Source organism: Salvelinus sp. IW2-2015, linkage group LG15 (genome assembly GCF_002910315.2).
Source record: "Salvelinus sp. IW2-2015 linkage group LG15, ASM291031v2, whole genome shotgun sequence".
NCBI lineage: Eukaryota > Metazoa > Chordata > Actinopteri > Salmoniformes > Salmonidae > Salvelinus > Salvelinus sp. IW2-2015.
Genome location: NC_036855.1, coordinates 23,442,488 through 23,514,576, shown reverse-complemented (window position 1 = coordinate 23,514,576; position 72,089 = coordinate 23,442,488). Strand labels below are relative to the sequence as shown.

General features: G+C 45.1%; 1 protein-coding gene across 1 annotated transcript; it reads left to right on the top strand.

Moving 5' to 3' along the window:
- Positions 1-11,953: 11,953 nt before the first annotated feature.
- Positions 11,954-68,708, top strand: LOC111974152 (probable E3 ubiquitin-protein ligase HECTD4). The gene is given in 76 exon segments (XM_024001774.2): positions 11,954-12,139; positions 16,185-16,756; positions 23,007-23,096; positions 23,200-23,327; positions 24,552-24,660; positions 27,046-27,106; positions 27,109-27,186; positions 27,327-27,497; positions 27,593-27,785; positions 28,920-29,081; positions 29,193-29,306; positions 29,402-29,542; positions 29,699-29,934; positions 30,897-31,039; positions 31,173-31,243; positions 31,364-31,469; positions 31,702-31,822; positions 31,939-32,067; positions 34,166-34,290; positions 34,502-34,655; positions 34,857-34,957; positions 35,077-35,281; positions 35,419-35,643; positions 35,768-35,931; positions 36,125-36,370; positions 36,483-36,675; positions 36,759-36,863; positions 36,951-37,039; positions 37,167-37,333; positions 37,498-37,633; positions 37,753-37,897; positions 38,008-38,174; positions 39,026-39,172; positions 39,344-39,528; positions 39,958-40,111; positions 40,220-40,500; positions 40,586-40,775; positions 40,879-40,960; positions 41,129-41,331; positions 41,481-41,616; positions 41,771-41,953; positions 42,163-42,327; positions 42,480-42,649; positions 47,099-47,214; positions 47,370-47,473; positions 47,640-47,801; positions 47,938-48,086; positions 48,225-48,304; positions 48,503-48,666; positions 48,758-48,995; positions 49,286-49,422; positions 49,540-49,666; positions 50,912-51,049; positions 52,046-52,182; positions 52,300-52,460; positions 52,557-52,738; positions 52,911-53,116; positions 53,217-53,347; positions 53,456-53,661; positions 54,236-54,415; positions 54,622-56,009; positions 56,126-56,333; positions 56,429-56,652; positions 56,816-56,961; positions 57,391-57,491; positions 57,620-57,743; positions 58,087-58,277; positions 58,498-58,644; positions 62,677-62,796; positions 62,889-63,044; positions 63,157-63,260; positions 63,523-63,744; positions 64,049-64,215; positions 64,398-64,593; positions 65,950-66,172; positions 66,984-68,708. Coding segments are annotated over 76 exon segments (13,362 nt in total). The 5' UTR covers positions 11,954-11,992; the 3' UTR covers positions 67,121-68,708.
- The last annotated feature ends 3,381 nt before the right edge of the window (positions 68,709-72,089 follow it).

The window sequence follows — 72,089 nt, the reverse complement described above, 5'->3', positions numbered from 1 at the left end:
AGTCTCTCAAAGCACTTCATGATGACGAAGGAGTAGTGCTACGGGCGCGGGCGGTAGTCGTTTAGCTCAGTTACCTTAGCTTTCTTGGGAACAGGAACAATGGTGGCCCTCTTGAAGCATTGGGAACAGCAGACTGGGATAAGATTGATTGAATATGTCCGTAAACACACCAGCCAGCTGGTCTGCGCATGCTCTGAGGACGCGGCTGGGAATGCCGTCTGGGCCTGCAGCCTTGCGAGGGTTAACACGTTTAAATTTACATTTACATTTAAGTCATTAGCAGACGCCTATCCAGAGCGACTTACAAATTGGAAAGTTCATACATATTCATCCTGGTCCCCCCTTGGGAATGAACCCACAACCCTGGCGTTGCAAGCGCCATGCTCTACCAACTGAGCACACGGGACCGTTTGTGTTTACTCACCTCGCTGCAGTGAAGGAGAGCCCGCAGGTTTTGTAGCGGGCCGTGTCAGTGGCACTGTATTGTCCTCAAAGCGAGCAAAAAAGTTATTTAGCCTGTCTGGGAGCAAGACATCCTGTTCCGCGACGGGGCTGGTTTTCTTTTGTAATCCGTGATTGACTGTAGACCCTGCCACATACCTCTTGTGTCTGAGCTGTTGAATTGCGACTCTATTGTCTCTGTACTGGACTTAGCTTTGATTGCCTTGCGGAGAGAATAGCTACACTTTTGTATTCGGTCATGTTTCCGGTCACCTTGCCCTGGTTAAAAGCAGTGGTTCGCGCTTTCAGTTTCACGCGAATGCTGCCTCAATCCACGGTTTCTGGTTTGGGAATGTTTTAATGCTGTGGGTACGACATCGTCAATGCACTTTCTAATGAACCCGCTCACCGAATCAGCATATTCGTCAATGTTGTTGTTGGACGCAATGCGGAACATATTCCAATCAGCCGTGTGATCGAAGCAGTCTTGAAGCGTGTGGAATCAGATTGGTCGGACCAGCGTTGAACAGACACCTGAGCGAGGGAGCTTGTTTTTTTAGTTTCTGTTTGTAGGCTGGAAGCAACAAAAGAGTCGTGGTCAGCTTTTCCGAAGAGGGGCGGGGGGAGGGCCTTATATGCGGTCGCGGAAGTTAGAGTATAACAATGATCCAGGTTTTACAGCCCTGGTAGCACAATCGATATGCTGATAGAATTTAGGGAGTTTGTTTCAGATTAGCCTTGTTAAAATCCCCAGCTACGATGAATGCAGCCTCAGGGTGTGTGGTTTCCAGTACAAAGAGTCAGATAAAGTTCGTTCAGGGCCATCGATGTGTCTTCTTGGGGGGAATATATACGGCTGTAGATAATCGAAGAGAATTCCCTTGTAGATAATGCGGTCGACATTTGATTGTGAGGAGTTCTAGATCAGGTGAACAGAATGACTTGAGTTCCTGTATGTTGTTATGATCACACCACGTCTCGTTAATCATAAGGCATACACCCCCGCCCTCTTCTTACCAGAAAGATGTATTGTTTCTGTCGGCGCGATGCGTGAAGAAACCAGCTGGCTACCGACACTCCTTAGCGTCTCTTGAGGTAGCCATGTTTCCGTGAAGCAGAGAACGTTACAATCTCTGATGTTTCTCTGGAATGTACCCGTGCTCGGATTTCATCAACCTTATTGTCAAGAGACTGGACATTGGCGAGTAGTATGCTAGGGAGTGGAGCGCGATGTGCCCGTCTCCGAAGCCTGACCAGGAGACCGCTACGTTTTCCCTTTACGGCGTCGCATAGGGTCGCCGGCTGGGATCAGATCCATTGTATTGTGGGAAGGCCAAAACACTGGATCCGTTTCGGGAAAGTCATATTCCTGGTTGGAACGATGGATGAGTTGACGTTGCTCTTATATTCAGTAGTTCCTCCCGACTGTATGTAATGAAACCTAAGATACCTGGACGGGGTACCAATGTAAGGAATAACACGTAAAAAAACAAAATACTGCATATTTTCCAAGGAACGCGAAGCGAGGCGGCCATCTCGGTCGGCGCCGGAATGGCTTGTTTGGCGTGCGGTAGGGATATCCTGTCTCATCGCGCACCAGCGACTCGTGTGCGGGCTGGGCGCAGTGCGCGCTAACCAAGGTAGCCAGGTGCAGGTGTTTCCTCCGACACATTGGTGCGGCTGGCTTCCGGGTTGGAGCGCGCGTGTGTAAGAAGCAGTGCGGCTTGGTTGGGTTGTGTTTCGGAGGACGCATGGCTTTCGACCTTCGTCTCTCCCGAGCCCGTACGCGGAGTGTTGTAGCATGAGACAAGATAGTAATACTAACAATTGGATACCACGAAAATGGGGAGAAGGAAAAATATATACAGTGGGAGAACAAGTATTGATACACTGCCGATTTTGCAGGTTTTCCTACTTACAAAGCATGTAGAGGTCTGTAATTTTTATCATAGGTACACTTCAACTATGAGAGACGGAATCTAAAACAAAAATCCAGAAAATCACATTGTATGATTTTTAAGTAATTAATTTGCATTTTATTGCATGACATAAGTATTTGATACATCAGAAAAGCAGAACTTAATATTTGGTACAGAAACCTGTTTGCAATTACAGAGAATCATACGTTCTGTAGTTCTTGACTAGGTTTGCACACACTGCAGCAGGGATTTGGCCCACTCCTCCCTACAGATCTTCTCCAGATCCTTCAGGTTTCGGGCTGTCGCTGGGCAATACGGACTTTCAGCTCCCTCCAAAGATTTTCTATTGGGCAGGTCTGGAGACTGGCTAGGCCACTCCAGGACCCTGAGATGCTCTTATCGGAGCCACTCCTTAGTTGCCATGGCTGTGTGCTTCGTGTCGTTGTCATGCTGGAAGACCCAGCCACGACCCATCTTCAATGCTCTTACTGGGAAGGAGGTTGTTGGCCAAGATCTCGCGATACATGCCCCATCCATCCTCCCCTCAATAGGTGCAGTCGTCCTGTCCCCTTTGCAGAAAAGCATCCCCAAAGAATGATGTTTCCACCTCCATGCTTCACGGTTGGGATGGTGTTCTTGGGGTTACTCATACTTCTTCTTCCTCCAAACACGGCGAGTGGAGTTAGACCAAAAAGCTCTATTTTTGTCTCATCAGACCACATGACCCTCCCATTCCTCCTCTGGATCATCCAGATGGTCATTGGCAAACTCAGACAGGCCTGGACATGCACTGGCTTAAGCGGGGGACCTTGCGTGCGCTGCAGGATTTTAATCCATGACGGCGTAGTGTGTTACTAATGGTTCTTCTGAGACTGTGGTCCCAGCTCTCTTCAGGTCATTGACCAGGTCCTGCCGTGTAGTTCTGGGCTGACCCTCACCTTCCTCATGATCATTGATGCCCCACGAGGTGAAATCTTGCATGGAGCCCCAGACCGAGGGTGATTGACCGTCATCTTGAACTTCTTCCATTTTCTAATAATTGCGCCAACAGTTGTTTCCTTCTCACCAAGCTGCTTCCTATTGTCCTGTAGCCCATCCCAGCCTTGTGCAGGTCTACAATTTTATCCCTGATGTCCTTACACAGCCTCCTGGTCTTGGCCATTGTGGAGAGTTGGAATCTGTTTGATTGTGTGTGGACAGGTGTCTTTTATACAGGTAACGAGTTCAAACAGGTGCAGTTAATACAGGTAATGAGTGGAGAACAGGAGGGCTTCTTTAAAGAAAAACTAACAGGTCTGTGAGAGCCGGAATTCTTACTGGTGGTAGTGATCAAATACTTATGTCATGCAATAAAATGCAAATTAATTATTTAAAAATCATAACAATGTGATTTTCTGGATTTTTGTTTTAGATTCCGTCTCTCACAGTTGAAGTGTACCTATGATAAAAATTACAGACCTCTACATGCTTTGTAAGTAGGAAAACCTGCAAAATCCGCAGTGTATCAAATACTTGTTCTCCCCACTGTATATATTTTTTTAAACACCTCCTTTTGCAACTGAATCCTGGACTTCCGGATGGGACGCCCCCAGAGTGGTAAGGGTAGGAACAACACATCCGCCACGCTGATCCTCAACATGGGCTCCTCAGGGGTGCTGCTCAGTCCCGTCCTGTACTCCCTGTACACTCATGACTGCACTCATGACTGCACCTATTCCCCCTCAGGAGACTGAAAAGATTTTGCATGGGTCTTCAGATTCTCAAAAGGTTCACGCTGCACCATCGAGAGCATCCTGACTGTTGCATCACCTGCTCGGCCTCCGACCACAAGGCACTACAGAGGTAGTGTGTACGGCCCAGTACATCACTGGGACCAAGCTTCCTGCCATCCAGGACCTCTACACCAGGCGGTGTCATAGGAAGGCCCTAACAATTGTCAAAGACTCCAGCCACCCTAGTCATAGACTGTTCTCTCTGCTACCGTGTACCTGAGCTCCAAGTCTAGGTCCTAGCGGTGTCTAAACAGCTACTACCCCCCCCCCCCCTTCTGAACATGCCCCTCCCCCGTCTTTTACACCGATGCTACTCTTTGTTTATTATACCTACATGTACATATTACCTCAATTACCTCGACTAACTGGTACCATCTGTATATAGCCTCACTACTGTTATTTTATTGTTGCTCCTTAATTATTAGTTATTTTTCTATTTTTCTTTAAAAAAATATATATATTTGGTTTATTTTAGTAAATACGTTAACACTTTTCTATTTTTTTTCTTAACTGCATTGCTGGTTAAGGTGCTTGTAAGTAAGCATTTCACATTTCGAGTGATGAGCTGCTATTGTAGCTAGCTAGCTATCTAGCCAACTTTACATACTGTATAGCTAGCTAGCTAAGTGAATTAAGTATCACCAGCTACCTAACTTCATATTAGCTAGCTAAACACAAACTCCAAATGCATTTGTTTATAACCAGCTATCAGCCATGGAAAGGATAGCAGTTCCAACTGTCAAATAAGGGAGAGAGTAGGCTATTCTGGATAGGGCAGGTATGTTTGTGTAGTTCCAGTTCCTTGAAATGAGGACAGAGATAATATTCAGTGCTATCTCATTTGATTATAATGAAGTCTGTTTCTTGTGTTGTTTTCTGTCCTTAGAGGGCTGTGAAAGCCTGTCTGCAGAAGAAGAGGTGCCAATAAAGAGCAGTGGTTCTTAATCCTGGTCCTGGGGACTCAAAGGGGTGTATATTTTTTGTTTCTGCCTTAGCACTACACAGCTGATTCAAATGATCAACTCATCATCAAGCGGTATTTACAGTGGACTCATAAAGTATTCAGACCCCTTGACTTTTTCCACATTTTGTACGTTACAACCTTATTCTAAAATCGATTAAAATGTTTTTTCCCCCTCATCAATCTACACACATAATTACAAAGCAAAAACAGGTTTTTAGTAATTTTTGCAAATGTATAAAAAAAAAAAAGTTAGTAGACCCTTTACTAAATACTTTGTTGAAGCAACTTTGACAGGGTTTACAGCCTCAAGTCTTCTTGGGTATGACGCTACAAGCTTGGCACACCTGTATTTAGGGAGTTTCTCCCATTCTTCTCTGTAGATCCTTTCAAGCTCTGTCAGGTTAGATGGGAAGGGTCGCTGCACAGCTATTTTCAGGTCTCTCCAGAGATGTTCGATCGGGTTCAAGTCCGGGTTCTGGCTGGGCCACTCAAGGACATTCAGAGACTTGTACCGAAACCACTCCTGCGTTGTCTTGGCTGTGTGCTTAAGGCCTTTGTCCTGTTAGAAGGTGAACCTTCGCCCCAGTCTGAGGACCTGAGCGCTGTGGAGCAGGTTTTCATCAAGGATCTTTCTGTACTTTGCGCCATTCATCTTTCCCTCAATCCTCACTAGTCTCCCAGTCCCTGCAGCTGAAAAACATCCCCACAGCATGATGCTGCCACAACCATGCTTCACCGTACTTATCGTGCTTGGTTTCCTCCAGACGTGACGCTTGGCATTCAGGCCAAATAGTTCAATCTTGTTTCTCATGGTCTGAGAGTCTTTAGGTGCCTTTTGGCAAACTCCAAGCGGGCTGTCGTGCCTTTTACTTCCGTCTGGCCACTCCTACCATAAAGGCCTGATTGGTGGAGTACTACAGAGATGGTTGTCCTTCTGAAATGTTCTCCCATCTCCACAGAGGAACTCTGGAGCTCCAAACTTCTTCCATTTAAGAATGATGGAAGCCACTGTTTTCTTGGGGACCTTCAATGCTACAGAAATGATTTGGTGCCCTTCCCCAGATATATGCCTCGACACAATCATGTCTCGGAGCTCTATGGACAATTCCTTCGACCTCATGGCTTGGTTTTTGCTCTGACAGGCACTGTCAACTGTGGGACCTTTTTATATAGACAGGTGTAGGCCTTTCCAAATCATGTTCAATCAATTGAATTTACCACAGGTGGACTCCAATCAAGTTGTAGAAACATCTCAAGGATGATCAATGGAAACAGGATCAGTCTTCAGGCAGTTTTGGTTCTGTTTTCATGTCCAGACGCTTCTCTTGTTTTGTATTACTCTTGTTCATTATTATTAAACTGACCAACTGCACTTGCTTCCTGACTCCCAGCGTGTTCGTTACACATACATCTATCTATCCAAAGTTAGCTTGATTTGTTATAAGAGATATTATACTTTAGTAATCCACAATGACCTGGTGATGGAAGTCTAATAATTACATTATCTTATATATTCCTACGGATACCTTGCAACTGGAGATCCCTTCAAAACGATTGCCTACAATTACCGTGTAGGGCACTGCACCGTTGGGTGACCAGGAACATCTGGGACTGCCTCCTGGGGGAATTCAGGTGTGTGTGAAGTCTACCTGTGTCCTGCATAACTTCTTGAGGATGGACACGAGGACCAGGATGGCATCTACAGCTTTGCAGATGTGTGCTAGAGGAGAGGTCTGCTGCTCTGCAGGATGTTGTCAGGATGGGGGCCAACAATGCAACACAGGAGGCAATCCGGGTGCGGGAGATCTTCACTTCCTACTTTTTCAAAGAGGGTGCTGTTCCTTGGGAACAACAGACTACACTATGCACAACCAGAATACTTTTTTAAAAGCCATCCACATATCAATAAGAGTATTCTTCCAGTCATTAAATTCCCAGTTCCTCTCCCTTTGATTTCTCCTTGTCAGGTGAGGGTGCTGTTCAGGTAAGGGTGATGTGTATACAAAACCTAACAGGCTCTTTTAAGAGTCACCCATATTGAAAAAGTGTTGAACAATTAGACACCCTATAACCCACACCTACATACTAGTGCATTAATCAGAAAGCAGGCTCAGGTGTGTAGCTGTGGCTCCTTCCACCTTCAAAGAATAGGCGAGAGGAACAACCATGGAGAATAGTAAGTAACTTAATTATTTATATAACTACGCTATATTGTTTGTCCTTGTGTGTCTGTACATGTTTTTCAGTATAAAGTACTTTACAGCCACTTAGTGTGGACACCAGGTAAGGCCACACACACAGATTCTTGTTGAACACTGTTATTGAGACAATAAGGTAGTTAAATTGACAGTCTCTACCTAAATCTACGAGGTTATATTAGCCGTGTTGGTGAACCCCTCCCCCGCATCTGAACTGGCTGAGACATAGAGGGCACAGCATGATCAGAGGTGAGAGGTCACTTGGTCGGGTCAACAGGAAGTATTATTAAAGAGATGCTTTACATTGAAATACAGATAGAGATGTAGTAGTCCCAGAGTTAATGATCCAAGGTCAGTTTTGCATTTCACCTCCTGATGATTATGATGACTGAGAGTGTTAGAATAAAAAAAACAACTCTCTCTCCATCTGTCTCTTGTCTGCAGGTATGTTTTGATGTGAGAGAGGATGCCAACCCCAGTCCTGTCATCGCCACCTCACCAGCTCTTAAGATAACCTTTGGCTCAAGGCTGGTTAGGAAACACAGCTAGATACAGTATTATGTAATTGTAATGACATGAGAGAATATTAAGATTAGTAGCACTATAATTCATTAATCATATGTTGTCTTCCCTGCTCCCCTGTTAACTCTTTCCCTTTTTGTTTTTTACACTCACACCTCTCTCCCTACCTCATCTTTCTTCCTCAGATTTTATAATGCGCACCAGATGTGCATTGAAGTAAATTGAACTTCTACGTTTAATATATTACAGTTATAATATTTATAATGCATGTATTATGTATTTATAACACTTGGATAATGAACTTCTTTCAATAAAACAATTCACATTATCTACTGGAATGGGTCCACATTCTCTACTGGTTGAAATTTTGATGAAATACTACACCTATCATGTGTCCTCTGATTATTATAATAATTTTTTTAACCTTTATTTAACCATGTAGGCTAGTTGAGAACAAGTTCTCATTTGCAACTGAGACCTGGCCAAGATGAAGTATAGTAATTCGACACATACAACAACACAGAGTTACATATGGAATAAACAAAACATACAGTCAATAATACAGTAAAACAAAAGAAAACAAAAAGTCTATATCCAGTGAGTGCAAATGAGGTAAGATAAGGGAGTTAAGGCAATAAATAGGCCATGGTGGCAAAGTCATTACATTATAGCAATTAAACACTGGAATGGTAGATGTGCAGAAGATGAATGTGCAAGTAGAGATACTGGGGTGCAAAGGAGCAAGATAAATAAATAAATACAGTATGGGGATGAGGTAGGTAGATAGATGGGCTGTTTACAGATGGGCTATGTACAGGTGCAGTGATCTGTGAGCTGCTTCTGACTGTTGGTGCTTAAAGCTAGTGAGGGAGATATGAGTCTCCAGCTTCAGTGATTTTTGCAGTTCGTTCTAGTCATTGGCAGCAGAGAACTGGAAGGAAAGACGACCAAAGGAGGAATTGGCTTTGGGGGTGACCAGTGAGATATACCTGCTGGAGYRCGTGCTACGAGTGGGTGCTGCTATGGTGACCAGKGAGCTGAGATAAGGCGGGGCTTTACCTAGCAGAGACTTGTAGATAACCTGTAGCCAGTGGGTTTGGCGACGAGTATGAAGCGAGGGCAAACCAACGAGAGCGTACAGGTCGCAATGGTGGGTAGTGTATGGGGCTTTGGTGACAAAACGGATGACACTGTGATAGACTGCATCCAATTTGTTGAGGAGAGTGTTGGAGGCCATTTTATAAATGACATCACCGAAGTCGAGAATCGGTATGATGGTCAGTTTTACGAGGGTATGTTTGGCAGCATGAGTGAAGGATGCTTTGTTGCGATATAGGAAGCCGATTCTAGATTTAATTTTGGATTGGAGATGCTTAATGTGAGTCTGGAAGGAGAGTTTACAGTCTAACCAGACACCTAGGTATTTGTAGTTGTCCACATATTCTAAGTCAGAACCATCCAGAGTAGTGATGCTGGATGGGCGAGCAGGTGCAGGCAGTGATCGGTTGAAGAGCATGCATTTAGTTTTACTTGCGTTTAAGAGCAGTTGGAGGCCACGGAAGGAGAGTTGTATGGCATTGAAGCTCGTCTGGAGGTTAGTTAACACAGTGTCCAAAGAGGGGCCAGAAGTATACAGAATGGTGTCGTCTGCTTAGAGGTGGATCAGAGAATCACCAGCAGCAAGAGCAACATCAGTGATGTATACAGAGAAGAGAGTCTGCCCGAGAATTGAACCCTGTGGCACCCCCATAGAGACTGCCAGAGGTCCGGACAACAGGCCCTCCGATTTGACACACTGAACTCTATCAGAGAAGTAGTTGGTAAACCAGGCAAGGCAATCATTTGAGAAACCAAGGCTGTCGAGTCTGCCAATAAGAATGTGGTGATTGAGAGAGTCGAAAGCCTTGGCCAGGTCAATGAATACGGCTGCACAGTAATGTCTCTTATCGATGGCGGTTATGATGTCGTTTAGGACCTTGAGCGTGGCTGAGGTGCACCCATGACCAGCTCTGAAACCAGATTGCATAGCGGAGAAGGTACGGTGGGATTCAAAATGTTCGGTAATCTGTTTCTTAACAGATCAGTGCTGATATTGAAGAAAATCTCCAGCGATGGTTCGCATAGTGTCAAATTCGTCATGGGAACCACTCGACATGATTGCTCATTGCCCAGTGGTCATAAAGTTCGGAAACGTTGAACTTTTTCACCCCCTCCCACACCACGTTCACGCACTCCAACGGTCCCGCCCACTCGGCTTCTTACCGCAATTCTTCCATTGAAAATAAGTGGGATGTGTTGTTTCACCACGCGGTGCCACTCTCAGATCACACGAATAGTGTCTTTGCGCAAAATGGTACGAAGCATTATCTGGATATGTGTGCAACAAAAGTTCAACATTTGACACCCGCTACCGTTTCTGTCAAGCCGTCAACACATAGTTTGACCCATGCATTCGATAAATCCAAGGTATGCACCACACAGAACGTATTGCAACTGCCTCTGCAACACAATGCTGAAAGGCAAACGCAACGTTCCATTGGAAATTAATGTACTTCTGCTGTACCAAAATGCAAAAACACCTGTCGGTGTGATCCAGGCGTGAAGCAGTGTGCAGATGCCCGTATCGCTTTATCAGAAGTACGCCATCAATGACGTCCAAAGCTTGTTTGATCACGTGCTTTTTCAAACTGCTTGTTGCAAAATGCGAGACCCCATTGATTTCGCCATGGTTCGGGGCTTTCTTTGATTCCAAGCTACTTTAAAACACTGACCTCTACTGAACGTACTTACAAATATAGTTAGGATTTTTAAAAATAAATTTCACCTGACCGGTAGCTTAGCAGGTAGAGTAGGGAACTATGGAACATTCAGGGATGTGAGGTCAAATGCACAATATTTTGAAAAATAGTTTTATGTGAAACCACACTCTCGGCACTGTTGTTCAAAATAATTTGTTTTGTTTGGTATTGTATACGCCTCTGTCTTATGCATCCTAAATAATACTATAGATTCAGTTTTGAAAAATAGCAAACTTCAAGGTAAAAAAGCAAGCATGAAGTAAACCCAGTCTTCCAAATGATTGTAGGCTACTAAAGCCAACGATTTACAGCTGCGCCACGAAATTTACATAAAAACAGTGGAGAAAAAACATCCATCTGAAAATCACACCTATTGCTGTCTAGCAAATGTCATGTGTATTGTGAACAGATAATGACGCTCCAAGTACTGAACCGTTTCCCGGAACAATTTGCTGAAAGCGCGGAAGCTTTCAGAAAGCCTCGGTTTCCCAAAAGGCCCAGCAGAAACATCTCTAGACCGACATATTACTATCTTGCTACATGTGCAGTTAAAGGGGAATTATACACGCAAATATTGTGTTTTTTTTACCTTTAAAAAAACATGGCTTCAGAACATAAGTTATCGATGTTTCTCTTTGAACAATTTAAATCATGAGAGCAAACAGTATTTTTTTTCCAAAACCAGGATTTTTTTGTTGTTGTGAGAAAACAGAATTCAGGAAATACTACATTTAAATGGGCCCCCTTTGTGTTGTTTTAACCATTATTTTACCAGGTATATTGACATAAAACACCTGTTGTACACAAAGGGCCCGGGGAAGAGCAGCTATCATGCTAGAAAAGGTTAGAGATCCCTGTTGTAGGATAACCTGCAGTGTATGCTGGGAACTGTTGGCCTAGGAAACATGGCGTCTCAGCTGTGGTATTTCGAATATCTATCCGGTCACTAATAAACAGAGGTTGGACCATTAACGGAGCCATTTTTCCTGCTTTCTTGTCGTGTTGTGGTTATGCTCAGACTTTGTGTTCAGCAGGAGAAGGCAGTCATTTATGAAACTTCGCTCTAAATATTACGGTTTACAGAGTGTCACATCCACTCTGCACTGTGAAGACGGTACAGTACGGTTGATAGCTAGCCTCGGCTAGATAAAGAACCTGTCCCACACAGTGCAATCAGCTGGCCGACCTATGTTAGCCAGCTAGCCACTGTAGTAAAGCAGTACGAGTGGCATTAGTTAGCTAACGTAGCTGGCTCGGACTACGTTTGAGTTTGTCATCTGACTGACAGCATGTCTGTCGGGTAGTGTTGTTGTCATTTCGGATATTGAATTTGTTTTGATGTTCGACCTCTCTGGCATTTTTCTCGGGGGAGAGAGAGATGGGCTCCGGGGCCGTGGATTCGTCCCAGTGGCTGTCAGTGAAGGAAGAGACTATTTTCCTTCACGATGGACTGATTCGGGTCACGGATCTGGCTGAACTTCCCAGTGAAATCGGGGTGTCTGAGCAGGGCGACACTGAGCAAGAGGTGAGTCTACTCTGCATCAACGTTTGCATTTCGAATGTTTTCTTGGCAACAACAGTGTAGTTAACGTTAGCTAGCTAACCGACTATAGTTAAGCTAAATAGCCGAAAACGAACGTTACCTAGCTAGCTCAACATTTGATTCCATATGAATAAAGTCACATTTAGCTGTAGAAACATATTCTATTTTTAGCTAATAATGTTCATGAGTAAGGTGCCAACGCCGGCTTGACAAGCAGGTAATGACATTAACAGTAACAATAGCAGGCTAACTGTTTAGCCAACGTTAGCAGACTGTCTAACGTTACCTTTTGAAGAGGTAGTTAGCTATAACTAGGTACGTTATTCATGTCAATTGAAAATCTTATTGCCAGCGAATACTCAATGTGGTGATAACGTCGTTTCCATTCCTGATTGATCGGATCCAGCTGCTATAACGTTAGCTATGAATCTCACTGTATAGGCATGATGACTCACGACGTAGCTAGGTAGACTATTATCATGTCCTGGCTTTTAAATCCCCACCCTTTGTGGGGTACCCCTTGTCATTTTTGGCCAAGACATTGGGTGCTCTTGAGTGGTGGCTGGCTATTGTTGTGTTCATCAACTTATGCATTACATTCTTCAAAGCACATTGGCATACAAACTAAAAAAATACAATAGGAAAAGTAAATAAGGCATGCTTGCAAGCTCCTCAAACCAGTATGTAGCCAGGGGGTCTTACAGTTCAGAGTTCAGCACATAGAAGCACAGTATACTTCCTCATTGGCACACTTGACAGTATTTTAATGAACTGCCATAATTCAATGGCAGTTTTTTATTTGATCAATATTCATCTGGTGTTGTCACCTGTGCAATCCCTTGTGGTCTTTTACTCAACCATAAACACAAAAATATGGACTATTAAGCTAGCTAGCCTATGTGCTTGACTCTTAAAAGGCCTTTTCTGGTCAACCTTGACATTAAGGTTCAGATTAAGTACCGAATAAATGGACGCTTGAATGATCGATCCCGTTAGCTGTAGGAATCCATTGACAAATGTGCTAGGCATATCAGAGACTAGGGCGGCAGGTAGGCTAGTGGTTAAGAGTGATGGCCCTGTAATTCGAAAGGTTGCAGGTTATCTATTCTTATTCCAGATTAGATTTGACTAAGATTTGTGTGTATTAGGTACTTGTTGTAGAATTTTTAGATATTCCTTGTTAGATATTGCTGCACTGTCGGAACTAGAAGCACAAGCATTTTGCTACACTCACAATAACATCTGCTAACCGTGTGTATGTGACCAATAATGATTTGATTTGAATCCCTGAGCTGACTAAGTGAAACCTGAGCAAGGCACTTAACCTATAATTACTCCTGTATGTTTTTTAAAATTAATATGGACTTTCTCTAGTTCCTACTACTCATAATTGAATAGAATTGTGTTAATAACCAGAAAATGGTGCAACGGGGGGAATAGAGAAGGTGAGAACAAGGAAATTGAGGTTTGTGACTGAGGGTGCACAGATGGAGAGTGATGTAGACCTAAACATAGATAAAGGGGTCACAGACTGATAGATGGTGAATGAGTGAGAGTCAGACAGATTACATGCTACAGATGGACACTGAGAATTAATCAACCTGAGAGGACTAGACTTTACTGCGTACATCTCCTGCTTGTGAAGTTTTCTTATTTTTCGTAAGAGTGGAGCAATGACTGGGGGATAGAGCAGCTGTGCTAGCTAGCCCTGTGCCCCTGGTGCAGTAGTTTGGCATCCTGATTCTACTGCTTCATAGTGGGACAGGCTTAGCTTTGGGTCTGAGAGGTGGAAGTCAAAACAAAGGTCTTATTGCCCGTGTCACTTCTCAGAATAGCCCAGTACCATTGGTTCAATAGCAGTACAGGACATGGAAGTGTTGCTTGTCCTTTCTGCAGTGGAAGGATGGATGGCATGTAACCTGAGCATCTGCAGTGTGCCTCTAGTTATTGTACTGTCACCACCATCCACCCTTCCCCCTGCTCTCACTAACCTTATTCTTCTTATGTAGGGCTCCCGAGTGGCGCAGTGGTCTAAGGCACTGCATCTCAATGCTAGAGGTACAGACCCTGGTTAGATTCCAGGCTGTATCACAAACGGCCGTGATTGGAAGTTCCTTAGGACGGCGCACAATTGGCCCAACATTGTTAGGGTTTGGCTGGGGTAGGCCGTCATTGTAAATAAGAATTTGTTCTTAACTGACTTGCCTACTTAAATAAAGGTTAAATAAAAATTATGTGAGGAGGTAACGTAGTGCAACACTAATTGCTGTATGATGAGTTGGGGTTATTAGGGGGTCTGTGGACATTGTAATTTCCCTATCAGAGAGTAGTAGAAACATTAAAATGTGTGGTTTGGTTAAGTCCTCCAGCCTCTCCAAGCAGCTTCCTCTGGTCTTTATGGAGGCCATCTACAGGGGCCATTAGCACAGTGGGAATGTTTCCATATGCATGCCTCTTTTGGGTTAATGTTGCCAAACTCATGATTGATCAGGTCATCCAGCAGCCCATGGGCGCTTAGATGCAGGCTATTTATATCAGCATCACTAACCACGTTTCCATCCACAGTTTTTATGTCAGTGAAGTCATACCATATTTAAAAAAAATTAAAAATCACGACAGCTGTGATGAAAAAAGGAAGTTTTTGTACAATTTTATAAAGATAATTTGTTCGTTCGACATATGCGATACATTTAGTGTCCGTAAAATTAATTATGCATAAAATGGCGGTGGAAACGCTTTTATGCGCAGAATTTATATAATAACCATCATATCGAAGTAAATTTGGAGTCACACAATCATATGGTGTGTGGTCCTCCCACTATGACTTGGTAGTGCAGTTTATTAGGCTACAGATGCAATATTTTATGATGAACTTCACAGGGTGGTGAAAGTGCATGGTGATGAGCTTGCTTGATGCTTCTTCCCATTAAATATCTAGGGTCTTATTCTGGTGACATGATGATCGATGCTTGACTGCCTTTTGACAAATAAAATATTCTCGCTCTTATCCATAATAATGTAGACTAGCCTACCCGCACTATATCTGCGAGCTGCTGAGTAGTCACATTTGGTATTTAACATAACAGTTTTAGTGACAAATGTATCGGTGCAGTTGAAAATGTGATGGGAACATATTGAAAATGTGAGTTTTCGGGAAACTTAGGGCACAACATTTTATGTTCCGCTTATGTCGACAGGCACTGATTTTTATCCCCAACAAGTCCATTTGGTGAAACACCACTGGTGGAAAAATTTGCATATTTTCTTTATGCAGCTTCTATAATATTTAGATGGACATCTTTCTCCAATTGGATGGAACTCTAGCTGTAGAGGAGAATCCTTTCTGCAGAGTAAGGTGGAGAGGGTCGGTGAACAATCCCAGTCTCCAATTAAGGGATTTTACCGTAACATTAGTCGCATATCTGAAGAATAAAAAAGTGCCTGCTAAATGGTGTTATGGAGTCTTAGACTAGACACTGTAATCGATACCTGGTTAAAATGCTGCGTAAGTGCAGATGATGCACAATATTCCTTTTTATCTCCTCTGAAATAACCCCACAATCTCTCTCTCTTTCATACTGCTTCTTTTTTTGATTATGTAATGCTGTATTTGGCTGTTTCTCTTGGTAATAACATCTGCACTATGAATACAATTTAAATGTGAAATGACTGTGGGTTAGAAATACAACAAGGACTATCCCAGGTTATTTCCACACATGTATTTTGATTATTTAATGAGTATCATTAGAATCAAAGGGTCTAACCTCCTTTTCCTCTCTCATATTACATTTAGCTACACATTATCTCATAGTGAAGCAGTACTCTGTTGTAAATTGGATTTAGAGGTCGCCAGACCCCAGCTAGATGGTGATTTACAGTCAGTGCACTATACTGGATGCCGTCATCGCTTTGAGATCTCGACCCATTGTCTCCCCAAGGATTAAACCAACTCCTGTTGGTTACGTATCTTCATGACTATTTTCTGTATTCCTCATATTTTCTCAATCTTCCTTTCTATCTCGTCTAGATCCTCACATTCGAGACAAAGAACCCTGCGGAGCTAGCCGAGCGTCTCCGTGCAGTCTGTGGTAACCAAAGCAATGCGTATGCCCGCCTGTTGGAATACCGTCTGAATGCTCTACGGGGCCTGTGGGGGGCTCAGCGTCAGTTGGCCCTGGAGGAGCAGCAGGACCGGGAGGGGGCTGGAGGGGGCGATGAGGAGGCCCTGGCCCTGCTAAAACGACAAGGCCTGCTGCAGCAGCCTGAACAGGCTCCTTTCACCTCCCGCATGGGGCTGCTACTGGTCTTCCCTCTCCTGCAGTCCCAGACACGCAGTGACCCGGCGCTCTGTGGGGTCACGGCGGAGGTACTGCTGTCTTGCCTGCGTGACTGCCAGCCCCTCAGCCTCAGCAAGGAGCCTGCCGACTGCCTCAATGGCCTAGAAGGGCTGCTCTGCTCCTGGCTGGAGGAAGGGGTCCAGCAGACAGCACAGACCCAGCAGGGCCAGGGGCAGCAGGGCCAGGCTCCTACATACGTGCTCCACGCACACAGGCAGAGGGAGAATGCTGCCGCTGCCCTGGTAGCTCTCGCCTGTGCCAGGTGAGACCACACGCTTAACAACAGAGCACACCACATAAAGAGGAGAGAATAGTATGCCGGATCACTTGAGTCTGCTTAGCCGTCTGGCTCATTTACTCCAGCTTCCTAATACTGCTCAAATGATGATTAGGCAAGCCCTCAAGTGTCATCCCATTTCTGTTTCCACTTTCAGTGATGTAGCTAGCCCCAGTTGTTCACTAAATATAATCTTCTCTTTCTTTATCTTTGAAAAAGGCCTTTCAGTTTTTGTGTTTGCTATGTCAGTGATGCTTGTTGAACAGGGGTCTTGTTTGTCACCTAGGTCAGGGGTTTTCAGACTTTTCTTTCCCAGGGACCCCCGCCCAGGCAAACCCCCATCATATTTTAGCAAAAAATATATATAATCACGTCTTGTCTCAGGTGAATGATAATGGCAAGTAGAAGTAATCAACATTTTAAAATGAATAGATTTGGAAGACAGTTTCATTGTTTTAACCTCCCCACAGTTCATTGGATGAGGAAGTGTAAACTCTAACATATTCTAGCTAGAAATGTAAAGGCATCGTGGTGGCATAGACAACATTTAGCTGTTGTAAAGCACCCTTTTGCAATGCTACTATTTTTCCTTTTAGCTGAGAGAAAATTGTACATGTTTGAAGCAAATTTCCTGCAATTCTATGCATTTTGCCAAGGCTAATGCTGTGTTCCTCTGCTCAATCATTATAACAAAATCACTGGCCGTGTGCCCTGAATGCTGGGGTTTTAGAATGTTCTATTCCTCCTGACTGTCTAGCTTTCATTTGATTGTTAATTCTCAAAGATGCTATTATCAAAATCCAATCAAATTTTCTGTTCACCTACACATATTTAGCAGATGTTATTGCGGGTGTAGCAAAATGCTTGTGTTCCAAGCTTCAACAGTGCAGTAATATCTAACAATTCACAACAACAAACATCTGAAGTAAAAGAATGGAGTTAAGAAATATATAAATATTAGTCCGAGCAACGTCGGAGTGGCATTGACTAACAGTAGAATATTTAAAGTTCTATCTTTTCTGCATGCTTTCTATCTGGTTTTGGTTGTTTATTTAAGTTGACACACACTGTTTTTCCATCCCGAAAAGTGACCAGTATACAGAAAAAACCCTATTATTAGCTCCAATGACTGTAATTTCCTCCATATTACAAGGATCGTTTGGGATTTTGTCAATGAAGCCGTTTATCTACTTCCCCAGAGTCTGATGAACAGGAACAGCTAGCATCACACTGTTCCTGTAGACTTACAGTCATTGCGCTAACGCTATTGGCTTGTGAAACTACCTTTTTAACTGCCTTCATACATGACGCAGAAACATTAACATGGTATCCGTGGACCCCAGTTGGAAAACCCCTGACCTAGGACACAGAGGACAGCACTCTTTTCTTTCACCTGTGGCTGCAGCCCGGCTTCTGCTGTTGACAACTGTGCTTCACTTGTTAACCAGAACCCTCTGCCCTTTGTGTGCCCTGTGTAGAGGCATAGAGCCCATTGTGTTGGGGAACCATCCAGTTCTGGTGCTCTCCCTTTCACCAACAGTGGTGGGTAGTTAAAGAGCTAGGCTATCCTCTGTCTCCCCCCTGATGGTTTGGGTGTGCCTTATAGCTACTTTTTTTTTTTTTTATGGTCAAAGTAGCGTAACCTTTCTAGCGCAGGCGTTCCGCTAGCAGAACCCCTCGACAACATTCCGCTGAAAAGGCAGCGCGGGAAATTAAAAAATATTTTTTAGAAATATGTAACAATCAATCTTAACATAATCACTGGTTAACTACACATGGTTGATGATATTACTAGTTTATCTAGCTTGTCCTGCTTTGCATATAATCGATTCGGTGCCTGTTAATTTATCATTAATCATAGCCTACTTCGCCGAACGGCTATTTAACAAGCACATTCGCGAAAAAAGCACTGTCGCTGCACCAATGTACATCAACGCCTTTCTTAAAATCAATACACAAGTATATATTTTTAAACATGCATATTTAGTTATTGTTGCCTGCTAACATGAATTTCTTTTAACTAGGGAAATGGTGTCACTTCCCTTGCGTTCTGTGCAACAGAGTCAGGCTATAGGCAGCAGTTTGGGCCACCTGGCTCGTTGCAAACTGTGTGAAGACCAACTTCGCCAAACGGTCTGATGACTTAACAAAAGCGCATTTGCGAAAAAGGCACAATCGTTGCACGAATGTACCTAACCATAAATATCAATGCCTTTCTTAAAATCAATACACAGAAGTATATATTTTTAAACCTGCATATTTAGTTAAAAGAAATCCAGGTTAGCAGGCAATATTAAACTAGGGAAATTGTGTCACTTCTCTTGCGTTCATTGCACGCAGAGTCAGGGTATATGCAACAGTTTGGGCCGCCTGGCTCGTTGCGAACTAACTTGCCAGAATTTTACGTAATTATGATGTTATATTGAAGGTTGTGCAATGTAACAGGAATATTTAGACTTATGGATGCCATAAGGTTCCGTATTTCACTGAAAGAATAAACGTTTTGTTTTCGAAATGATAGTTTCCAGATTTGACCATATTAATGACCTAAGGCTCGTATTTCTGTGTGTTATTATGTTATAATTAAGTCTATGATTTGATAGAGCAGTCTGACTGAGCGGTGGTAGGCAGGAGCAGGCTCGTAAGCATTCATTCAAACAGCACTTTCGTGCGTTTGCCAGCAGCTCTTCGCTGTGCTTCAAGCATTGAGCTGTTTATGACTTCAAGCCTATCAACTCCCGAGATTAGGCTGGTGTAACCGATGTGAAATGGCTAGCTAGTTAGCGGGGTGCACCTTAATAGCGTTTCAATCGGTGACGTAACTCGCTCTGAGACCTTGGCGTAGTTGTTCCCCTTGCCCTGCAAATTAGATCATTTTATTCTGATTCATTTTATATTCTGGATTGGAGGGCTGCTGACCACAGACAGCACATGTTTTTAAACCTGCTGTCTTATGCACCATTTTAACTTCCATTCATTGTTATATTTTTTGTCTATTGTTTAACTATATGTAAGCTTCTTTCTTGGCCAGGGATCACTTGGAAAAGAGATGAACATCTCAATGTGACTTCTAAGATTATATAAAGAATACAAATAATAATAATTGGTCATACATTGTGGAAAGTAAGGGAAATAATGCAGATCAAGAAATGGCTACACAGCAGAAGCATGGCACAACACTCTCTTTTGTGTTAAAGGGGAACCTTCTTTTGGTATTTGTTTGATTTGTCCATTGTTGATATACACTGTGTACAAAACATTAGGAACACCTTCCTAATATTGAATTTCACTCTCCTTTGCCTCCAGACCTGCCTCAATTCGTCGGGGCATGGACTACAAGGTGTCAAAAGTGTTCCACAGGGATGCTGGCCCATGTTGACGCCAATGCTTCCCACTGTTGTGTCAAGTTGGCTGGATGTCTTTTGGGTGGTGGACCATTCTTGATACACAAGGGAAACTGTTGAGCGTGAAAATGCCCATTCACCCTCTAAATGGCACACATACACAATCCATGTCCAAAGTTTAGAAATCCTTCTTTAACCTGTCTCCTCCCCTTCATCTACACTGATTTGAAGTGGGTTTAACAGGTGACATCAATAAGTGATCATAGCTTTCACCTGGATTCACCTTAAGTCTGTCATGGAAACAGCAGGTGTTCCTAATGTTCTGTACACAGTGTAGTTCCATTAAGTTTTCAAGACATGCAGTACCAGTCAAAAGTTTGGACACACCTACTCATTCAAGGGTTTTTCTTTATTTGGACTATTTTCTACATTGTAGACTAATAGTGAAGACATCAAAACTATGATAGAGTTAAACAAATCAAAATTATAATCTATATTTGAGATTCTTTAAAGTAGCCACCTTTTGCCTTGATGACAGCTTTGAACACTCTTTGCATTCTCTCAACCAGCTTCACCTGGAATGCTTTTACAACAGTCTTGAAGGAGTTCCCACATGCTGAGCACTTGTTGGCCGCTTTTCCTTCACTCTGCAGTCCAACTCATCCCGAACCATCTTAATTGGGTTGAGGTCGGGTGATTGTGGAGGCCAGGTCATCTGATGCAGCACTCCATCACTCTCCTTGGTAAAATAGCCCTTACACAGCCTTGAGGTTTGTTTTGGGTCATTTGTCCTGTTGAACAACAAATGATAGTCCCACTAAGCGCAAACCAGATGGGATGGCGTATCTCTGCAGAAGGCTGTGGTAGCCATGCTGGTTAAGTGTGCCTTGAATTATAAATAAATTACTGACTGTGTCACCAGCAAAACACCATCACACCTCCTCCATGCTTCACGGTGGGAACCACACATGCGGAGATCATCCATTCACCTACTCTGCGTCTCACAAAGACACAGCGGTTGGAACCAAAAATCAAAGGACAGATTTCCACCCGTCTAATATCCATTGCTCGTGTTTCTTGACCAAGCAAGTCCCTTCTTCTTATTGGTGTCCTTTAGTTGTGGTTTCTTTGTAACAATTCGACCATAAAGGCCTGATTCACGCAGTCTCCTCTGAACAGTTGGTGTTGACGTGTCTTACTTGAACTCTGTGAAGCATTTATTTGTGCTGCAATTTCTGAGGCTGGTAACTCTATTGAACTTATCCTCTGCAGCAGAGGTTTCTTTATTAGATTTTTTATTTCACCTTTATTTAACCAGGTAACAAGATAAATAAATAAATACATACAGTGTGAGGATGAGGTAGATTGGATGGGCTGTTTACAGATGAGCTATGTACAGGTGCAGTGATCTGTGAGCTGCTCTGACAGCTGGTGCTTAAAGCTAGTGAGGGAGATATGAGTCTCCAGCTTTAGTGATTTTTGCAGTTCGTTCCAGTCATTGGCAGCAGAGAACTGGAAGGAGAGGCGGCCCGAAGGAAGAATTGGCTTTGGGGGTGACCAGTGAGATATACCTGCTGGAGCGCATGCTACGGGTGGGTGCTTCTATGGTGACCAGTGAGCTGAGATAAGGCGGGGCTTTACCTATGTTTGGCAGCATGAGTGAAGGATGCTTTGTTGCGATATAGGAAGCCGATTCTAGATTTAATTTTGGATTGGAGATGCTTAATGTGAGTCTGGAAGGAGAGTTTACAGTCTAACCAGACACCTAGGTATTTGTAGTTGTCCACATATTCTAAGTCAGAACTGTCCAGAGTAGTGATGCTGGACGGGCGGGCAGGTGCGGGCAGCGATTGGTTGATGAGTTTAGTTTTACTTGCATTTAAGAGCAGTTGGAGGCCACGGAAGGAGAGTTGTATGGCATTGAAGCTCATCTGGAGGTTAGTTAACACAGTGTCCAAAGAAGGGCCAGAGGTATACAGAATGGTGTCGTCTGCGTAGAGGTGGATCAGAGAGTCACCAGCAGCAAGAGCAACATCATTGATGTATACAGAGAAGGTCATTCCTGTGGCGGTCCTCATGAGAGCCAGTTTCATCATAGCGCTTGATGGTTTTTGCGACTGTACTTGAAGAAACTTTCAAAGTTCTTAACATTTTCCGGGTTGACAGACCTTCATGTCTTAAAGTGATGATGGACTGTCGTTTCTCTTTGCTTATTTGAGCTGTTCTTGCCATAATATGGACTTGGTCTTTTACCAAATAGAGCTATCTTGTGTATACCACCCCTACCTTGTCACAACACAACTGATTGGCTCAAACGTATTAAGAAGGATAGAAATTCCACAAATGAACTTTTAACAAGGATCACCTGTTAATTAAAATGCATTCCAGGTGACTACCTCATGAAGCTGGTTGATAGAATGCCAAGAGTGTGTAAAGCTGTCATCAGGGCAAAGGGCTACTTTGAAGAATCTAAATAATAACATGTATTTTGATTTGTTTAAAACTTTTTTTGTTAGTTAGTACATGATTCCATATGTGTTATTTCGTAGTTTCGATGTCTTCACTATTATTCTACATTGTAGAAAATAGTAAAAATAAAGTAAAACACTTGAATGAGTAGGTGTGTCCAAACTTTTGACTGGTACTGTATATAACTTGATGCAAAATTTGTCGTACTGGCTGTATTTCTGTATTTTGAAAGTTATATCTTAACTTGATTGTTGACATGCAAAACATTTTTGGGACTAAATCAACGATGGACAAATGAAGCAAATACCAAAACAATCGTTTTGGGGTGGAATTTTTCTCTAACACTATTAGGCCTACCTGGGACCTTCACTGACTTTCGCTCCCTCCCATTCCATGGTTTAACACATGTTTTGTGTTTCCAGAGGGTCCCTGAAGACCTTCATCCACACAGTTCACCTGCTGCAGAAACAGACAGACCTGGGCCAGCTCCCTGTGGCTGATGTGCTCTACAGGTGAGTCTAGTATCCTTATGCCTGGATGTGCTTGGTGAGACACCGTTGTCTTTTTTCTGTGTTTTCGTTGTGAACTCTTTCTCTCCCGATCTGTCCCACCCAGGCTCCTGGTGCTGGAGGGGGGGCCAGGCTCCCCATCCTGTCTGCTGGGGGGAAAGCACAGGGTCTCCTGGGGCTTTGAAGACATGCTGCCTACACCTGACAGCAGCGCTGGAGGGGCAGAGAGCAAAGGTAAGCCTCTGTGTGTGTGAACAAGAGCTCCATTGGTCTTGGGATACGGAGCAAACTTCCTTTGAACCGGACCTGGGGGGGTTTTCAAGTGAGGTTGCTTTTTTGTTGTTGCAAACCCTAAATATTTTCCAGTCTAGTGATCATATTAGTGATTTTTGTGCTGTTTGATTTGTATTTATTTAACCTTTATTTAACTAGGCAAGTCAGTTAAGAACAAATTCTTATTTACAATGACGGCCTAGCAAAAGGCCTCTTGCGGGGACGGGGTTTAAAAAATCTATAATATATAGGACACATTTTCACAGTACCATTATAGAGTAATGTGTATGTGAGTGCACTGTAAGTGTAGTTGTTAGTAGTAGTGTTTTGGTGACAACGGCAACCAGGCTGTCCTGCTGGCCCTCATAATCCTTTCTCTCATTTGGATGATGATTTATTCATTCACCTCTTTAGATCATTTCTATTTGATCCTTTGTTTGGAGCCACTTAGTACTCCCAACATTAAGCCAAGGGCAGACATGGAGTCATCCTTCTGTCTCATTGGCCGAGTCTTCTGAGGAGGGCATCGTGTTGGTTATAGGGCAGGGTAATGACTAGCAGAAGTTTGAGGGAGAAAGAGAGAGGGTGGGTGATGGCTTGTTTCCTCCAATCGATGGGCTGACCTTGGAGAGCCCTGTAAGGTGATAGGACCTCATCAGCTCTCCTATAGGAAGCCAGTTGAGAGGCAGAGAAATGGCAGCTAAAGAATCTAGTAGAGCTGGCAGGCCGGGGGCTGGGGGGCTTATCCCTCTCACCTGCCAAGTGCAAACTACAGGCAGGTTCAGTAAAAAGGAAAGTCATTTTCCCTGCCTTTCTTGTTGATTGGCTGACTAGTCCTTTGATTCTGTTTGGCCAATGCTGTGGGTGTGTGAGACCATATGTACACTTACTATGCTATAAAATGAAGGACAACATTAAACACGAATTGTCAGTTGAAAAAGTAGGGGTATACTGTCAGACTGTCCCGTCTGTCTGCACCATGGTGCTTCAGTGGGGAGAAGATGAGAGAGAACTTACAGATGGACATATCTTTCAGTAGCTTAATCACACCCCTTCTCCTGTTATCCCCTCCTCTCTATACTGTCCTCCCTCTCCCTTCCGTTCCTGGTTTTTCTCTCCCCCTTCCATTTTTCTCCCCCTCTTCTGCTGTTCCTCACTCTGTCTATATCCTCCCTGCTGTTGCAGACACAGACCTAGGGCGCTGCCTGGCCACAGATGGGCTCTATCTCTACACCACTAACTCCTTTGGGAGAGGGATCAGCAAGCTGGGCTCCGGTTTGCACGGGACACTGAGGTAACATGACACCCCTGCCTATATCTGCAGAGAGAAAGAGTGAGAGTGCCTCACTTAAAATACCCTCAAATCCAATTTTACTTGTCACATGCTTCGTAAACAACAGGTGTAGACTCACAGTGAAATGCTTACTTACGGGCCCTTCCCAACAATGCAGAGAGAAAAATTGAGAACTAATAGAAGAAGAATAACATGAGGAATGAGTAACGATAACTTTTCTATTTACACGAGGTACCAGTACAGAGTCGATGTGCAGGGGTACACTGTCATTCAGCCACAAGAGCATCAGTGAGGTCAGGCACTGATGTTGGGCGATTAGGCCTGGCTCGCAGTCGGTGTTCCAATTAATTCCAAAGGTGTTCGATGGGGTTGAGGTCAGGACTCTGTGCAGGCCTGTCAAGTTCTTCCACACCGATCTCGACAAACCATTTTCTGTATGGACTTTGCTTTGTTGTTCCTAGACTTTTCCACTTCACAATAACAGCACTTTTATTTTATTTATTTATTTTTTATTTAACCTTTATTTAACCAGGTAGGCAAATTGAGAACACGTTCTCATTTACAATTGCGACCTGGCCAAGATAAAGCAAAGCAGTTCGACACATACAACAACACATAGTTACACATGGAGTAAAACAAACATATAGTCAATAATACAGTGAAAAAAATAAGTCTATATACAATGTGAGCAAGTGAGGTGAGATGGGAGGTGAAGGCAAACAAATATATGTATAAATAAAAGTAAAAATATAAAAAGGCCATGAGGCGAATGTGAATACAACACAGCAAGTAAAATAAAAACTAAAAACACTGGAATGGTTGGTTTGCAGTGGAAGAAAGCGCAAAGTAGAGACAGAAATAATGGTGCAAAGGAGCAAAAAAATAATAAATACAGTAGGTCAAAGTAGTTGTTTGGGCTAAATTATAAGGGCTATGTACAGGTGCAGTAACTTATGAGCTCTCTGACAGCTTGTGCTTAACTAGTGAGAATAAGTGTTTCCAGTTCAGAATTTTTGTAGTTCGTTCCATCATTCAGCACAGAAACTGGAAGAAGGCGTCCAAAAAGAATTGTTTGGGGTGACTAGAGAGATCATACCTCTGGGCGCGGCTACAGGTAGTTGCTGTATGGTGACCAAGCGAGCAGATAAGGGGGACTTTACTAGCAGTCTTGTTAGATGACCTGGAACCAGTGGTTTGGCGACGAGTTATAAGCGAGGCCAGCCAACGAGAGTGTACAGGTCGACGTGGGTGGTAGTATATGGGGCTTTGGTGACAAAACGGATGCACTGTGATTAGACTGCATCCAATTTATTGAGTAGGTTTTGGGAGGCTATTTTGTAAATACATCACCGAAGTCGCAGGAATTGTAGGATGTCAGTTTTACAAGGGTATGTTTGGCAGCATGAAAAGATGCTTTGTTGCGGAATAGAAGCCAATTCTAGATTTGACTTTGGATTGGAGGATGTTTGATGTGAGTCCTGGAAGGAGATTTACAGTCTAACCAGACACCTAGGTATTTTATTTCCACATATCTAAGTCAGAGCCGTCAGAGTAGTTGATGTTGGACAAGCGGGCAGGTGCAGGCAGCGATCGGTTGAAAGAGCATGCATTTATTTTACTTGTATTTAAGAGCAATTGGAGGCCACGGAAGGAGAGTTTGTATGGCATTGAAGCTCGCCTGGAGGGTTGTTAACACAGTGTCAAAAAAAGAAGGGCCAGAAGTATACAGAATAGTGTCGTCGTGCGTAGAGGTAGATCAGAAATCACCAGCAGCAAGAAAGCCCATTCATTGATGTATACAGAGACAGAGGGTCGTCCAAGAAATGAACCCTGTGGGCACCCCCATGGAGACTTCCAGAGCCCGGGACAACAAGACCCTCCAGTTTGAACACACTGAAACTCGACAGAGAAAGAGTTGGTGAACCAGGCGAGGCAATCATTAGAGAAACCAAATCAACTTACAGTTGACTAGGGCAGAAATTTGACTAATTTACTTGTTGGAAAGGTGCACCTATGACAGTGCCACGTTGAAGGTCACTGAGCGCGTCAGTAGAATGGCCTTACTGAAAATGTTTGTGATGGAAGATTGCGTCGCTGGTGTGCTCGTTTTATACACCTATCAGCAACGGTGTGCTGGTGAAATAGCAGATTTCACTCATTTGAAGGGATGTCCACATAACTTTTTGACATGATTATATGCTGTACATATAAGTAGGGAGCCACCGGGCCACCTCATGTCCTGTTCTAACTCTCCTGTTCCCTCCTTCTTGACCTGAACTTCCAAAACCCCTCTGCCCTACTGTTTTCCCCCTCTGATTTATTTCCACTTTTTGAGGCAAAAATATCAGAGGAAATAAGAGATCATTATTTTGTGTGTTTGTGCAGGGGGTTGTGTACTGTCCGGAATGAGGACTTGGAGCCCGGCTGGTGTGTTCCCCAAGGCAGCGCCGCCTTCTTCACCGCCCCGCCTCCTTTGATGCCAAGCCTCATCAGCTGTGCCAGGTCATCGACCCCTTCACCCTGCAGGTACGGCAGCTGGCAACCTAGCAACAGGCTTCATGACATCACTCATGATGACTCAATTTCACTAACTCAGGCCAGCACCACACATTGGGCGATCCAGTACTGTATCTCTTCCAAAAGACTGACCTTTCTACCTATCTCAGGTGTGCCAGGTCGTTCCCATGCCAGCCCACCACTTCCCTGTTGGCAGCAGCATGTCCACGCTGCACCTGTGCTCAGATGGAACCTACCTGTACTGGGTGTGGTCTCCTGCCAGCCTGAACGAGAAGACCCAGAAAGGCCACTCGGTCTTCATGGATGTCTTTCAGCTATTGGTGAGGTTGTTTCTCCAAGCCTTTCGACCATGCTCCAAAAGGCTCTTCCCTCCTTCCCATCTCTCACCCCTCTCTCCCTCCTCCCTCTGGTGCAGACAGAGACAGGATTGTGTGTGGCAGACGTCCTGCAGGAGAGGGTGATCCTGATACGGAAGGAGGGCGAGTCGTCCAAGTGTCTGAACGAGCTGCTGTTGAGCCGCATGTCACGCTTTCGCGCCTCCCACTCCGCAACGCTGGCCGCTCTCACCGGCTCTGCCATCACCAACACTGTCAAGGAAGAGCAGTCCGGTAATGACCTCACACTATTTAGATGGATACACTTTTTTTTACGCTGAAAACTCCCCAATCCTTAACAGTTAAAAGCATACCCATAACATGATGCAGCCATCACAATGATGGAAATATTGCAAGTGGTACTCAGTAATCTATTGGATTTGCCCCAAACATAACACTTTGTAATCAAGAGAAAAAGGTAATTGCTTTGCCACATTATTTGCATTATTACTTTAGTGCCTTGTTGCAAACAGGATGCATGGTTTGGAAGATTTTTTATTCTGTACAGGCTTCCTCCTTTTCACTCTGTCAGTTAGGTTAGTATTGTGGAGTAACTACAATGTTGTTGGTCCATCCTCAGTTTTCTCCTATCACAGCCATTAAACTCTGTAACTGTTTTAAGGAAACCATTGGCCTCATCGTGAAATCTCTGAGCGGTTTCCTTCCTCTCCGCAACTGAGTTAGGAAGGACGCCTGTATCTTTGTAGTGACTGGGTGTATTGATACACCATCCAAAGTGTTACAAATAACTTCACCATGCTCAAAGGGACATTCAATGTCTGCTTATTTTTACCCATCTACCAATAGGTGCCCTTTGCGAGGCATTGGAAAACCTCCCTGGTCTTTGTGGTTGAATCTGTGTTTGACTGAGGGACCTTACAATTATCTGTATGTGTGGGGTACAGAGATGAGGTAGTCATTCAGAAATCATGTTAAACACTATTATTAAACAATTTAGTATGTGACTTGTTAAGCAAATCTTTATTCCTAAACATATTTAGGCTTGCCATAACAAAGGGGTTGAATTCTTACTGATTCAAGACATTTCGGCCTTGAATTTGTACAAATTGCGAAAAACAAAATTCCACTTTGACATTATGGGGTGTAGGCCAGTGACGACATCTCAATTTAATCTATTTTAAATTCAGGCTGTAATACAACAAAATGTGGAAAAAGTCAAGGGGTGTGAATACTTTCTGAAGGCACTAACACAACAGTTTTTGTTTCACCAACAGTTAAATGTGTGATATCCAGGCAGTGAAAAATAGGATTGAATCTTCATTATCCTCGTCACATTGCTCATTGTGCGATTCACACTTCACATCCCTTTGTTGTGTGTTGACTCATGTCTTTGCTCCTCTTCCACAGCAGTAAACACCAGCTGTGGCCTCCCTCTAAAGACTCTGAGGAAGACTCCCATGTATGTGTGTGGGACGTCCCTGGTGATGCTGGCATCTCCGCCCGGTGTGTCTGGCAGCTCTGCCACACGCTCCCTGTTTGGAGGGACCAGCGGCTTGTCCTCCCTGAAGAGTAAGAGCAGATGTTCCTCTTCACTGTTTTTCTCTGTTGTGTTTTTGGCAAGTGTCCTTTTCACTGTTAGTGGTATATTTGTTGACTGTTTTCCTCTCTTTCTCCAACCAGTCCTCTCCTCCAGTCTGGCATTCAACCTAGTTGATGGTCAGTTCAGTAGCCGGGCAGATCTCATTGACGCACCTGGCAGTTCTCTAGGCAGGGGGGCCCAGGTGGCAGGGCTGGGTAAGCTCCTGTTCAGGAATTAGTCTTTTTTCCCTTTTTCCCCCCTAGATGAGTGCAGCGTTCTCAAAGTAGAGTTTGTGACATTTGTGTTGTAGGAGCCTGCTATGACGCCCTCAACAACTTAATCTGGAGCTGCTCCAGTGACTACATGGACCAGTGGTCTAACCCTGGCAACCAGGCCTTCCATCACGTGTGCCATAGGCTTGGCGTCAGTCATGTCATCAAGGAACCCAAAGGTAACCAAAACAGTCTAAACTCTTGTTTAGAAAACAACGCTGACCTCAAATTATGTGCTGCAGAATTATAGGCTGAAGACTGTCTCAACCAGCTTCTTCCTTTTTAAGTCAAATCGTACCGTTAAGAGTTGACTTACCCCTCGCTCCCTGCTGCAGAGGAGACCGTGGCCACCGGAGACGTGATCAACCAGCTGCTTCACCATGTGGGCGCCATGTGCATCCACCAGCTCAACCTTCTGGCAGCCAGCAGCAGCAGCTTTCCCCTGGGCGCCCTCCTGGGCAAGCAGCACCCCATCGATGCTCGCCACTTCAGCAGCATCTGTGACATCATGGAGAAAGCCATGGTCAACAGGGACACCTGCATCATCCGCTGCATCCTGGTGGTGTTCCAGGTACAGTGGAGCTGGAGAACCAAATCAAATTTATTGGTCACATACACGTGTTTAGCAGATGTTATTGTGCGTGTAGCAAAATGCTTGTGCTTCTAGGTCCGACAGTGCAGTAATATCTAACATTTTCACAACATATACCCAAAATATACGTAAATCTAAGTAAGGAATGGATTAAGAATATATACATATGTCAGAGTAGCATTGGACTAAGATACAGTGGCGTAGTATAGAATACAGTATATACATATGAGATGGGTGATGCAATATTTACACACAATTAAAGTGATTAAGATACCGTAGAATAGTATAGAGTACAGTTTATACATATGAGATGAGTAATGCCAGATACCGAGACATTATTAAAGTGGCCAGTGATTCCTAATCTGTCTATAGGCAGCAGCCTGTGATGTACTGGATTTGGCTGTTTAACAGTCAGTGGTGTAGTATAGAATACAATACAGTATATACATATGAGCAAATGACTCTCGCTGGAGTATCTGACACAGGCTTTGAAAAATCACCATGAATAGGCTACCAGTGCGGCAAATGGCTGGTGCTGGTAAGCTTTCTTCACTTGTACATTCATTTTGCCAACACATGGTTAACCTTTGTTCAACCAGCTCAACAGCTGCTATTAGCGAAAATGTGTTTGGCGTTACCTTTCTAGCTAATAGGCTAGGGTAGAGTGTACACTTCCTCTTCCAACTTATAATGTGGGGAGGTCCAAATAATAAATAATTTTGGTTACTTCTCCTTGCCATTATCATTCAATGATAAGACGTGATTTTATTTATTTATTTTTTGATTTGCTAATGTATGATGGGGTCTCTGGGTCGCCGGTATCCCTGGGAGGGTGTCCCTTGACAAGTTAAGTTTTAAGACCCCTGTGCTGCTATGATGCTACCTGGAGTCCAACTGATGTCTAAATCACTCATTTTTACACGTTGGTGTTTGTCGTTCAGGTGGTGTTCAGGTTCTTCAACCCTCAGTCGGAGCAGAACAGGGAGAGCGTGCGGCGTTCAGGTCTGCTCCTGTGGCAGCTGCTCATGGCTCCTGTGGATCAGATTGGAGCGGAGATCCAGGGAGAAGTGTGCCTGGCTATCAGGTAAGCACAACTCCGTTCAGAACAAAGCCATAAACACAGGACACACGTAAAGACAAGATCTTGCAGACGACTATCTGTCCTGTGATTGACACCTACTGTCATTGTCTGTCTGTCTATCCATCCCTCTCTATAGCTCGGGTTTGAATACTTTGTATCAGGGGGAGTCTGAACTCAGCAGCCTGCTGAGGCTGGTCCTGACAGAAGGTGATAGTTGCGACCTACTCGTTGGGTTTTATGAACACTCTTAACACACACATGATTAGAATGTGTATCTCAAATATCTGATACGCTGGAAGTATTGAAGGAGTTCTGTGTGATCTTTAGGGGAGAGGAACAGTGGTCTGTCTCGGCTCCGCGATGTCATCCTCACCAACCTGGCTGACCAGCTGCAGAAAAATAGATTTGGGAGCGACGAAGATGATCACTACAGGTAGAGTCCAGCTTTTGCAGACATTTTCTCAACAATATTTCCAATGTCATGTATTACTGCTTGAAAAATACCTCTCAATTCCTCCCCTAACCAGAGCTGAATGGTTTCACTGAGTAACCTGATGCCATAAAATGTACCCGTGAATAATAATAATGCAATATGCCACTCTCTCTGTATAACAGGGTTGTTCAGCTGAATCAGTCTCATTATCTGGCCTGTGTTTCCCCTCCAGACTAAGTGATGAACTCCTGCACTGCATCCTGAAGACCGTTGTCCGTGAATCCTGCCTTCTTATCACTAAATGTCAGACTGTCGCAAGGGATGACTTCCAGAAGCTGCTCTCCACTGTGCCAGTATGTGTCTTTGGCTTTGTCTGGTCAGACAGTCTGTTTACCATTCAGCAGTAGATGAAGTGTGTTAGCTGTTGCATACTGACTTGTAGTCCCCCTCCCTCCTTCCCCTCTACCAGGTTGCCTCATCAAGCCTGCGCTACCTCATGGCCGTTCAGAACCACCTGCTTAGCAACACCGTTCTGATACGCCCCGATGACAACGACGACAGTGACAGCTCCCTACAAGGGGAAACAATGAAGGTACAGGTAAACACCCCTTTTAAATATCCCTACTGCTGTCTGTCCATGTGGTGTGTCTCTGTGTGTGTGTGTGTGTCTCTCTCTCCTTCTGTGTTTCTCTCTGTCTCTCTCTCTCTCTCTCTCTCTCTCTCTGTTCCGCTCTCTCTCTCTCTCTCTGTGCTTCTCTCTTCCTCTGTCTCGCTCTCTCTCTCTCTCGCTCTCCTCTCGCTCCGCTCCGCTCTCTCTCTCTCTGTTCTCCTCTCTCTCTCTCTCTTCGATCCTCTCTCTTCTCTGTCTCTCTCTCTTCTCTCGTCTCTCTCTCTTGTCTCGTCTCTCTCCTCTCGGTCTCGCTATCTCTCTCTCTGTCTCCTCTCTCTGCCCTCTCCTCTCTCTAGTCCTCTCTCTCTCTGTCTCTCTCTCTCTGTGCTCTCCTCTGCTCCTTCTCTCGTCTTCTCTCTTGCTCTCTCTGCCTCATTGTCTTCTCTCTCTCTCTCTCTGTATCTCCTCTCTCTCTCTGGCTCTGTCTCTCTCTTCTCTCTCCATCTCTCTCTCGTGTCTCTCCTCTCTCGTCTTTGATCTGTCTCTCCTGTCTCTTCTGTCTCTCTGTCTGTCTCTGCTGTCTCTGTCTGTCGTGTCGTTTGTCTGTCTGTCTTTGTCTGTTCTGTCTCTTTCTTTCGCTCTGCCCTTTTGTCTGTTCTCTCGTCTCTTCTCTCTTGATCTCTCTGTCTCTCTCGCCTCTGTTGTTCTTCTCTGTCTCTTCTTGTCTCTCTCTGTCTGTCTTCCCTCTCTCTGTCCATTGATCGTCTCTTCTTCTTCTCTCCGTCTCTCTCGCTCCTCTCTCTGACTCCTCTCATGCTCTCTCTGCTTACTCCTGCGTCTCTCATCTGTCTCGGTCTCGTCAGTTCTGTCTTCTGTCTGTCGTCGTCTGTCTGCTTCTTCTTCTTTCCTGCTTCTGTCTGTTGCTGTGTCTCGTCTCTTCTGTTCTGCTCTGTCTGTCTCTTGTTCTGTCTCTGTTCTCTCTGTAGTCGTCTTTCTGTCTGCTGCTCTGTCTGTTCTCTGTTCCTTGTCTGCTTGTTCTTTCGTCTCTGTCCTCTCTCTTGGTTCCTCCGGTTGGGCCTCTCCATGTCTCTCTCTCTTTCTCGCTGTCTCTCTCCTCTCTCTGCTCCTCTCCTCCTTCTCTCTCTCTCTTCCTCTCTTCTTTCTCTTCCTGTCTCTCTCTCTCTCTCTTCTCTCTGCTCTCTGCTCTTCTGGCCTATCCCGTTCTCTTCTCTCTCCTCCGTGCTTCCTGGTCTGTTCTTGTTTTTCTTTTCCTGTCCTGTTCCCTCGTGTCGTCTCCTTCTCTCTTGTCTTCCTCTGTCTCTCTCTCTGTGCTCTCTCTCTCCTCTGTCTCTCTCTCTCTCTGTCTCTCTCCTCTCTGCTCTGTCTCTCTCTCTCTCTGTCTCTCTCTCCTCTGTTCTCTCTCTCTCTCTGTCTCTCTCTCTCTCTGTCTCTCTCTCTCTGTCTCTCGTCTTCTCTCTGTCTCTCTCTCTCTCTGTCTCTCTCTCTCTCTGTCTCTTGCTCTCTCTTCTGTCTCTCTCTCTGCCTCTCTGTTCTCTCTCGTCTCTCTCCTTCTCCTCTCTCTCTGTCTCTCTCTCTCTCTCTCTCTGTCTCTCTCTCTCTCTCTCTTCTTCTTGTCTCTCTCTCTGTCTCTCTCTCGTTCTTTCTGTCTGTCTCTGTCTCTTCTCTCTTCTCCTCTGTCTCTCTCTCTCTGCTCTCTCTCTCTCTCTCTCTCTGTCTCTCTCGTCTCTCTCTGTCTCGTCCTCTCTCTCTACATCTCTCTGTTTTCTCTCTCTCTCTCTGTCTTTCTCTATCTCTCTGTCTTTCTCTATCTCTCCTTTTGTGTGTGTGTCTGGGGCCTCACTTTCTGCAGCAATAGAGCAAGGATATTAAATCATGACAGCATAGCCACCACATTTAGCATGTTCAACAGTAAGCCCTTTTTTATTACAAACACCTAAACTTGTTTTTGTTTAACTTTTGTTATCGTGTTGATTGTAAACAAGTTTAGTTGTGTGGTCGTTTTCCTGTTAGAATAAAGTAAGCACTATTACGGAAGCGTTGCCTTTTCTCTTTGTGTGGTTCCCAGGAGTTGCAGACAAGCATCCTGTCGCTGGCCACCAAGATCCTGATGGGATGTGACGAGGTGCTGGAAACCCTGCAGCAGGTGACCACCGCTCTCATCAACAGTGACATCACTGACCGAGAGACCAGGTGACCCTCACTCCTCTACCATTGCTTTTCCTGTCAACCTGTCGTTTTACGTGTTGTATGCCTACCCCTAACTCTCTTGACCTTTTGCCTGTGTATCTGCATGTTCCCCTTGTATGCATATGAATCCCTTTCTATGCATTTCCCTCTCTGTCTGCCTCAAACTCCCTTCTACATACCTTTTATCCCACTTCTCTCTCCTTCCGCTCCGCAGGCTGAAGGGCCTGGAGCAGATGACCAAGGCTACCATGCTGGGCCACCTGCTGCCAGTGCTGCTCACCTCTCTGATGCACCCCAACCTGCAGACACTCAATCTGGCTGACGCTCTCATGCCCCAGCTAGTGCAGCTAGTCCTCTACACCAGCCAGGTGGGGGGGCTCAAACAAACACACCCGTCTCACCTCAATGTAGATATTCTTCTCTAGTTTAGAACGTCTGTCTGTCGTCTCTGGTTTCTGTGGTGGACGATGGGCAGACGTGTTGTTCTTGTTAATTGAAAGTTGATGATAGTTTGGAAGGAGAATTAGTATATATATTTATAATATGGGTTTCTCCTGGTTATTTCCCAGACTGCTCTGCTGTTGAAGACCCAGTCTCCTCTCTTCACTGACAGCATTCCACTGGTAGGAGGGCCGCTGGGCCAAAAGACGCCTGCTGCTGATGATGACCAGTAAGAGTACACACGGTCCTCTGTAGGCAAGATGTATCAGGACCTAAAGCCTGGTTTTCCAAGTGTGTTTGTGTTTCTCTGTCCCTGATGACTGCATGACTTCCTCTGTCCTGCTCCAGCTTTAGAATCCTAGATGAGCGGGAGGAGCCAGGCTTCCTGACAGGCCTGAAGATCCCTGCCCCATGGGCTGCTGGGAAGACGGTGGAGACAGTCCACCCAGTGCGAGACAACTATAAGTTCAAAGAGACGGTCCACATCCCAGGGGCACGCTGCCTCTACCTCCGCTTTGACTCCCGCTGCTCCTCGCAGTACGACTACGACAAGGTGACCAATCCCTGCACCTCTCCACCCCACATCACATTTCCATGTTAAAGCTATGTCATAACATGTCTAATCTAGTTTATCATTGCAAAGCTCTATGAGGAAGATATTTACTTGGTCTTTTCTCTCTGGTGTTCCAGTTGGTGATGTATGCCGGGCCCAACACTAACAGTCGCAAGGTGACTGAGTATGGAGGCAACACTCTGGGCTATGGCAGTCGCAGTGTCCTAGGGACAGGCTGGCCCAAAGACCTAGTCAAGGTGGAGGGGGACACAGTGACGTTCTCCTTTGAGATGAGGAGTGGGCGCGAGCACAACACCCCAGACAAAGCCATGTGGGGGTTCTCCTGCACTGTCCGAGCGCAGGTACACACAGCTGTGGATCACTGCACTGTTGTGAATACAGCATGAGTTCTGGCATGTTGCTGCCATGTTTGACATACACACCCAGACATTGTTACGTAGATCTGTCTCTGTTTTCCCGCAACAGGAGTCATCAGAGGATGTCTCTGGGGGTCTCCCCTTCCTGGCAGACCTGGCGTTAGGTCTGTCTGTACTAGCCTGCTCCATGCTCCGCATCCTCTACAACGGACCTGAAGTAACCCGAGAGGAGGACGCCTGCCATGACCTGCTCTGCTCCAAGCTGCTCCAAAGGTGACTCGGCATAAATGGAGAATGATACAGAGCACACACTATAGATGGCACGAATGCACTGCAATGTAGCAGCACAGACATATACAGCTATAACCAACTAAATAATAACACCCTAGTAAAATAACACAGGTGACACCGTGGCAGAGAGTGGGTACCAGGACAGCCGAGACTAAATGCTATCCATTTCCTCCAGGTGCCAATGGCAGGTGGAAGCTAATGGTGCCATCTCTCCAGCCCTAACCCCCAGTCCCTCTCCGCTACCCCTCACCATCGAGGAGGACCGGGAGTTCACCTACCCCTCTGACGTGCTCATCCCTCCCCCGGGCCTCATGCCTGGGGCCTACTTTGACCTGCCCCGCATCCGCCTGCCTCCAGGCATCATGAGCCGGCTACGAGAGGTCTCCGGCAGGGCGCGGCCACAGTTCCGTCCCAGCATCAAGTAAGAAGTGGTGACCATATATACCACATATTCAACTGCCATTCCAATTCTATTTTAACCAGTCATTTCTGCCCATCCTCTCCCCCTTTTCTCTCTGGCTTGCCCGTGTCAGGGAGGTGATCAGGCCAGACGTTATGGAGGAGGTCATAGTGTCGTGTGTGATAAAACACCTGACGCTGGTGGATGCTCTCCAGTCGCTCGTCAACTTCCAGTACCGCGAGGAGCACGCTGAGGAGTACGACCTGCTCTGTAAGATCATGGCYGAGACTTTCAAGAAGATCAACGCCATGGAGCGCCAGCTGCAGGTACACAAGTGGCACAGTTCAGCTTTTCCCTCTCCAAGTGTGTGTATGTGTGTATAACTTTGTCTGTTGCCCCCCCCCCTCAGAGTGTAGCAGAGCTGGARCAGAAGTGGCAGAACGAGGTGGAGGAAGCTCAGCAGGGAAAGCTGGAGAACAATGCTCCTTTCTTCCACGACTATCACTTCTTTGAGGTACACATCCCTCTACCTCTAATTCTCCACAGATTCTCTTAAAATTGTTCACTGTTCAGCTCACATAATTTGTTTTTGTTTCCCCAGAACAAAATGAAGGAACTAGAATTGCTGTGTTCACTAAAGGAGGTCCCACTGGACTGGAGTGATTTGGAAAACGTTGTCCTCACACTGAGGTAAGACATTGGAGAAGAGCCACGTGACAATGCAGATGTTAAGACTGCTAAGGTAACATCTGCATTGCTTAGATGACATATCTTCCTCCGTGTTGTCTTCTGGTTTATCGTCTACATTTGTCCACAGGGAGAAGTTCTTCCAGGAGGTGAACTCCGTCCACCTGAAGAGTGGTGTGCCGCTGGCCAAAACCAAAGCCCTGGTGAAGAGCCTGATGAACCGCACAGAGCTGCTGCTCCATGTCACCATCGCTCCTCACTGCAGGAGCCTAACCACCACACCTGCTGGCACGCCAGGTACCCCTCAGCTTACACTTCCTTACATAACCACTTCCCCAGCCTACTCCACCTCCCTAGCCTACACCTGCTTCTCTATACCCCTCTCCTGAGTTACTGTGACTGCCTGTATGTAGTATGGTAAAATAGAGGTGACTGATTGACTTTTTGTTGTTGTGTGGCAGCCTGTAAGTCTGTGTCAGACACTAAGACGGTGATCCCCGGGGTGAAGCAGCCAGTCTTTCTGCGCAGCATGTCTGCACCCTCCGACCTGGAGATGATCGCCAACCAGGACCTTGAGTTCCCACACAGCAGCCAAAGGTTCACTGTCCACAACAATCTCTTTGATACAGAGAAAGTGTATTACAAGCATAACTACACTAAGTTGATGATGGATGGAGAGAGTACTCACCCCTCTACGTTATTCTCCTCTACTGCAGGAGGCGACACCACCCCACCAGTCACCGTAGCAGCTCCTTCACACTGCTCCAGTCTCTAGCCATGGAGGACAGCCGGGACAAGCCAACGTACAGTGTGCTGCTGGGACAGCTCTTTGCTTTCATAGGGACCTTGCCCGACCAGTCTGTAAGTCCAGCCGTCCGCCACAGTCACTGCACATTGAATTCTGTTTTTGGTGCCAAACAATTAGAGAAGTTGAGTCTATTCATATTTTACCCTTGTTCTGCCTCCTCCAGGTGTCCAGCAGCAGTTTCCTGTCTGCGGCTCAGACACGGTGGAGGCGGGGCAGCACGAGGAAGCAGGCCCTCGTTCACATGAGGGAGCTGCTCACTGCCGCAGTCAGGGTAGGTGGGGTCACTCACCTGGTGGGACCTGTTACCATGGTGCTGCAGGGAGGGCCCAGGTAAGGCATGGACACACACTCACACACAAACCTACCATTAATATATCTTCATGGTTTGTTTTCATTTGGGAGAATTTATTTTACAATTATAGTTATTGTTTCCTTTCACAATATAACAATGCAATTGAATTATATTTAACACTAAACAATAACTTGACAGACATTAATATACAGTTGAAGTCAGAAGATTACATACACCTTGGCCAAATACATTTAAATTCAGTTTCACAATTCCTGACATTTAATCCTAGTAAAAATGCCCTGTCTTAGGTCAGTTAGGATCACCACTTTATTTTAAGAATGTGAAATGTCAGAATAATAGTAGAGAGAATTATATATTTCACCTTTTATTTCTTTCATCACATTCCCAGTGGGTCAGAGGTTTACATACACTCAATTAGTATTTGGTAGCATTGCCTTTAAATTGTTTAACTTGAGTTAAATGTTTCGGGTAGCTTTCCACAAGCTTCCCACAATAAGTTGGGTGAATTTTGGCCCATTCCTCCTGACAGAGCTGGTGTAACTGAGTCAGGTTTTGTAGGCCTCCTTGCTCATACACACTTTTTCAGTACAATCTCTAAGCTGGAGATATCTCCAGAAGTTTTGTTTCTGTAAAATATACTTGTTCCTTAGTTCTTCAAAAGAGGTTCTTGATATAGACACGTAATGTTCTTTATCCCCTTTGTATACCAATCTTTCCAGAAAACCATGTGTACTCTTATTTTCAATTTAGGGTTATTCCATAACGAAGCAGAGTTTGTCAAGAAAGCCCTGTCCAATATCCAAATGTATTTTAGTGTATAATGCAGGAGAAATTCAATTTTATAAATGTATCTGTGTCCTCTGTGCAGGATCGAGGAGCTGACCTGTGGGGGAATGGTGGAGCAGGTGCAGGAGGCCTTTGGGGAGACTATGACGTCTGTAGTGTCACTATGTGCCCGCTTCCCCATCGCTTGTTCTAACAGTATTGGCATGCTCTGCACCATCCCCTATACTAGGCAAGACAATTATTCTCTATCTTCCGAAATCCTCATGTTACTCTTGGAAAACGGCTTTGTTTGTTATCAGGAACAAACAACTCACCTCATTCTCCTGGCATCGAAAAATTCCTGACTTTCTAGAATTGCCATTCTCTAAACCCCCACACGTCTGCCCATGTGTTCCTGTAGGAGTGAGGAGCAGTGCCTGGTGCGCAGTGGTCTGGTCCAGCTCATGGACCGCCTGTGCAGCCTGAGTGGCCAGAGGGACTGCAGCTCCAATGAGAAGCAGACCAAGAAGCAGAAGGTGGCCACCATGGCCTGGGCTGCCTTCCAGGTGCTTGCCAACCGCTGCATCGAGTGGGAGAAGGTGGAAGGTATGCAAGATAGTTGGGGGGGTAACTTATCAGCTTGTGAAATAGGTAGCCCACACCAAGAAATTAAGAGAACCTCAACGCTGAAGCAGAACATATGAGAATAATTTTCACTCAGATGTTTCCAATGTCTTGATGCTGTGCCTTTTAGCTAAAGAGGAATGTTTGAAAGGCTGTCTTCATGTCTTCAGGGTCTACTAACAAAGTGAGGACAAAACGCAGAAGAATAGTTGGAGGTTAAAGTTAGGCAAGCTTGGCAAAAGTTGATTTTAGGCCAATAATTCAGAAACCAGAGGAAAGATGGGTATTTTCATGATCTGTGAATATAGATAATCAGACTTTAGGATGCAACCTCACATCAGTGTTTTCTACAGAGAGTACAGTGTGCGGTAATTCTTACTACTGCAGAAATCCCACTCCCCCTCTCTTAAGGTGGTTCAACAGATGCGGTGCACTCAGGTCTGGCCCGGCAGGTGTCCAGCCTGCTGACCAACCACCTGGTCAGAGCCACCGAGTGCTGTGGGAACCAGGCAGCAGGGAACGATGCTCTGCAGGACGTCCTCAGCCTGCTCAACGACCTGTCCAGGTAACCACTAGCAAACAACAGGTCAAATACACATCCTCTTGTGTTCTGTGTTTGTGAAATGACTGTTGTCGCCTTCTAATTATCTATGACTGTCTGGCGTTCCTCCAGGAGCCACATAGGGAAGGCTATCCTGAGCCAGCCAGCCTGTGTGTCCAAGCTCCTGTCCCTGCTGCTGGACCAGCGGCCGTCTCCCAAGCTGGTGCTGATCATCCTGCAGCTGTGCCGTGCTGCCCTGCCCCTGATGAGTGTAGAGGACTGTGGCAACGTGGCGCTACCCTCCTGGAGCTACTCCATCAACACCCTGGATGCTGAGCAGCAGGACGCCACCGACCCCGCCTCACGCATCGCCGCCCTGCTGCTGGCCAAGCTGGCTGACTACGTAGTACCAGGTAGGACCCTTTGGTCTTGACATGTTGGTCATGAGATATCTGGCCTCTGTTAGACTGCTGTCTCTAACACCGTGTCCCCCACCAGGCTGCCAGACCCTGTTGTCCCCCAGCTCCTCAGAGCCAGACACCAGCCTGAGCCGCTCCAGCCCCAAGGGAACCCTGAAGTCAGATAAGGACGCTGGGGAGGAGTGCGAGGCTGTGGATGGCAAACTGTCCATCTTTATCCACAAGCGGGAGGACCAGTCCTCTCATGAGGTGCTACAGCCACTGCTCAGGTAAGACTCATCGTAATACCTCCTGAGACCTTTTAACTTCATGTGTGCCAAACCATCCATGCAGTCTCTGACACCTGTGCTTTTCCTCCCTGGTGGCTTGCAGCAGCTCAGAAGGCCGGCCGTTCCGCCTTGGAACTGGAGCCAACATGGAGAAGGTGGTGAAGATGGATAGAGACATGACCAAGGTCAGGCCTGTTTTAAAGTTTTCATGTGGCTGCAAATGTCATTGGGGTGTCACCAAGTGAAAGAAGAATAGTGAAGAATTAAACCTAGTCAAGGCATATGTTCAAGAATCATACCATTTATTCCTGGCTGATCTGCTCCTTCCTCATCCCTCTCATTCACCTCACCAGAGTGGTAGCTGTGAGGTGATCACAGAGGAGGCTGCTGCAGCCCTGAGGAAGGCCAATAAGTGGGCCCAGTCTGGGCTGATAGTGAGTGTGGGCCCGCCTGTGGAGGCTCTGGTCCCGGAGGCTGCTGGAGGAGTCACCACGGGGGACAAGAAGAAGAGCGCTCAGACCGCTGTGTGTCGGGACAGGAACTCTGAACTGGCCAGGTTGGTGTGACACTCAAGCTGTGCAAGATTTATATTATGCCTTTTGTATAACCGTAATACCAGTGAAATTGAATCTGCTACACTAGTTCTAGTTAACCAGAGGGGAGAACGGTTCTAACAGGTCTCCTCTCTTTCCCTCCACTGTTCAGGTCCGACCCAATCAGGCCCTTCATCAGTGGACATGTGGCCAACAGTATGGCTGCTGAGGTCATCGCCCTGCTGCACAGCCTGCTCACAGCTCCCGAGTCCAACACCGCCCAGATCTGGACCAGCACTGCAGAGAAGGTAAAGCACCATCAGAATGCGTAGATTTTAGAGGCAGATGCAGCCATTCTAAGATCTACTTGCAGATGCTAGAGCCATGTAATTCTAAGAATATACTGTATATGAAGATCATAGTGATAACACATGGACTTACCGCTACTGATGACTGTGCCAGGTGCTGTCCAGAGCACTGATGTTCATCCCACAGCTGGGGAAATATGCTGAGAGCATCCTGGAGAACGGTAGCAGCAGCGGCAGGAAGCTGGCTAAACTCCAGGCCATCGGCAGGCAGGCTGTGGCGGCACTCTGCGCCCTCGGAGGCTTCAAGGAGACCATCAAGATTGGCTCAGAGGTCCAGGTGGGTTAGGAGAGGAGCACAAGTTGATAGATCCATAAGAAGACTTAGCAGTACACCCTTAGCAACATGCATTGTACCTGTCTCTGTGGTGAAATTAACATGCTGGGTACATACAACACTATACCAGGCCAACAGTGCTGTGGGCAGCAAGAGCTATAGCAGTGAATGGTCAGTGCATGTTTCTCATCATGGTCCCTCTGCTCCCTCAGGTGGTGGGTAAAGGAGTGCTGGGCAGCGTGGGTGTGGTCATGTCCATCAACGAGCAGGAGGGCATTGCCACGGTGAAGTTCCCTTCCTGCGAGTACAGGAAGGCCTGCAAGGCCTCAGACATCCTGACGGTGCCCATCTCCCGCCTCTGCACTCCCCGCTCTGAGGTAAGAACAGGGAGGGTTAGAGAAGTCAGACACACATAACGTAACTTGACTGAAAATGATGAAAGTGCTTTAATGTTCACTAGTAGACTAATTTAATGTTCTCTTCTCATCCCTGTCCCTGTCCCTCTCCCCTTCCCCTCTTTCTCTCCCAGGCGATGCCCCTCTACAAGCTGTCCATCACAGAGAAGGTGGTGCAGGCGGTACAGTCCATGCTTCTGCCACAGGAGGGCAGTCTGTCCATCCACTCCTCCCTCCCCGCCTCAGGAGATGGCTCCAGTCCTGTTATGGCTGCCGTCCGCCTGTTGGCTGAAATCAGGACCAGGTAAATCACTACTGAGGACATTATCTTGGTCATAACGTTTTTCTGCTCCGAAAAGTGTGTCTCTGCACTAGGGCTGTGGTGGTCATGACATTTTGCCGGTTATTGTCATGCAAACGAGTGCCGGTCTCATGGTAATTGACCGTTAATTAACATAAACACGTTTAGCTTTTCCAGGCCTCCACGCATACAAGCAGCATACAAGCAGCATACAAGCAGCATACAAGCAGCATACAAGCAGCATTCAAGCAGCATACAAGCAGCATTCAAGCAGCATTCAAGCAGCATTCAAGCAGCATTCAAGCAGCATACAAGCAGCATACAAGCAGCATACAAGCCGCTTTTGGAACATCTTAATTTAAAAAAAAAAGTCTAAATCAATTTAATATACACATCACAATAAATCCATTATTTATTTTAGGCAGGTCTAAAGAAACATTATGAAGAAAGAACAGAATATGAGTTGGCCTACTGTGTGTTATCTGGCTATGCACCATGCTGTATGCTTGCTTGTTCATTTAGCAGACAAGACATGCCTATGAGTTCTGTGACGTTATTTAATATTATATGATTTTATAAGAAGAATATAATTGAACTTAGAAAGGATATTTTCCCATTCCGGAGCGAGTGCACATATGAAGTGGCTATGTTGAGCGTAAAATGTATCATTTGAAACTGGTCCTATACACTAGATTTAGAGTTATTTGTCAACTTTAGTTGTGAATGATACAAACCTTAGAATGTCTTAGAAATCAAAACATATATGTCCGGGCCTCTGGCAGTCTCCATGGGGGTGCCACAGGGTTCAATTCTTGGACCGACTCTCTTCTCTGTATACATCAATGATGTCGCTCTTGCTGCTGGTGATTCTCTGATCCACCTCTACGCAGACGACACTATTCTGTATACTTCTGGCCCTTCTTTTGACACTGTGTTAACAACCCTCCAGGCGAGCTTCAATGCCATACAACTCTCCTTCCGTGGCCTCCAATTGCTCTTAAATACAAGTAAAACTAAATGCATGCTCGTCAACCGATCGCTGCCTGCACCTGCCCGCCTGTCCAACATCACTACTCTGGACGGCTCTGACTTAGAATATGTAGACAACTACAAATACCTAGGTGTCTGTAGACTGTAAACTCTCCTTCCAGACTCACATCAAACATCTCCAATCCAAAGTTAAATCTAGAATTGGCTTCCTATTCCGCAACAAAGCATCCTTCACTCATGCTGCCAAACATACCCTTGTAAAACTGACCATCCTACCAATCCTCGACTTCGGTGATGTCATTTCAAAATAGCCTCCAAAACCCTACTCAATAAATTGGATGCAGTCTATCACAGTGCCCATCCGTTTTGTCACCAAAGCCCATATACTACCACCACTGCGACCTGTACACTCTCGTTGGCTGCCCTCGCTTCATACTCGTCGCCAAACCCACTGGTTCCAGGTCATCTACAAGACCCTGCTAGGTAAAGTCCCCCCTTATCTCAGCTCGCTGGTCACATAGCAACACCTACCTGTAGCACGCGCTCCAGCAGGTTTATCTCTCTGGTCACCCCCAAAACCAATTCTTCCTTTGCGCCTCTCCTTCCAGTTCTCTGCTGCCAATGACTGGAACGAACTACAAAAATCTCTGAACTGGAAACACTTATCTCCCTCACTAGCTTAAGCACCAGCTGTCAGAGCAGCTCATAGATTACTGCACCTGTACATAGCCCATCTATAATTTAGCCCAAACAACTACCTCTTTACCTACTGTATTTATTTATTTATTTTGCTCCTTTGCACCCCATTATTTCTGTCTCTACTTTGCGCTTTCTTCCACTGCAAACCAACCATTCCAGTGTTTTTAGTTTTATTTTACTTGCTGTGTTGTATTTACTTCGCACCATGGCCTTTTTATATTTTTATTTATTTATACATATATTTGTTTGCCTTCACCTCCCTTATCTCACCTCACTTGCTCACATTGTATATAGACTTATTTTTTTTTCACTGTATCATTGACTATATGTTTGTTTTACTCCATGTGTAACTATGTGTTGTTGTATGTGTCGAACTGCTTTGCTTTATCTTGGCCAGGTCGCAATTGTAAATGAGAACGTGTTCTCAATTTGCCTACCTGGTTAAATAAATAAATAAATAAAAATATGGGCTGCATGATGCGACTATAGGGTATTGATGATTTGCTTGCGCTCTGTTCCTCAGAGTTGGAGAGCCCATGGCATACAGAGTTTCACTATAATTGTAGGCTAACTCTGTAAGCTGCCCTGCACAATCAATGAACCAACAGTATCGCCTAGGCCTATACGTGCCTCATGGATAGAACATTTTGGAACATAGCAAAAAATCCATCCAGTATGCATAATAATACAGTCCACACTCAAAGTTGATTTACTAGAATTTGTTTAATTTTGGAGTATAGGCTAGAATAGTGGTTCTCAATCCTGGTCCTGGGGACCCAAAGGGTTGCACTTTAATTATTTATTTTGCACTAGGACTACACACCTGATTCAAATCTTCAAAGCCTTTTGATGAGATGATAATTTGAATCAGCTGTGTAGTGCTAGAGCAAAAAGAAAATTGTGCACCCTTTGGGTCCCCAGGACCAGGATTGAGAACCAGTGGGCTAGACCAATTATGATAAAAAATATAAAAAATGTTCTGCCAATGCGTAATATGCAGTGGGCTATGTATTATATAACGGCACAATCGTTAATTTAGTTTTTTTTTTCGGGCTAGGACTCATGGATATATAGACATACATACTACCAGTACCAGTAAAAAGTTTGGACAAAGCTACTCATACATTTTTATTTTTATTTTTTTTACATTGTAGAATAATAGTGAAGACATCAAAACTATGAAATAACACATATGGAATCATGTATTAACCCAAAAAATTGTTGAACAAATCAAAACATATTTCAGATTCTTCAAAGTAACCAACCTTTGCCTTGACAGCTTTTCACACTTGGCATTCTCTCAACCAGCTTCATGAGGTAGTCACCTGGAATGCTTTTCCAACAGTCTTGAAGGAGTTTCTACAGCACTTGTTGGGATGAGATTGGGTGATTGTAGAGGCGAGGTCATCAGATGCAGCACTCCATCACTCTCCTTAGTCAAATAGCCATTACACAGCTAGGAGGTGTTTTGGGTCATTGTTCTGTTGAAAAGCAAATGATAGTCCCACTAAGCGCAAATCAGATGGGATGGCGTAGAATGCTGTGGATGGCGTAGAATGCTGTGGTAACCATGCTGGTTAAGTGTGCCTGGAATTCTAAATAAATCACTGACAGTGTCACCAGCAAAGCACCATCACACCTCCTCCATGCTTCACGGTGGGAACCGCACATGCGGAGATCATCCGTTCACCTACTCTGTGTCTCACAAAGACACGGCGGTTGGAACCCAAAATCTCAAATTTGGACTCATCAGACCAAAGGACAGATTTCCACCCGTCTAATGTCCATTGCTCATGTTTCTTGGCCAAGCAAGTCTCTTCTACTTATTGGTATCCTTTAGTAGTTTTCTTTGCATCAAATCAAAATCAAATAACATTTTATTAGTCACATGCGCCAAATACAACAGTGAAATGCTTACAAGCCCCTAACCAACAATGCAGTTTAAAAAATACAAATAAGAATAACAAGTAGTTAAAGAGCAGCAGTAACAATTATCAATAGCGAGACTATATACAGGGGGTACCGGTACAGAGTCCATGTGCAGGGGTACCGGTCGACCATGAAGGCCTGATTCCTTCTGGAATGTTCTCCCATCTCCACAGAGGAACTCGAGAGCTCTGTCAGAGTGACCATCGGGTTCTTGATCACCTCCCTGACCAAGGCCCTTCTCCCCCGATTGCTCAGTTTGGCCAGGCGGCCAGCTCCAAGAAGAGTCTAGGAGTCTTCTTCCGTTTAAGAATGATGGAGGCCACTGTGTTCTTGGGGACCTTCAATGCTGTAGACATTTTTGGTACCCTTCCCCAGGTCTGTGCCTCGACACAATCCTGTCTCCAAGCTCTATGGACTATTACTTGGACCTTGTTGCTTGGTTTTTGCTCTGACATGCACTGTCAACTGTGGGACCTTATATAGACAGGTGTGTGCCTCAATTGAATTTACCACAGGTGGGCTCCCAAGTTGTAGAAACTTTTCACGGATGGTCAATAGAAACAGGATGCACCTGAGTCTCATAGCAAAGGGTCTGAATACTTATGCAAATGTGGCATTTCTGATTTTTATTTTTAATACATTTGCAAAATTTCTTAACCTGTTTTTGCTTCATCATTAAGGGGTATTGTATGTAGATTGCTGAGGAAAATGTTTTATTTAATCAATTTTAGAATAAGGCTGAAATGTAACAAAATGTGTAAAAAGTACTTTCCTGAAAGCACTGTATATTTGTTTTGCTTAGTTAATATTGAGGGTTAAATGTGTGTGTTCAAGGGCATGTCTGGTGATGGCCCAGCTCCTGGAGGACAGCTCGTTCTGTGAGGAGTTCATTCAGCAGTGTCCTGCTGCTGTGGAGGTGCTCAACCTAGTGGCCCAGGAGTGCAGTCCTGGTGAGTGACCACCCACTCTCACCCAGTAGCATAGTGCTCAATTACGAGACCACTTCTGCAATGCAGCATGACTTTACTTTCCTATATGACAGTAGTATTGATTGTGTTGAAGGAAGTATGGCTGCTGTGTGTAACAGTGCGTCTGTGTTGTGCAGGGGAGCGTCTCGGCATGGTTGAAGCACAGTGTGAGCGAGTGAGGATGCTGTACCGAGACTGCGCTCGCCCGCCACCCCCTCCCCTCCAGACAGACAGGCGCCAGGTGGGTGTCGCTGTAGCCTCTCAACTCATTTATCTACTGAGATCTACTGATTTTAATAATGGACATAAAACCGTATTATGAATTTTTGATTGATGAAGGGATTCCGATTGAGATTTGTAGGGCCAGTCTCCTAACTCTCTCTTCTCTGCTCCGTACCTCTCCCTAGCCCAAGGAGATGACGTGGTGTCCATCTAGGGGGTTCCCTCCAGTGCGTGCCTGCGTATTCTCATCCCGTCTCACCTCCGTCACCTTCCTGGCCGACCCCAGTGCTGGAGGAGGCCTGCCCAGGGGAACCTTCATCTATGCCACCTCACCTGTTCCTGTTCAGGTGGGCACCTCTACGCTAACTGGATGTCTTGGGAATGGCACTGGGTTTTATATGAATGAAAATTCTGTTTTGCGTGCTTATGAAGCAGGCTGACTAATTTGGAATCTTAAAATTCCTCTCCCTCTTTTTCCTGTAGGCGCCTTCCTTTTACTGGGAGATAGAGATAGCCTCCTATGGAGACTCAGAAGATGACAGTGGTCCTATTGCGTCTTTCGGCTTTGCCACAGAAGCAGAGAAGAGAGACGGAGCGTGGACCAACCCTGTTGGCACCTGCCTCTTTCACAAGTATGTGTTCATATGGAGTTTACAGCTGTAATCTCAGAGGTTTCCCACTGCCCTGTCTCTGACTGAGTGCTGACCTTTCTTTCTTTCCTTTCTGTTTCATCCTACCCCTGTCTCTGTCTCTGTGTTTCACCCTTTCAGTAATGGTAGGGCTGTGCACTATAATGGCTCCAGTCTGCTGCAGTGGAAGAGTGTGAGGCTGGACGTGGCCCTACTTCCTGGTGAGATAGGAAACAATCCTTTTTATCTAATTTCATAATATCACCTACCTCCTATTTTTCCTATCATTCATTTTACTTTATTTTATTATTATTWTTTTTTTTTTTTTACTTATGCCAATCAATGTGTATTGCATATTTAACAGATATTGGTGAAACATCTGATTTTGAACTCCATGTATCTTCTCTTCCTGCCTATAGGGGATGTTGCGGGCATTGGCTGGGAGCGCTCAGAGGGCACCCCTCCACCCCCCGGCCAGGCCCCTAAAGGGCGGGTCTACTTCACCTACTGTGGCCAGCGCCTGAGCCCCTTCCTGGAGGACGTAGCAGGGGGCATGTGGCCTCTGGTGCACATTCAGAAGAAGGTGGGCCTTTATGCCTGGACATGTCAAGCAAGATTTAAAGACCAATGAATGCAGCTTATGTTTGTCATGGTGTGTGTTGTATTTTGTTTAGAACACAAAGATTCGTGCCAACTTTGGTTGCCGGGCGTTTGCGTACGCAGAGGGCCAAGCACACCGCAACGCTGCTGACCTCTGTGTTGACTTGGCAGAAGAAATCAGTGCTAATTTTGAGGCCCTCCCCTTCGCCATGGCATCTGACAGTGACAATGATGCGGGTGCTAGTGTGGCATCTGACTCTGGCTCCCATGGACCCCCCTGTCGGATCGCCGCAGTAGCAGTTGCCCAGCAACGTATGTTCCTATCACCTTCCCCCTTCCTGCACCAAATGAACGTGTCTTAGTTTAAACCTTTGACCTGGTTTGGTGTGCCTGATGTTCTGGTCCCATCCGGTCACTTAACCTAAAATATATTGTTTTACTTAACCTGGTGTTATTTCAGTCCTCTTATGTTTGCTGTTTGGTAAACCCCACTACAGCTAACCCTCACCCTCCTCACTGTCTGGTCTGTGTGTATGTGTGCGTCCCAGTTGGTAGCGTTTGTAAGAACTGGCTTTGTTGTTTGTCCTCCCCTGTCGGGACAGAGTACAACAGTGACTCATCATGCCACTACAAGGTGGAGCTGAGTTACGAGAACCTGGTCACCTCAGGGCCTGACGCACACCCCCCGCCTATTGCTGATGACGAGAGTGATGACGAAGATGATGACGATGTCCCAAGGGTGAGTTGAAAGTCTTGCTGAGAAGAGCCGACAAATACCATATTTACTTATCTTTTTGGTATCCAGATTTTTCAGTGGGCATGAATGTACTGCTGTCCACCCCCTACCCCCTCCCAGGAAGACCACTATGCCCTGCTGGTGAAGGCCTGGGAGACAAAGGTGTTCCCCACCATCCGCCGACGCTTTCGCAACGAGGCAGAGAGGAAGTCTGGTCTGGACCAGATCAAGGGAGCACTGCAGCTGGGTGAGAATAATATTTTTTTCCCCTCACCCATCTACACACAATACCCCATAATGACAAAGTGAAAACATATATATTTTTTTTTAAATCTTTGAAGATTTATTGAAAATGAAATACAGAAATATCTATTTTTCATAAGTATTCACACCCCTGAGTCGATACATGTTAGAATCACCTTTGACAGCGATTACAGCTGTGAGTCTTTCTGGATTTGTCTCTAAGAGCTTTCCACACAAGATTGTACAATTATAATTTTTTAAATTATTCAACCTCTGTCAAGTTGGTTGTTGATCATTGCTAGACAGCCATTTTCAAGTCTTGCCTTGGATTTTCAAGACGATTTTAGTCAAAACTGTAACTAGGCCACTCAGGAACATTCAATCTAGTCTTGGTAAGCAACTCCAATGTATATTTGGCCTTGTGTTTTTAGGTTATTGTCCTGCTGAAAGGTGAATTTGTTTTCCTCTAGGATTTTGCCTGTGCTCAGCTCTATTCTTTCTTTTTATCAACAAAAAAACTCCCTAGTCCTTGCCCAGTCATGTGGCCTCATGGTGAAATCCCTGCTCGGTTTCCTTCCTCTTTGTCAACTGAGTTAAGAAGGACGTCTGTATCTTTGTAGTGACTGGATGTATTGATACACCATCCGTAGTGTAATAACTTCACCATGCTCAAAGGGACATTCAATGTCTGCTTATTTTTACCCATCTACCAATAGGTTCCGCCAATTTTGAGGCATTCGAAAACCTCCCTGGTCTTTGTTGTTGAATCTGTGTTTGAAATTTCCTGCTCGACTGAGGGACCTTACAATTATCTGTATGTGTGGGGTACAGAGAGGAGGTAGTCATTCAAAAATCATGTTAAACACTTATTGCACACATAGTGAGTCCATGCAACTTATTATGTAACTTGTTAAGCACATTTTAACTACTGAACTTATTTAAGCTTGCCATAACAGAGGGGTTGAATACTTATTGACTCAAGAGATTTCAGCTTTTTAATTTTGTATTAATTTGTACAAATTCTGTGTAGGCCAGTATCACAATAAATTCAGGCTGTAAAACAACACAATGTGGGAAAAGTTTGGGACACTCACTGAAAACTAGGTGGTGAAAGAGGTGGGAAACTCTGTAGCTCTGTTTTAAAGAGCAACTCCCTATTGACTCCACTGTTTGACCTTTTTAAAACAAAGTGAAATATGTTTTTTGACATTTGTTCTTTTGTGGTGTTTTTATTATATATGTTTTGCAGGCATGGTTGACATAGCCCGGCAGACAGTGGAGTTCCTATATGAAGAGAACGGGGGCATCCCCCGGGACCTCTACCTCCCCACCATCGAGGACATCAAGGAGGAGGCCAACAAGTTCACCATCGACAAAGTCCGCAAAGGTCCCCTGCACTTGCACCCAACACAATGCTAGAGGTCTTAGTTATTGAATCATTTCAGTTTTTCTTCTGGATCAAAAAGGGACTTAGGTGGTGGGTGTGGCACGGGGCGCTGTCTGGGCAGCTGAATTTTAGAGAACATTTTAGAGGCCCTCATCTTGGAGGTGTCGAGAATTATTTAAATTTTTAAACCAATTTCCTGCAGTTTAACATATTTTTCCATGGAGCGTAGAGAAAACGTGGCAGTTTTAAAGCTGCAATTCTATGCATTTTGACATGGCTAATGCAGTGTTTTTTCTTTCTTTTTTCTCAAATGTAATAAAGTAAACTGCTAAATTCCTTGTTTTGGGAATTTTACATTTTCCCTGATTTGTCTAGCTTTTATTTTAGTCATTGTTAGTTCTCAAATATTTTATTATAAAATAATATATATATAGGTCCATTTATCTTTTCTACATAATTTATATCTTGTTTAAGTTTACACTGAAATAGTAAAAAAATAAAAACTGTTTGCACTGTTTGGACTTAGATGACCCGCCCAAGGATTTCAATGGCAGGAAAATCCCTGCCTTTATGTAACATCAACTTTGACCCTTACTTTAAATACATTAGTAAACACAGGAATTTTCCCAATAGCTGGTTTAAATGTTTTTTTATTCAACCTTTATTTAACTAGGCAAGTCAGTTAAGACAAATTCTTATTTACAATGACGGCCTACACCGGCCAAACCCGGACAACGCTTTGCCAATTGTGCGCCGCCCTAAGGGACTCCCTATCACGTCCGGTTGTGATACAGCCTGGAATCGAACCAGGGTGTCTGTAGTGACGCCGCAAGCACTGCGATGCAGTGCCTTAGACTGCTGTGCCATTCGGGTCCACACAGCACAATTTTATTTTTTGCATTTTTTGCAATATAGATGTCTAAACATTATCATTATGTACACTGATATGCTGTAGTGTTACCCGGCTTTGCCCTTACATATGTGTCCTCTTCTCAGGTTTGACCGTGGTCATCCGCTCTCCAGACAGCAACAACACCAACAGCACCACAGGTGGAACAGCCCTGCCCAAGTTTGCCATCCGAGGCATGTTGAAAACCTTCGGCCTGCACGGAGTGGTTCTGGACGTGGACTCTGTGAGTGTAGAACACCCGAACTTCACACTTCATAGAAACAAAGCGATGAGAAGTTGAGCTTTGTCTCTTTTGACAGTGTTTCAATGATCTCTCTCATTCTACTGTGTGTATGTCCAGGTGAATGAGCTGGTGCAGGTAGAGACATACCTGCGCAGTGAGGGGGTGCTGGTGAGGTACTGGTATCCCATTGAGATGCTGGAGCGCCCCCCTGCTGGATCCCGCCGTACTGCTGCCAATGGCCTTGTCAATCTAGACAGCAGTAACATCCAGATCCACAGGTAACACACGCACGCTAACACTTCCACTCCTACACACATTCTGAAATAACACGGCTAAGAACTATAAATCGTCCTCCGTGGCCTGCTGTGTTTCAGGGAGCTTCTGCGCTGTGAGAGTGCCCTGGCTAGGCTCTACTGCCGCATGGCTCTACTTAACATCTTTGCCCCCAAAAGCCCCCACACCTTCACCCGCCTCTTCCATATCCCAGCCGTTCGAGACATCACCCTGGAACACCTGCAGCTGCTGTCCAATCAACTTCTGGCTCCGCCTCTGCCTGGTAAGTGGGCTTTCTCCAGATGAGATGATAATCCACAGAAAAGAATGGGTTAAATAGAATACAGCTAGAACAATGAATGGAATAAGAAGGTCTACACTGAAATAGTGTATGGAGTGATTTGGAGGAGCTCTTTCCATGATCTGTGTGCTATGTTGTTCTCTTTGTCCTGCAGATGGCACCATCAGCTCCAGCTCCATCCTGCTGGCCCAGTCTCTACTCCACAACCTGCAGGGCCAGAGCTGCTCTCCCACAGACCTGTTCTACCAGGGCAACGCACAGCCCATCAGGGAGTGGCTCACCGTGGCCATCACCCGCGCCCTGCACCAGGGGGAGGAGAGCCTGCTGGAGCTCACCAAGCAGATCTGCTGCTTCCTACAGGTTAGCTCCCGATTCTGTGGCTCAATGTATATTTCCCCAGGGACGAAGATATTTTGCTTTTAACTTAGTTAATCTTGATTTCCCTTGTTCCGTTATGTAGAATGCACCAGAGCAGTTCATCTCAGAGGACTTCCCGGTATCAGAATCAAAGGTCAGCATGGATGTCAACTTCCCGGGTGCTGCCTTCGTGATCATCTCCTGCAAAGAGAGCCAACTAGGCTGCCGTAAAGAGTGAGCTAATTTAACACAATTACCTTTTTTCTAAGTTAAACCCATTAACCTTGATGACTCTAGATGCCTTACAGTGACCTCTCTATCCCCCCCCCCCCCACACACCAGCTCCTCCCTGTACAAAGCCCCATGGGCGCGGGTCATGGTTTATGGCCTGGGTCACAAGGTGCGCAGGAACGGCCAGCTCAATCTAATGGAGGCGGTGTGCTACCCTCTGGATGCCTCGCCCTCCAACACAGGCCTCACCCCCCCTCCCACCACCAACCAATACCCCACTGTCATCATCCCCACCGACAAAGTGCACATCAAACTGGGTAAGTGCTTGATCTCCCTTAGTCCTGGCTTACAGTAATAGCTTCTTTCAGCTTGTCTACGTTCTAATTAGGGCTGGCACAATTATCACATAACCGTGTAACCGACAATTACGGACAATAACCGCGAACAAAAATAATAATCATCTTAATATATACATTTTAGGAGAAGGGGGATTCAACTTCATATTCAAGTAGATATTGTTTACCCAATAGCAGTTTTACATTTTTACATGAAGTGGGTAAAGTGGGTCATAATTTTATGACCAGAATGGCATGGTCGGGAGGAGAAGCTTGATTTCCAAAGGTTGCAAGAGGTCAAGACTATTTGTTTTTTAAACTGGGGTGTCACTAAAGCTGTGTTGTGTTCATTAGGTGTGTCGAAGCTAATTTTCAAAGATGTATTACAAGCAACAAAATGATGACAATAACCGTGGCCATTTCCATGACAATTAATCCCTACCCAAAATTCCATAATCGTCACAGCCCTGGTTCTTATTGTTTCTTTCTGTTTCACATGATTACCATGTATTTAATAGGTTGTTTCACCGTCTCTCTCTCTCTCTCTGTCTCTCAGGGGTGTCGCCCCCTCCTGGTGCGGTGCTGGTGCTGCACTCCCTGCCGCTGGAGTTCCCCCTGGCCATGGCGTTTGCTGAGCAGCTACTGACGTGGAAGCTAGGGGAGAGCAGTGAGTGCTCTGAGGAGGAGTTGGACACTGTGCCCTCCTCTGTGCTGCTGCAGGTAGTGGAGCTGCTGGGTAAGTGCTACACTTCCAGAAAATCTCTTCTCTTTGAAATGTCTGCATCCATGGCTTTAGGTGTCCAACATGTCTGCACATTATTTCCATAACCCTCAGTCCCTTGTTGTGACTAATTTTGCATCCTGTTTTGTGCTTGACAACAAGTTGGTCTCCATTTTCAAATAGTTTATTTTACCCCTCTCTCCCTGTCTATGGTGTTCTAGGTGGGCTGCTATGGACCACAGATCTGGCACCCTGCATCAAGGAACTCTCCTTCCACCTGCTGGCTGAGCTCTTCCGTAAGATTCACCACCTGGAGCAGCGTAAGAGCCCTGCAGGCCTGTCCAGCTCCATCGCCCTGCTGCTCAACCCCTGCCTGGCCGTGCTTATGGCCCTGCAGACGGAGCTCCGCAAGCTGTACGACCGGGAGACCCAGGGCTGGGTGGCTGCAGGGGCCGGAGCAGGGTGCTCCTCTGGCGGGGGTGTCCTGGCCTTGGGGGCTGAGCAGAGCAGGTTCTCCACCTACTTCCACGCCCTGATGGAGGTGTGCCTGGCTGTAGCTGAGGTCACCCTCCCCCTCAACGTGGGGTGCTCAGGAGTGGGAGCGCTGTCCTCCACCAGTGCCCCTAACCTCAGCGACTCCTCCTCATCCTCCTCCTCCTCCCCAGGCCAGACCCCCCAGAGCCCCAGCCTGCTCTCCAAGCGTAAGAAGGTGAAGATGAAGCGAGAGCGTGCAGCAGCAGTGGCGGTGGCCTCAGGGAAGAGGGGTTCTGCTGGAGGGGCTCGCCTGTCAGAGAGCGATAGCGCCCTGCTCAACATGGCCGGTAGTAAACCTGAGGACATGCTGTGGTTCCACCGTGGCCTCACCCTGCTCATGATCCTGCGTCACCTGGCCAACAAGGACCCCCAGGGGCTGAGTGTGACAAATGATGCTGTGACTGACGCCTGCCAGGCCCTGGTGGGACCTACCTCTCACAGCCGTCTGCTGGTTCTCTCTGGCATCCCCACCCACCTGGAGGAGGCTGTGGTGCGCAGCGCCATCCGCAGGGCCTGCAACGCCCACGGGGGGCTCTTCAAGGATGAAATCTTCATCCCCCTGCAGGAGGATGACCCCAAAAAGTTCAAGGCAGGAGCTGGGGTGTCCACCCCTCTGGATGGCAAAGCAGCCCCCGGGCCTGAGCGTCCCTTCCCGAGCAACGAGAGCCCAGACAGCTCCAGCAGCGTGACTCCAGCCATGAGTGTCTCAGCCTCGGCCTCCACGAGCCAGACCTCCATCTGCAGCTCCTCGCAGGGGGGCGTTTCCCGCACCGCCAGTGAACTCTCTGTGGACCAGGAGCTGCTGGCTGCCCCACCTCTCACCCCAGCGGCTGCAGCCTCGGCTGTCCCCTCCCCACAGCAAGGCCCACTTGATCCCCACACGGTGTCCAGCCAGGAGAGCCTAGATATCTCCCTGTGCAGCACGGGGAGCCTGGGCAGTTTGGGCAGCCTGGGGGAGCCTTTGGACAGCGCAGAAACAGCCTCTGTTTCAGACGGGGGCTCCATGTACACAGTCACCTCTCTGGACAACAACGCCATCTTGGCCAGGCCCATTAAGGGCTATGCCGTCATAGAGGTGGGTCGCAAGTGCATTTTACACTGAAAACGTAATATATTGTTTATCGGTTTGTTTTTTGAGCTTTGATGGAGACAGACTTGCATGTCCTTCTGTTGTGCATATGCTGAATGTAGGTTCGTGCCCGGGCCAAAGTGGAGAAGATCCGTGCTAGCCTCTTCAACAGCAGTGATTTAATTGGCTTATCCAGCCTGGAGGGTGAGGAGGAGCTGATGGAGCTGACTAATGAGGAGATCCTCACAGCCTCCAGTGTCAACCAAAGCCTGTTTGACACACAGGGTAGCTCTGCCCTCGAGGACTACTTCCTGGACAAGTCTCTCAGAGGTTGTTAGTAGTATACTCTCTACCTATGTTTAACCACCTGTACTCTACCAATACCGATAAAGGGGTCATCATATTTTCTCCTCCTATGTTACCAGGGGACAAGTTGGTGCCAAGTGCGCGAGACGTGCTGACGGACATCTATAAGAGTTGTGTCCACTCAGAGCAGATGCTGAGCCTCACGCCAGCCAAGCCTGTCAAAGTGTCAGACATCTACCTGAGCAAGGAGCAGATCAACTCCCAGACCCCTGGAAACCTCCTCCATGTCTTCTTCACTCACATACGGCCACCTAAGAAGGTGCTGGAGGACCAACTGACGCTGGTTGGTACACCACCCATGAGAGTGCTTGAACACACAAACTTGAAATATAGATATTATATGCTTAATTGACCCTGCCTCATCCACATGATTTTACAAACACACACACACTCATCTATATGCATCTGCAGCCATGTTTGTCTGAGCAGTGTTATATGTTCCACAGATTCTGCGTAAATATGGCACCMCCAAGCCCAACAAGAACAAATACAGCAAGGCGGGTAAGGAACAGCACGCAGGCAAGGTTGTGAGCACCAAGAGACCAATCACCAAACCACCCAGCAAGGAGAAGTCTGTGCTCAACAGCGTCAGGTGAGTTTTAGCCCTCACCACACACACAATGCCACCCTGAAAGCCATTTTCCTAAATAGTTTCCACCCACACTTTTAAATTAGAGGCTTTGTAATTGCAGAAAGTAATGGGTTTCAAAATTATACTCCCCATAAGATGCTTTTCTCAACTCTTCCCACGCTCAAATGTGTTACTTAAATAGTCTTTCAAATTAACTTCTCATATTTAGGAACACAGAATTGCAATAAAGACTATACCCTGTGGTTTCTTCATCCACTTACAGAAGGAAAATGGAGCGTGATTAAAGTTTGCTTATTATGCATAATCATCATATTAAGACTCATTCAGTATGCTTCCATGTCATCCATGACATTTGTCAGTACTCATTTAGACAAACATTTTCCATTGGCCCCTGTCCCTGTCCCTGACTTCTTTCCATGTCTTTATCAGGACTGCACTGAGTGAGAAGAGTGTACCGAAGCCCAAGACCCCTGAGAAATCAAGGCCTGATGAGAAGGACATAGAGAAATCTCCTGCCAAGAAGCCTGAAGGTACTGACGCTCTGTACCCTCTCGTGTTACCTACATGCATCTCTCACTTGAGTTGATTAAGATTTCCCTGAAGTTAGAATGTAGATGTGCAAGTTCATGTATTTATATGTGTCCTCCCTCTGACATAGTCCCAGAGGAGAAGTACCTGACTCTGGAGGGATTCCATAAGTTTGCTGTGGACCGTGCCAAGCAGGACATCCGTAGCGTGTGGAGGGCCATTCTGGCCTGCGGTTACGACCTCCACTTTGAAAGGTGAGCTTGGTGACACAACCCCTCCAAGCCCCTGCAGGCAGCCTGGGGATGGTAGGTCACATTCTTATCTGAGTGGGGAATGGAACACACATGCCTGGAGCAGGTTGTACACATTCAGAGCATGGAACACACTGTGACTGTTACGTCAACACATCACATATTTACACATGATGTACTCTAAGAAAATATTTTTCTTGAATTATCTGCATCACACAGATAATTCATAACACAGATTCCTGCACAGTGTGTAATCAGAGAAAGTCAGCTGGGGTAAGATTAAGCCATATGTATGTAGAGGGTCTTTTCATATCTAGTGGCTGTTCCCCTTCTCTTCTGTTTCCAGGTGTACCTGTATAGACACGCGTCACGCCCAGAAGGCTTGTAGGAGGTGGAGTCTGGAGATGGACGTAGCATTGGTTCAGTACATCAACAGGCTGTGTGGTCACCTGGCCATCACACCTGCCAGGCTGCACCCCCACGAGGCCTACCTGGACCCCAGTGACATCGCTGATCCACGCGTGGCCTGTCTCCTCAGTATGTGACCTACTCACTGACAGACCACGTCATCAGTTTACATACGCAAGCTATTTTTACTTGTTTGTATGGTATCGAACGTCAGTAAACGTGACTGTGAGTGTGTGTGTTTACATGTACATGGTTAGTGGGTGGGTGTGTGGATGGGTATGTGTGTTGCTGTGTTCACATTTCTCTTCTCTGATGTGCGTGCGTGTGTGTGTGGGGTGTGTGTGTGTAGATGTGCCTGTGGAGAGCTTGCGTCTACGCTTTGCTCTACTGCAGTCTCTCAACAACACCCTGGAGAGTTTCTTCCTGCCGCTGGTGGAGCTGAGACAAACACACACCTACCAGAACAGCATCGCAGCACTGCTCTGTGGGGCCAAAGGTGACACACACACATAACAATAACGTCTCAGCACAGCTTTGTCAGGTCAAAGGCACATAGTGTGCTGTATATGGGTCATTAAGGACTGGTTTTGTTTCAGGGCATTGACCTCTTGATAAATCTTTAAAACGTTTTACATTGTGACTGCCTCTGGGGGTCTAGGTGGGGCATATGAACTAGAGGTCTTCATGGGTCCAAAAAGTTCCAAAATGGATCCGTAGCCACCTGACCTGATATGCATAAATAAATAAAGTTAAATGGAGAACCGTTCCAAATGGACCCGAGGACAGTCTGACATGTTCTGAAAAGGACCTTAGAAAACAGACCCGTGCTTGTTCAGCTCTGAGAGTAGAAAAAGTGTGAGAAAGAAACCTCCAACTGGGTGCTGCCAGCGCCATCAATAAAAAAACGATATTGGCCAAAATATCCACAGTTAATTGTCTTGAAAAAATATTTGTTTCGATGTGTACCATATTCAAAACTTTAGTCTTATTGTTTTTGTTTTTTACTTTCCTTAAACAATAATTGTTCAGATCTGACCACTAAATGCATCAGGGCATTGCATGCATTATAAGTGTCGACTATATGGTATTAATATAAAAAATAAAATAAAAATAACCCTCTAGTGTCTAAGCCGGGGGAGGGGGTCTAAGCTAACATGGAATTGTTTTAAGATGGTCATACCAAGGATTATTTGACTATTTCATTTAGAATTTTAAGACCCCTTAAGGTCTAAAAAAAAATATTTAAAAAAATTATTGGATGAAACATTGAATTTGGCATTACTGCTATTAGCTAACATAAACACATTGAATAACAGATTAACTACAACAGATAGTCCCCCCAAAAAATCTAAAGGAAGTTTAGTGTCTGCCATATATCTAAGAGAAATATCCCCATATTTTAGGCTCTAAACTATCTCCTTATATACTTCCATAATTACATTAAACTGGTACTGGGGACCTTCAGACGAGGCTTGTGGGCGTCCTAGAGAATACAATTTTGTTTGTGAGAGTCTCGTTTTTCAATCCAAACTTTCAATAGTTTTGTAGGCCAAACTGTTTGGACGCTACATACGATTTTGTGAGAAGACTGATTTTCGTAGATGTCTCAAAGTCTGACAAACACCGCTCTACAGTTGCTCTACCACCTTTCACCGCAGATGCGGAAGGGCGATATCGGTGGAATCGGTTTATTGAGACGCAGGCCCATGCAAAAAATAACATATCTCTAGCTTAAACAGACAGATTTTGATGGGTATTTTTATGTTAGTTAGATTTTCGCGAGGGTTAAGGGAGACATGCTTACGCATAGCCCTAGAGCGACTGAAATACAGCTGGAGATATGCCAGCGCTATGTTCCCGACATCGACACATTTCTTTATACTTGTCAGATATGCTACTACTGCTATACATACAGTGCCTTCAGAAAGTATTTAGACCCCTTGAGTTTTTCCACATTTTGTTACGTTAGACTTACTCTAAAATGGACTAAATACATGTTTTAATCCTCATTCATCTACACACAATGCCCCATAATGACAAAGCGAAAACAGGTTTCAATTATTTTTTGCAATTGTATGCAAAAAAAAAATACTAAAAAGGAAATACCTTATTTACGTAAGTATTCAGACCCTTTGCAATGAGACTTGGAATTGAGCTCAGGTGCATCCTGTTTCCATTTATCATCTTTGAGATGTTTCTACAACTTGGAGTCCACCTGTGGTTATTTCAATTGATTGGACATGATTTGGAAAGGCACACAACTGTCTATATAAGGTCTCACAGTTGACAGGGTATGTCAGGGAAAAAACCAAGCCATGATGTCGAAGGAGTTGTCCGTAGAGCTCTGAGACAGGATTGTGTCGAGGCACAGATCCGGGGAAGGGTACCAAAACATTTCTGCAGCATTGAAGGTTTTCAAGAACACAGTGGCCTCCATCATTCTTAAATGAAAGAAGTTTGGAACCACCAAGGCTCTTCCTAGAGCTGGTCGCCTGGCCAAACTGAGCAATCGAGGGAGAAGGGCCTTGATCAGAGAGGTGACCAAGAACCCAATGGTCACTCTGGCAGAGCTCTAGAGTTCCTCTGTGGAGATGGGAGAACCTTCCAGAAGGACATCAATCTCTGCAGCACTCCACCAATCAAGCCTTTATGGTATAGTAGGCCAGACGGAAGCCACTCTTCAGTAAAAGGCACATGAAAGCCCGCTTTTGTTTGCCAAAAGGCACCTAAAGACTCTCAGACCATGAAACATGGTGATGGCAGCATCATGCTAAGGGGATGTTTTTCAGCGGCAGGGACTAGGAGAGTAGTCAGGATCGAGGCAAAGATGAACGAAGCAAAGTACAGAGATTCTTAATGAAAACCTCCTCCAGAGCGCTCAGACTGGGACTGAAGTTTCACCTTCAACAGGACAACGACCCTAAGCGCACAGCCAAGACGAGGCAGGAGTGGCTTTGGGACAGGTGTGCCAAGCTTGTAGTGTCATACCCAAGAAGACTTGAGGCTATAATCGCTGCTAAAGGTGCTTCAACAGTAAAGGGTCTGAATAGTTATGTAAATGTGATATTTCTGTTTTTTATTTGTAATAAATTAGCAAACATTTCTAAAAACCTGTTTGCTTTGTCATTATGGGGTATTCTGTGTAGATTGATGAGGGGGGAAAACGATTTAGTCAATTTTAGAATAAGGCTATAACTTTGGGGTCCAAAGATAAGCATTATCTTGTTAGATTAAAGGAGTGACTCTGGTAGGCCTTCCTCAGCTCAAGTTCAACTGTCAGAGTCAGTTGGAGTGCCGTTGCGCAAGCATTGCCTTCACAGGCCTGCAGTAGCTAAGCCTAATGATAGCCATAGCACACCAAACCTTCACCAAGGGTCTTAACTTTAATAGGGTAATACCAAAAGTAAGTCAAGTCATTGTTTATAGGGTAAATACAAACAGGTTATTATATTGTGGCTTTTCATGGTTTGAATCCGAGTAGCATAGTGGGCCTACTGGTAATTCTATTATATTGCGGCAAACACATTACAACTGGAACTTAATTTGGCCAAAAAAATTCTCAACAGAATAAAACCTTAAAAAAAGTTAACAGGCTAGGCCTAAATTGCAGCTATAACCAACAACGGCGATTGCTTACTGTAGGCCTACCCAACAAATGACAGCAATAGGCTAATACTATTTATTTTACAACAGGCCTACTTTTAACCTTAAACTAAATACAAAGCACAAAATGAAAAAGACAGAACATGATTTAGCCAACGAAAATGTCTCAACAAAATGAAACAAAACACTTTTTGCGTAGGCTATTTAAAGAACTGATTTAGATGATTAAATAGGCCTATAATAATAATTATAATAATAATGATTTACAATGGTGATGATATTATCAATTGTTTAGTCATTATTATTAAGTACGAAAGTAGATAAATGAAAGGTAGAAAATTGCATCGAACCTGAATTGTGAGTTGTGCACAGTCCATTTGGCTGCGTCAATATTCTTCTCATCTTTGTCCACTACAATATCAAAACGTCCCGAGGACATTCCCCTTGTCGGTTTCTTTTCACTCTACTCTTTCTTCTCCAACTTTGGTTTTACATCAATGAAAAAGCACTTGGCAATCAACAGTAGCCTAGGCCAAGGCCCCTTTTACTCTTCTTTCTATCCCCTCTAGCAGTAGGCACACATGAGGTGAGCATTCGGAACCAGTTTCAGCTGGGCATAAGCTATACGTTTTATTGAATTACAATTGGCTGACACCGATAATAAGGCATTTCTCATCACACAAACACTAAATTAACAGAGTACAGGGCCAATTGGGTCCAGTTGTTAAATCAATTTGAATTGCACATACCCAAGGCTCATGGTAATTGTATCAGACCAAATACGAGACAAAATTCAGAATTTAGGACCCGGTCCTGGGTCGGATCTCAGAATTTTGTGTTTGTTGAAACCTTCAATATCTAATATGATCTGGATTAAAGCTTGCTGACCTTCCACCCATTCTACCTCCACCCTATCTCTATGCAGGACTGGTGTTCTATGATACCAAAGTGATAGTGATGAACCAGGTGCTGAACGCCACAGTACAGCGGACTGCAGACCACGCTGCCCCCGAGATCACACTGGACCCCCTGGAGATTGTAGGAGGTAAGCTCATAGGCCAAGCACAGAGTCCTGTTTTACACTCATTCACATTATGCTCTCTACTTTGAGTGTTGATGGTGTGTGTGTTTCTCCAGGAGAGATCCCTTCGTCAGAGAACACCTACTTCTGCCAGGCAGCACGCCAGCTGGCCTGTGTGCCCTCGTCCCAGCTGTGTGTGAAGCTGGCCAGCGGAGGAGACCCCACCTATGCCTTCAACATCCGCTTCACTGGAGAGGAGGTCCACGGCACCAGTTAGTATTAACCTTCTTCCCCTAACTTTGTCCGCTTGGAATTAACTCTTGTGTTGGATCAGACTGCAGGTGAAACACTGTCTGTTGACCCCTGACCTCTGTGTCTCTCCAGGCGGTTCCTTCCGTCATTTCCTGTGGCAGGTGTGTAAGGAACTCCAGAGCTCTGCCCTCTCCCTGCTGCTCCCCTGCCCCAGTGTAGCAGCCAACCGCAACAAGGTACTGTACAGTGACACGCCTATCTGCCTTCTCCCTCAGTATGCCCTGGTTGCAGCACCATTTTAACACCAGGAAGAAAACAATGTCCAAATAGTTTGTGTACATTTGTATTAATCCTGCTCCCCACAGTATATACTAGGAGTATGAATCATGTCTAGATTGCAAACCAGTTGAGCACTGCATGGGCAATGATCACTGCATTACTGATAGGCTAGAAGGGTCTAACTTGATTGTGGTGCTTTTGTGCCGTTTTGTTCCAAAGGGGAAGTATATTCTGACGCCCTGTCCGATCAGCTATGCGGAGGAGCAGCTGCTGCACTTCTTTGGCCAGCTGTTGGGCATCGCCATCCGGGCAGACGTGCCACTGCCCCTGGACCTGCTGGGCTCCTTCTGGAAGGGCCTGGTGGGTGAGCCCCTGGACCCAGAGCAGGACCTGCAGGAGGCTGATCTGCTCACATACAACTACGTCAAGAAGATTGAGAGTGTAAGAGACAGTCGTCATATGGGCAGTGTAATGTAGTGACTCCTCTTTCTGGAAAAAGGACGGGTGATTTTGAAAGCTCTGACCAGAAACAACTAATCAGAACTGGTGAAGCAGGTTTTCCATGGTTCAGCAAGTATCTAGCCTATTGACCAATCCCTTTCTACTGTAACTCTATACTGTCCCTACGGTCACTGCTTTCTGCAGTTCACATCCAGACTGTAGTTTCTCCATTCCACTGTCCCCCCTTGTCCCCATGTTCAGTGTTCCATTGACCTCTACACAACCCTTGCCCTCTGCCCCCCAGGTGAGTGAGGAGGATGATCTGGAGGCCCTGTGTGCAGAGATCTCGTCCCAGCACCACTCAGGAGAAAGCCCCGACTCCCCCAGCCGGCCCTGCTGCACCTTCACCTACATCACCATGACCGGAGAGGAGGTGGAGCTGTGCCAAGGGGGAGACAACCTCAGTGTCAGGTACAGGGATATTCTGCCTCTATGGCCAGGGGACTTGTTCAGTTCATATGGGTCTCTGTTGATGTACTGTGATTCCCTTTACCCATCAGTTCTTCTCTAAAAATAATTTTACTTTCTGACTTTGACAGAATGTGTTATCTCTGTTTAACCCCTCTATCCCTCTACACTGTGTGTGTGTTTAGCTGGGAGAATAAGGATGTGTATGCGCGGGCATTGCGGGGCCTGCGTCTGCAGGAGCTTCAGAATGTGGAGTGTATGACAGCGGTGCGAGCGGGCCTGGGCTCCATCATCCCCCTGCAGCTCCTCACCATGCTCAGCCCCCTGGAGGTGGAGCTACGAACCTGTGGCCTGCCCTACATCAACCTGGAGTTCCTCAAGGTAGCTGATGCATACATCTGCCACCTCAAACCTACTGTACACACCCCTTCTGAAACCCTAGGACGCTCCAATCAACACTCCACTGTCCTCATCCTTATCCACCAGTAAGAAGTAATAGTCACAGCCAGGGCTCTAAAGTGTGACCAATTTGGTTGCGTATGCGACTAAATATTTTGCTGTGCGACCTGTAGTTTTATTTTGGACGCCAGTGCGATTTACAGAAAGTCCCCCAAAAATTCAATGCGTAAACAATATTTGGCCACAACACTCTTCTCTAAACTTCTCAAAAAAGACAGGCTGCCTCCCACGGCTGCTTGCTTCCAGTTCCCGGGCCACACACCCGAGCCCCGCCCCATGGCAGTCAAGCAGGCAGCACAGTTACTCCGTACTGTTTGTTTTCTCAACATGTTGTCAATTCATGCAATCAATATATTCTTCCAAAACAAGAATGATGCTGCTTTCCACATTGCTTCTAAATATGAATCCACATGTTTTCTCTATCTCTGTTAGTCTAAGGAAGTTGGCATGTGCCTAAAATAATACTAATCGCAAATGCTTATTGCTAACTAGCTTTTGGCTAGCTAAATGCCATTTAGACAAATGTACTAGCTAGTGCAAAGCAAATGTTAGCTCTAATACAGGTTGCTACCGGTGGTGGTGTAGATCAGTGTGTTTCTGCAACGGCATGTTCTGAATCTGATAGATTATTCTAAAATGTTTGTCTAAATGCAAAATCTATTCAAATGTGTTTAGAGCCCCCTGGGAAACACTGACCAACACTTTGGTTCCTACCCTACCCTCCTATCTGGCTTTTTTGTTTGTTGTCATGCCAAACAACACCAACCATATAATTAGAATAAGCATTCTATTTCTATGATTTCAACAGTTCACCAAAGTGTTTTGATCTATGTCGCAAATCAAATCGCAATATTTGGTTTTAAAAATCTGTTATATTTTTTGCCCATATCGTGCAGCGCTGGTAACTTTTACAAGTATATGCAAACTTTTGGTGGCACAGAAAGAAAGGAAAATGTATATTTTCCTCAGGAGATGTGCTTTAAAAGTAAGCAGGATTCATATAGGCCCAACGTCGGCTATATCTCAATCAATTAAAGAATTGACTTTTCTGGTGCTCCTACATTTTGTGGTGCTCCTAACTTCTCTAAGTTAGGAGCACCAGTGCTACACTGTAAAAAAAAAAATATATATATATATATGTTTACCCTGGTCTCGGTATAGAGTAATGAGAAGAAATCACTATATTTTTGGAGGGCAGTAATAGTGAATGTCTTTACCTAGGAGAGTCTCATCATTGTCCCTCTTTTGCCTGAACCGCTGTTATCTCTCCCTCCGTAGGCCCACACCATGTACCAGGTGGGTCTGATGGAGACAGACCAGCACATTGAGTTCTTCTGGACGGCCCTGGAGATGTTCACCCAGGAGGAGCTCTGCAAGTTCATCAAGTTTGCCTGCAACCAGGAGCGCATCCCCTTTACCTGCCCCTGCAAGGATGGGGGCCCGGACACCGCCCACGTACCCCCCTACCCCATGAAGATTGCCCCTTCGGACGGGGCAGCAGGTAAGTGCCGGGAAAAGTCAGTGTGTGGTGTGTGTGTGTCATAGAGAGATACAAGTCAAAGTCACTCGTGTTGCTATCTGCTTGTTGTCTTCAAACCTTGGAATTATTGAACATTTTGTTTGCTATGTTTACCCTTCCTGGATTTATTATGTCTGGAAATTAGTAGGGGTTGTTCTTTGGGGAGAAGATACAGAGGAGTTTTCTTAAAACGAAATACCTCACACTTCTGCTGTGTGTATTAGGCCTACTATGTAGCCTTCAAATAAGGGAACTGTTTATCGGCTTGTAGTTTATCAGGCTCCAATGAAGATTTTTGGAACTTCTCAAAGGACTTTTTATCCCACATTTTGGACACTAACATTTTATACCCATGTCAGCCTCCAATTACAGCAGTATGAACTGCACATTTAGATTAGAGCACACGTAGTTTCCGGGTTAGGGGAGGGTTTGGCCAGGGTAGGCTGTCATTGTAAATAACAATTTGTTCTTAACTGACTTGCTTAGTTAAGTAAAGGTTGAATAAAAAAATGAAAGATTAGAGGTACGGGCCATTATTGACATGGAAAACATGGGATTGATTGAAAATAACTTTCTAGACTGTACATAATACTCTCCGCAGATTAATTTAAACATGGTAGAAGTGCACTTGAGATGATACATTTTTTAAAGGTTATATTATACATGTGACATTTCCACCTGCAAAATTCATGAAGAAATACAATTTAGGCCTAAAATATTACATGTTGCTCCTTTAATGTGTTAAGCTGCTTTTTCTTCCTACAGTATGTTTACCTATTTGTGTGGTTTCCAGGTTCGCCAGACTCTCGCTACATCCGGGTGGAGACCTGTATGTTTATGGTGAAGCTGCCCCAGTACAGCTCCCTGGATGTGATGCTGGAGAAGCTGCGCTAYGCCRTCCACTAYCGTGARGACCCTCTCAGCGGCTAAAGGGACCTGATGGATGGAGTACACCACCTCCATATAAATGCAGCTTCAACACCAACTCTACTATTTATTACCCATACAGCCCCACCTTCTCAACCCCTCTTCTGCCCAACTTTACTTTCACCCTCTCCTGGAACTACTCACAGAACAGAAGGCCAACCTGCTTTACCAAGAACACACTGAAGCTTTTCCTTTCTTGGCTTGTTTTATGTTTGGCTTTGTACCAGCGCTTCATTTCAATAACATTTGTAATCAGGTTGAGCCTTTCAGGAGTGCGTTTTGACTCATGTTTTCAGACCTGATGTAGGGGAGTTCAGCCCCACTTGCCTTGACACTGATGTTCATGTCTCTTCTGGTTGCACTGAGTTTTGGAGTGACATTGAGGTAACTCTTTGATCACTACACTGAGTGAGAGGGAGCTGTGACAGGGCACATACCATTTTTCTTTATTGGGGAAGTTAATCTCTTCCACCTTATTTCTCCTCACTTTTCTTTATTCTTCCTCTCCTCCCTCTCTTTCAGAGGTCCTTACAGTTCCCCTCCCACTCACTACCAGAGGGGACTATCTTTCTAAGGCATGCCTTTACCACAAGCAGCACCTCCTCAAAAAGGGGAGAGGGAGGCTCAGTGTGAAAAGGGAACCCCAAATATTCCTCTGGAAGCAAGAGTTGAGTATTGTTTGATGTTTGAGATATAGTTCATTTTAGATATTAAGTGGACTACTATGATGCTGCCTATTTATTACCAGTTCAGCTCTCTGCATTCAAAACGTTGACAAGCGCTGTATAGGACATTATATAGTTACTGCCTGTAAAGTTGGACTGCTAAAGGACAAAACTAGCTATCTGCCTATATTATACGGTGAATATATTTTATTCAAGTCTATTAAGAGGGTATATAAGTCATGTAAAAAGTCATTTTAATCTATTAAGTTGCAGTTTTGAGTTTAAGGTATCCTAGTAGCTGTGGCAGAAGGGTAAGGTCACGCACACTGAAGCTGGACTACCAGACTAAAGCTCTACCTGGTTGCCAGATTTGGCCTTCTGTGTTGCCAGATCTCCTATACTTGCATTTCAGGTTGCAGAACCTGTGTTGCTTTGTGAAATGAGAGAGAGATGTTCTCCTGAGCTGCTTGTGTGCTACTGCTACTGAATGTGTGCCGAATCCCCCTGCCCAACACACAATACACACACCAGGGGTTTGAATTCACTTTCATTTTGCCTTTTTATAGATTTCCTGTGATGAATGAGCAGGATTTCTGTTGGGTTTTTTGTTTTATTTTACCCATAACCAAAATGTTTAGCTGTGTAAAGGAAAAATGTAAATATACTTCTACGTTATATTTGATGGCAGTTTTTTTGAATTGCTGCATCACTTCACCAATGATTTTTAGTTTTGTTTGTTTTGTTCTGCACTATTCTTCCAGGGAAAAAATATTATTTAAAAATGAGCTAACTAGGATATTCTTTATTGGATATCCAGTTTGTTGGGGTTTTTTTTTATTACAGATTTTGAAATTACCAGTAATGTATCACCTTAATGTCTTGCAGGGCCGGATTACCGAACGGGCACACAGGGCAACCCCCCCCCCCCCCCAAAAAAATAAATAGCATATGATAGCAAAATGTGTAGAATTGCAGGAAATTTGCTTTAAAACGTGAAAATCTTATCTTAGCCCCTTGGCAAAAAGTGTAGAATTGCAGGAAATTCGCTTTAACACTGCAAAAAAACATCTTAGCCTCATGACAAAATGTGTAGAATATCATTATAAAACTGCACATTTTTCTCTGCACCGTGGCTTAATGTGTTGAAATGCATTATGTTTTTGGGGACGTCGGTTCCCCCGGGGCCCCAAATGCAGTAGTCCGGCCCTGATGTCTTGTAACTCAGATGGATTCTATCACTCGTTCTCTTCTACTCCATGGTGAAACATGTTTTCTTGTGTGAGTAAAACAGCCATTTGACTTGGATGGGACCTGAAGAACACGACAGCTACCGCAAAATATTTGAGATGGATGTTTGGATTGCTTGCCAATTTAGTTTTGGTTTTGTTCTTTTAAAGGGTAAATTGCTGCTAACAAGGACGCTCCTTCTATTCCTACCTCTTTTGGAGGAGTAGAACAGACCATTACAAAGGACATTCATACAAAGAGGTGTTGAGATAAGAAAATGTGTTCTGTACATTTACTTGATATTTATTACAATTATTTATGGTTGCATTAAATTAACTTTTACTGTCTTACCTCTGCACATCAAACATAACACAGATCTTTAAAATGGACTATACAGAGGTAGAGGATAATATGGAGTTTGAGATTTCTGTGTCACAATAAAACATGTCTTGATGTAAGCATGTTTTGTTGACTTATTGCTCTTGTCAGGACACACACAGGAAAAATTAAACATAAGACAGGCGCTGGACTACAACCCAGAAGGAAAGAGAATATCCTGGCAAGAGGCAAAAGCCCTCGCACTGAAAAGGTTGAAGTGGAGAGCCATGGTGGACGTTCCCAAGGAGGTCAAAAGGTTTGTCAGTATTTTATATATTATAATTTCTTCTATTTGAGTGTTTTTCACCCAGCCACATTCACACTGGCATTTAATCACAGTGTAAACCCACTTAATCTGCCAGTCTTTGCTCAGATGTGTGTTTGCCAAAGAATAGCCTGTCAGATAAATTGTGATGCTTTTCTTCACACATCAACAAAACCTCAAGCGTTTACCGAAAGGGTTTTGAAAGATAAAGGATCTGGTTATCTTATGTCCCCACAGACCATTGTGTGAAAGACTGGGTGCTGACCATGACAGATGAAGCTGGCTACTCTGCTTCCTTATTGCCATCCTTCTGCTGTATGTTTTATCTAAGGGCCCTAGCTAGTCCCAACTCCAACACGTGTTACATCACCCCATCCTGCTATATAAACCAGACACCTTTTCAGAGCAGCAAGTGCCAGGCCAGTTCCAGCTGGATCTGTGCCTGTCTGACAACTGTCACCCCCACTCCACCCTTTGGTACGCTACACATTGTGCCCTGTTGCATGCTATATAAAGCCCAGACTGCGTGTATCTTGGGCTGCATGTTAGGAATCCTGAGAATGTTTTGTGCTGGGACTCTTAAGGTGGTTTGGGTCATTTGAAAGGGGGAAGGAAGCTTTTCGTCAGAGGGCCTCTTTCACAGCTGGCTGATCACCTCAAGACCCAAGGCCTGCTGCCTCCTTTTTAACGACCTGCCAGCCAATGAGGAAAAAGAACTGGGTCACAGCCCTCGATGACCGGCCAATTGGATGAGGGAGGGGGAAAAAGTTTGACTTCCAGCGTATTCCGTCATCTCAGGCAGGGACACATAGGATTAGAGGAGCAACAAGGTGCGTACTGACCTGGCCAAAGCACATTCTCACTAAGTGTAACCATCCAAACCCAACTGAACATTTGACATCATTGTGCAACATATGACAGCACAGGTGTTTGGAGCTTCCCAGTTCATCACTAATGTCACAAATTAGTTATACAGGATATCATTTTCAAATAATTTATAGGCTTTAGTTATGGCCCAAGGATGCTGTGTTATCAGGCTGGAACACCTTTTGTGTTATATAACCAAGTTATATAAGTTGTATTGTAGATAGCAGAATAAATCGTAGAACAGACCTTGTCACACTTATCACCTGAAATTATCAATTGTAAATTATATGGTCTGTCTGGAGAACAGGGCCGGCTTGAACCTTTTTGAACCTAAGCGAGATTTGGTTACAGGCGTTTTAAAGTAAATTTCCTGCAGTTCTACACATTTTGCCATGGGGTGGATATTTTGTTTTGCATAGCCAGAGTTCAGGGCCCCCTGGCCGGTATACAACTAAAATTATGTCTGATTTTGGGTGACTAAAGCCTCCATAATGATGCCAACACTAATTATTTATTAACATCAATATTATGGAAACTGTTTTAATATTTGACAAATAGCCTAAAGCTGTATGTACAGTTGAAGTCGGAAGTTTACATACACTTAGGTTGGAGTCATTAAAACTCATTTTTTCAACCACTCCACAAAGTTCTTGTTAACAAACTATAGTTTTGACAAGTCGGTTAGTACATCAACTTTGTGCATGATACAAATAATTTTTCCAACAATTGTTTACAGACAGATTATTCTACTTATAACTAACTCACTGTATCACAATTCCAGTTGGTCAGAAGTTTACAAACACTAAGTTGACTGTGCCTTTAAACAGCTTGGAAAATTACAGAAAATGATTTCATGGCTTTAGAAGCCAATTGGAGGTGTACCTGTGGATGTATTTTAAGGTCTACCTTCAAACTCAGTGCCTCTTTGCTTGACATCATGGGAAAATCAAAAGAAATCAGCCAAGACCTCAGAAAAAAATTTAGACCTCCACAAGTCTGATTCATCCTTGGCAGCAATTTCCAAACGCCTGAAGGTACCACGTTCATCTGTACAAACAATAGTACGCAAGTAGAAACACCATGGGACCACACAGCCGTCATACCGCTCAGGAAGGAGACGCATTCTGTCTCCTAGAGATGAACGTACTTTAGTGCGAAAAGTGCAAATCAATCCCAGAACAGCAGCAAAGGACCTTGTGAAGATGCTGGAGGAAACGGGTACAGTTCCTATATCGACATAACCTGAAAGGCCGCTCAGCATGGAAGAAGCCACTCCAAGAAGCCACTCCAGAAGTCGCTCCAAAACCGTCATAAAAAAGATAGTACTTTTTGTAGAAATGTCCTCTGGTCTGATGAAACAAAAATAAGAACTGTTTGGCCATAATGACCATCGTTATGTTTGGAGGAAAAAGGGGGACGCTTGCAAGCCGAAGAACACCATCCCAACTGTGAAGCACGGGGGTGGCAGCATCATGTTGTGGGGGTGCTTTGCTGCAGGAGGGACTGGTGCACTTCACGAAATAGATGGCATCATGAGGTAGGAAAATTATGTGGATATATGGAAGCAACA